At 45.3% G+C, this 55,000-nt stretch overlaps 9 non-coding genes across 9 annotated transcripts; all 9 read right to left on the reverse strand.

Moving 5' to 3' along the window:
• Positions 1 to 1,245: 1,245 nt before the first annotated feature.
• On the reverse strand, positions 1,246 to 1,318 carry trnaf-gaa (transfer RNA phenylalanine (anticodon GAA)). The gene has a single exon. It is a non-coding gene; the product is annotated as a tRNA-Phe (tRNA).
• A 2,557-nt stretch (positions 1,319 to 3,875) lies between these two features.
• Positions 3,876 to 3,948, reverse strand: trnaf-gaa (transfer RNA phenylalanine (anticodon GAA)). Its single transcript has one exon. It is a non-coding gene; the product is annotated as a tRNA-Phe (tRNA).
• A 2,557-nt stretch (positions 3,949 to 6,505) lies between these two features.
• trnaf-gaa (transfer RNA phenylalanine (anticodon GAA)) lies at positions 6,506 to 6,578 on the reverse strand. The gene has a single exon. It is a non-coding gene; the product is annotated as a tRNA-Phe (tRNA).
• A 2,557-nt stretch (positions 6,579 to 9,135) lies between these two features.
• On the reverse strand, positions 9,136 to 9,208 carry trnaf-gaa (transfer RNA phenylalanine (anticodon GAA)). Its single transcript has one exon. It is a non-coding gene; the product is annotated as a tRNA-Phe (tRNA).
• Positions 9,209 to 11,765: 2,557 nt separating this feature from the next.
• On the reverse strand, positions 11,766 to 11,838 carry trnaf-gaa (transfer RNA phenylalanine (anticodon GAA)). Its single transcript has one exon. It is a non-coding gene; the product is annotated as a tRNA-Phe (tRNA).
• Positions 11,839 to 14,395: 2,557 nt separating this feature from the next.
• Positions 14,396 to 14,468, reverse strand: trnaf-gaa (transfer RNA phenylalanine (anticodon GAA)). The gene has a single exon. It is a non-coding gene; the product is annotated as a tRNA-Phe (tRNA).
• Positions 14,469 to 17,025: 2,557 nt separating this feature from the next.
• trnaf-gaa (transfer RNA phenylalanine (anticodon GAA)) lies at positions 17,026 to 17,098 on the reverse strand. Its single transcript has one exon. It is a non-coding gene; the product is annotated as a tRNA-Phe (tRNA).
• Positions 17,099 to 21,488: 4,390 nt separating this feature from the next.
• Positions 21,489 to 21,561, reverse strand: trnaf-gaa (transfer RNA phenylalanine (anticodon GAA)). Its single transcript has one exon. It is a non-coding gene; the product is annotated as a tRNA-Phe (tRNA).
• A 32,482-nt stretch (positions 21,562 to 54,043) lies between these two features.
• On the reverse strand, positions 54,044 to 54,116 carry trnaf-gaa (transfer RNA phenylalanine (anticodon GAA)). Its single transcript has one exon. It is a non-coding gene; the product is annotated as a tRNA-Phe (tRNA).
• Positions 54,117 to 55,000: the final 884 nt, after the last annotated feature.

Below are 55,000 nucleotides of genomic sequence, written 5' to 3' on the forward strand. Positions count from 1 at the left end.
GAGACTTTCTCCAATGAAAAATAGCTGCACTTGCAGCAGCAGCCCTAGGATGTCAATTACAACAGGCGGAGATCCTGTCCACTATACTAACGAGGACTGGAACAGCACTGGCCCCGGCCATGCCCCTGGTGTAGTTACGCCGTTCTGATGCCATTAGTTTTACTCGCACAAGGTTGGATAAAAATGCATCACTTGTCAAATTACGCCCCTACGTTCTCCGGCAATCTGCAATTGAAAAGGAACGTTACCTACGGGCCTGAATGTGAAAGCATGCTTTTGCCTACGCTCTGAAGTAGCTCGTCAAAGTCGCCGATTTCTGTGGTGTAGCGGTTATCAAGTTCGCCTCACACGTGAAAGGTCCCTGGCCTGAAACCAGGCAGAAACACAATTGTTGTTATTTAAAGATGACATTAACACTCAAGCTGTGTCAGTGGGTTGACTAATGGTCGTCGTCGTTCAATTTCAGTTTTGAGTTACCTGTTGAGGAGTTCCTTTCCTGCAATTGCATGCCCTCTTCTTGGTGCACGCGATATGGCAAACAGCATGTGCAAATTGGTCAAAGAAATTGAAAAGGGTTATGCGAGACTACAGAAGAAAGTTAAGAACCAATTTCTAAACAGCCTCAGTTTGGACAAAGCCACCACATACTATTAATCGAAATAGAGACTTTCTCCAATGAAAAATAGCTGCACTTGCAGCAGCAGCCCTAGGATGTCAATTACAACAGGCGGAGATCCTGTCCACTATACTAACGAGGACTGGAACAGCACTGGCCCCGGCCATGCCCCTGGTGTAGTTACGCCGTTCTGATGCCATTAGTTTTACTCGCACAAGGTTGGATAAAAATGCATCACTTGTCAAATTACGCCCCTACGTTCTCCGGCAATCTGCAATTGAAAAGGAACGTTACCTACGGGCCTGAATGTGAAAGCCTGCTTTTGCCTACGCTCTGAAGTAGCCCGTCAAAGTCGCCGGTATCTGTGGTGTAGCGGTTATCAAGTTCGCCTCACACGTGAAAGGTCCCTGGCCTGAAACCAGGCAGAAACACAATTGTTGTTATTTTAAGATGACATTCACACTCAAGCTGTGTCAGTGGGTTGACTAAGTTCTTACACATGCTTGCTCCGTAAAACAACCTGAAATCACAGAATGGCACACATAGAGACTACCTTCCAAACCGTCTTAAGTACAAAAACAAAAGTTTAGGGGCCTCTTGGCATCGTAAGCCGGACAGAGGTGGTGTAATGCCGAAACCCGGGATCGAACCAGGGACCTTCAGATCTTCAGTCTAACGCTCTCCCAACTGAGCTATTTCGGCACAACAACCGATGACTTCTTCTGGCCATCATTTGCAAATGCAAGCCTCCTCAACCAAGCCAAAGACGTATTGCGGGAAATTTCAACTGTCCGGGACAAAGGCAAAAAGACTCTCCCCGACGTGGAATCGAACCCCGGTCTTCCACGTGACAGGCGGAGATACTGTCCACTATACTAACGAGGACTGGAAAAGCACTGCTCGTTTGCAGTCTCGCGAGAGTAGTCGCTGGACAAAGGCTGTGTGCCTTTGACTGAGCGGACCATTACTGGCTAAAGTTGCAATTGTCGTCGTTCAATTTCAGTTTTGAGTACCTGTTGAGGAGTTCCTTTCCTGCAATTGCATGCCCTCTTCTTGGTGCACGCGATATGGCAAACAGCATGTGCAAATTGGTCAAAGAAATCGAAAAGGGCAAGCAGCAAGTGCAAATTGGTCAAAGAAATTGAAAAGGGTTATGCGAGACTACAGAAGAAAGTTAAGAACCAATTTCTAAACAGCCTCACTTTGGACAAAGCCACCACATACTATTAATCGAAATAGAGACTTTCTCCCATGAAAAATAGCTGCACTTGCAGCAGCAGCCCTAGGATGTCAATTACAACAGGCGGAGATACTGTCCACTATACTAACGAGGACTGGAACAGCACTGCCCCCGGCCATGCCCCTGGTGTAGTTACGCCGTTCTGATGCCATTACTTTTACTCGCTCAAGGTTGGACAAAAATGAATCAATTGTCAAATTACTTTCCTACGTTCTCCGTCAATCTGCATTTGAAAAGGAACGTTACCTACGGGCCTGAATGTGAAAGCCTACTTTTGCCTGTTAGATCTTTTGCAGTCACTCCAGAGTAGTCGCCGAAAAAAGGCTGTGTCTTTGACAGAGCGGACGATTACTGGCTAAAGTTGCAATGGTCGTTATTCAATTTCAGTTTTGAGTATCTGTTGACTACAATTGCGCGCCCTCTTCTTGTTGGACGCGATATGGCAAACAGCATGTGCAAATTGGTCAAAGAAATCAAAAAGGGTTTTGCGAGACTACAGAAGATTGTTAAGAACCAATTTCTAAACAGCCTTTGTTTCTCCCATGAAAAACAGCTGCACTGAAGAAGCAGCCCTAGGATGTCAATTACCACAGCTTCAATCCCCTCTCCACGCTACACTGGCTTAGCATTGGACCGATCAGCCTCCACATATGAGCATGGTCCCCATTAAGCTGAGAAAGTACCTATTGTGCACTAGGATTTTGGAAAGCCCCTTAGAGTCGACCTTGCACGATAATGTGTCGCTTTGTGGTTAGATGCTACCCTCTGAAAGTAATACCCTACGTGGCTAAATTCTGTAGTGTAGTGGATATCACCTTGGCCTAACATGCATAAAGGTCCCTCGTTCGAAATCAGGCAGAAACCCTTTTGCTATCCATTATCCTGTGCACAGTCAGTCTGGGTGGATTGCCTTGTAAAAGGGGTTGTCTCAGCTCTAACAATTAGAAAGGCAACACTTTTGGTTTTAGTACTACAAAGTTCGATAAAGATCCTTTCATCCCAAAACCCCTGAGGAGTAAACTTCCACGACCGTGGTATTCTTCTTGCTGGGAAGCTACGCTCTGAAGTAGCTCGTCAAAGTCGCCGATTTCTGTGGTGTAGCGGTTATCAAGTTCGCCTCACACGTGAAAGGTCCCTGGCCTGAAACCAGGCAGAAACACAATTGTTGTTATTTAAAGATGACATTAACACTCAAGCTGTGTCAGTGGGTTGACTAATGGTCGTCGTCGTTCAATTTCAGTTTTGAGTTACCTGTTGAGGAGTTCCTTTCCTGCAATTGCATGCCCTCTTCTTGGTGCACGCGATATGGCAAACAGCATGTGCAAATTGGTCAAAGAAATTGAAAAGGGTTATGCGAGACTACAGAAGAAAGTTAAGAACCAATTTCTAAACAGCCTCAGTTTGGACAAAGCCACCACATACTATTAATCGAAATAGAGACTTTCTCCCATGAAAAATAGCTGCACTTGCAGCAGCAGCCCTAGGATGTCAATTACAACAGGCGGAGATCCTGTCCACTATACTAACGAGGACTGGAACAGCACTGGCCCCGGCCATGCCCCTGGTGTAGTTACGCCGTTCTGATGCCATTAGTTTTACTCGCACAAGGTTGGATAAAAATGCATCACTTGTCAAATTACGCCCCTACGTTCTCCGGCAATCTGCAATTGAAAAGGAACGTTACCTACGGGCCTGAATGTGAAAGCCTGCTTTTGCCTACGCTCTGAAGTAGCCCGTCAAAGTCGCCGGTATCTGTGGTGTAGCGGTTATCAAGTTCGCCTCACACGTGAAAGGTCCCTGGCCTGAAACCAGGCAGAAACACAATTGTTGTTATTTTAAGATGACATTCACACTCAAGCTGTGTCAGTGGGTTGACTAAGTTCTTACACATGCTTGCTCCGTAAAACAACCTGAAATCACAGAATGGCACACATAGAGACTACCTTCCGAACCGTCTTAAGTACAAAAACAAAAGTTTAGGGGCCTCTTGGCATCGTAAGCCGGACAGAGGTGGTGTAATGCCGAAACCCGGGATCGAACCAGGGACCTTCAGATCTTCAGTCTAACGCTCTCCCAACTGAGCTATTTCGGCACAACAACCGATGACTTCTTCTGGCCATCATTTGCAAATGCAAGCCTCCTCAACCAAGCCAAAGACGTATTGCGGGAAATTTCAACTGTCCGGGACAAAGGCAAAAAGACTCTCCCCGTCGGGGAATCGAACCCCGGTCTTCCACGTGACAGGCGGAGATACTGTCCACTATACTAACGAGGACTGGAAAAGCACTGCTCGTTTGCAGTCTCGCGAGAGTAGTCGCTGGACAAAGGCTGTGTGCCTTTGACTGAGCGGACCATTACTGGCTAAAGTTGCAATTGTCGTCGTTCAATTTCAGTTTTGAGTACCTGTTGAGGAGTTCCTTTCCTGCAATTGCATGCCCTCTTCTTGGTGCACGCGATATGGCAAACAGCATGTGCAAATTGGTCAAAGAAATCGAAAAGGGCAAGCAGCAAGTGCAAATTGGTCAAAGAAATTGAAAAGGGTTATGCGAGACTACAGAAGAAAGTTAAGAACCAATTTCTAAACAGCCTCACTTTGGACAAAGCCACCACATACTATTAATCGAAATAGAGACTTTCTCCCATGAAAAATAGCTGCACTTGCAGCAGCAGCCCTAGGATGTCAATTACAACAGGCGGAGATACTGTCCACTATACTAACGAGGACTGGAACAGCACTGCCCCCGGCCATGCCCCTGGTGTAGTTACGCCGTTCTGATGCCATTACTTTTACTCGCTCAAGGTTGGACAAAAATGAATCAATTGTCAAATTACTTTCCTACGTTCTCCGTCAATCTGCATTTGAAAAGGAACGTTACCTACGGGCCTGAATGTGAAAGCCTACTTTTGCCTGTTAGATCTTTTGCAGTCACTCCAGAGTAGTCGCCGAAAAAAGGCTGTGTCTTTGACAGAGCGGACGATTACTGGCTAAAGTTGCAATGGTCGTTATTCAATTTCAGTTTTGAGTATCTGTTGACTACAATTGCGCGCCCTCTTCTTGTTGGACGCGATATGGCAAACAGCATGTGCAAATTGGTCAAAGAAATCAAAAAGGGTTTTGCGAGACTACAGAAGATTGTTAAGAACCAATTTCTAAACAGCCTTTGTTTCTCCCATGAAAAACAGCTGCACTGAAGAAGCAGCCCTAGGATGTCAATTACCACAGCTTCAATCCCCTCTCCACGCTACACTGGCTTAGCATTGGACCGATCAGCCTCCACATAAGAGCATGGTCCCCATTAAGCTGAGAAAGTACCTATTGTGCACTAGGATTTTGGAAAGCCCCTTAGAGTCGACCTTGCACGATAATGTGTCGCTTTGTGGTTAGATGCTACCCTCTGAAAGTAATACCCTACGTGGCTAAATTCTGTAGTGTAGTGGATATCACCTTGGCCTAACATGCATAAAGGTCCCTCGTTCGAAATCAGGCAGAAACCCTTTTGCTATCCATTATCCTGTGCACAGTCAGTCTGGGTGGATTGCCTTGTAAAAGGGGTTGTCTCAGCTCTAACAATTAGAAAGGCAACACTTTTGGTTTTAGTACTACAAAGTTCGATAAAGATCCTTTCATCCCAAAACCCCTGAGGAGTAAACTTCCACGACCGTGGTATTCTTCTTGCTGGGAAGCTACGCTCTGAAGTAGCTCGTCAAAGTCGCCGATTTCTGTGGTGTAGCGGTTATCAAGTTCGCCTCACACGTGAAAGGTCCCTGGCCTGAAACCAGGCAGAAACACAATTGTTGTTATTTAAAGATGACATTAACACTCAAGCTGTGTCAGTGGGTTGACTAATGGTCGTCGTCGTTCAATTTCAGTTTTGAGTTACCTGTTGAGGAGTTCCTTTCCTGCAATTGCATGCCCTCTTCTTGGTGCACGCGATATGGCAAACAGCATGTGCAAATTGGTCAAAGAAATTGAAAAGGGTTATGCGAGACTACAGAAGAAAGTTAAGAACCAATTTCTAAACAGCCTCAGTTTGGACAAAGCCACCACATACTATTAATCGAAATAGAGACTTTCTCCAATGAAAAATAGCTGCACTTGCAGCAGCAGCCCTAGGATGTCAATTACAACAGGCGGAGATCCTGTCCACTATACTAACGAGGACTGGAACAGCACTGGCCCCGGCCATGCCCCTGGTGTAGTTACGCCGTTCTGATGCCATTAGTTTTACTCGCACAAGGTTGGATAAAAATGCATCACTTGTCAAATTACGCCCCTACGTTCTCCGGCAATCTGCAATTGAAAAGGAACGTTACCTACGGGCCTGAATGTGAAAGCCTGCTTTTGCCTACGCTCTGAAGTAGCCCGTCAAAGTCGCCGGTATCTGTGGTGTAGCGGTTATCAAGTTCGCCTCACACGTGAAAGGTCCCTGGCCTGAAACCAGGCAGAAACACAATTGTTGTTATTTTAAGATGACATTCACACTCAAGCTGTGTCAGTGGGTTGACTAAGTTCTTACACATGCTTGCTCCGTAAAACAACCTGAAATCACAGAATGGCACACATAGAAACTACCTTCCGAACCGTCTTAAGTACAAAAACAAAAGTTTAGGGGCCTCTTGGCATCGTAAGCCGGACAGAGGTGGTGTAATGCCGAAACCCGGGATCGAACCAGGGACCTTCAGATCTTCAGTCTAACGCTCTCCCAACTGAGCTATTTCGGCACAACAACCGATGACTTCTTCTGGCCATCATTTGCAAATGCAAGCCTCCTCAACCAAGCCAAAGACGTATTGCGGGAAATTTCAACTGTCCGGGACAAAGGCAAAAAGACTCTCCCCGTCGGGGAATCGAACCCCGGTCTTCCACGTGACAGGCGGAGATACTGTCCACTATACTAACGAGGACTGGAAAAGCACTGCTCGTTTGCAGTCTCGCGAGAGTAGTCGCTGGACAAAGGCTGTGTGCCTTTGACTGAGCGGACCATTACTGGCTAAAGTTGCAATTGTCGTCGTTCAATTTCAGTTTTGAGTACCTGTTGAGGAGTTCCTTTCCTGCAATTGCATGCCCTCTTCTTGGTGCACGCGATATGGCAAACAGCATGTGCAAATTGGTCAAAGAAATCGAAAAGGGCAAGCAGCAAGTGCAAATTGGTCAAAGAAATTGAAAAGGGTTATGCGAGACTACAGAAGAAAGTTAAGAACCAATTTCTAAACAGCCTCACTTTGGACAAAGCCACCACATACTATTAATCGAAATAGAGACTTTCTCCCATGAAAAATAGCTGCACTTGCAGCAGCAGCCCTAGGATGTCAATTACAACAGGCGGAGATACTGTCCACTATACTAACGAGGACTGGAACAGCACTGCCCCCGGCCATGCCCCTGGTGTAGTTACGCCGTTCTGATGCCATTACTTTTACTCGCTCAAGGTTGGACAAAAATGAATCAATTGTCAAATTACTTTCCTACGTTCTCCGTCAATCTGCATTTGAAAAGGAACGTTACCTACGGGCCTGAATGTGAAAGCCTACTTTTGCCTGTTAGATCTTTTGCAGTCACTCCAGAGTAGTCGCCGAAAAAAGGCTGTGTCTTTGACAGAGCGGACGATTACTGGCTAAAGTTGCAATGGTCGTTATTCAATTTCAGTTTTGAGTATCTGTTGACTACAATTGCGCGCCCTCTTCTTGTTGGACGCGATATGGCAAACAGCATGTGCAAATTGGTCAAAGAAATCAAAAAGGGTTTTGCGAGACTACAGAAGATTGTTAAGAACCAATTTCTAAACAGCCTTTGTTTCTCCCATGAAAAACAGCTGCACTGAAGAAGCAGCCCTAGGATGTCAATTACCACAGCTTCAATCCCCTCTCCACGCTACACTGGCTTAGCATTGGACCGATCAGCCTCCACATAAGAGCATGGTCCCCATTAAGCTGAGAAAGTACCTATTGTGCACTAGGATTTTGGAAAGCCCCTTAGAGTCGACCTTGCACGATAATGTGTCGCTTTGTGGTTAGATGCTACCCTCTGAAAGTAATACCCTACGTGGCTAAATTCTGTAGTGTAGTGGATATCACCTTGGCCTAACATGCATAAAGGTCCCTCGTTCGAAATCAGGCAGAAACCCTTTTGCTATCCATTATCCTGTGCACAGTCAGTCTGGGTGGATTGCCTTGTAAAAGGGGTTGTCTCAGCTCTAACAATTAGAAAGGCAACACTTTTGGTTTTAGTACTACAAAGTTCGATAAAGATCCTTTCATCCCAAAACCCCTGAGGAGTAAACTTCCACGACCGTGGTATTCTTCTTGCTGGGAAGCTACGCTCTGAAGTAGCTCGTCAAAGTCGCCGATTTCTGTGGTGTAGCGGTTATCAAGTTCGCCTCACACGTGAAAGGTCCCTGGCCTGAAACCAGGCAGAAACACAATTGTTGTTATTTAAAGATGACATTAACACTCAAGCTGTGTCAGTGGGTTGACTAATGGTCGTCGTCGTTCAATTTCAGTTTTGAGTTACCTGTTGAGGAGTTCCTTTCCTGCAATTGCATGCCCTCTTCTTGGTGCACGCGATATGGCAAACAGCATGTGCAAATTGGTCAAAGAAATTGAAAAGGGTTATGCGAGACTACAGAAGAAAGTTAAGAACCAATTTCTAAACAGCCTCAGTTTGGACAAAGCCACCACATACTATTAATCGAAATAGAGACTTTCTCCAATGAAAAATAGCTGCACTTGCAGCAGCAGCCCTAGGATGTCAATTACAACAGGCGGAGATCCTGTCCACTATACTAACGAGGACTGGAACAGCACTGGCCCCGGCCATGCCCCTGGTGTAGTTACGCCGTTCTGATGCCATTAGTTTTACTCGCACAAGGTTGGATAAAAATGCATCACTTGTCAAATTACGCCCCTACGTTCTCCGGCAATCTGCAATTGAAAAGGAACGTTACCTACGGGCCTGAATGTGAAAGCCTGCTTTTGCCTACGCTCTGAAGTAGCCCGTCAAAGTCGCCGGTATCTGTGGTGTAGCGGTTATCAAGTTCGCCTCACACGTGAAAGGTCCCTGGCCTGAAACCAGGCAGAAACACAATTGTTGTTATTTTAAGATGACATTCACACTCAAGCTGTGTCAGTGGGTTGACTAAGTTCTTACACATGCTTGCTCCGTAAAACAACCTGAAATCACAGAATGGCACACATAGAAACTACCTTCCGAACCGTCTTAAGTACAAAAACAAAAGTTTAGGGGCCTCTTGGCATCGTAAGCCGGACAGAGGTGGTGTAATGCCGAAACCCGGGATCGAACCAGGGACCTTCAGATCTTCAGTCTAACGCTCTCCCAACTGAGCTATTTCGGCACAACAACCGATGACTTCTTCTGGCCATCATTTGCAAATGCAAGCCTCCTCAACCAAGCCAAAGACGTATTGCGGGAAATTTCAACTGTCCGGGACAAAGGCAAAAAGACTCTCCCCGTCGGGGAATCGAACCCCGGTCTTCCACGTGACAGGCGGAGATACTGTCCACTATACTAACGAGGACTGGAAAAGCACTGCTCGTTTGCAGTCTCGCGAGAGTAGTCGCTGGACAAAGGCTGTGTGCCTTTGACTGAGCGGACCATTACTGGCTAAAGTTGCAATTGTCGTCGTTCAATTTCAGTTTTGAGTACCTGTTGAGGAGTTCCTTTCCTGCAATTGCATGCCCTCTTCTTGGTGCACGCGATATGGCAAACAGCATGTGCAAATTGGTCAAAGAAATCGAAAAGGGCAAGCAGCAAGTGCAAATTGGTCAAAGAAATTGAAAAGGGTTATGCGAGACTACAGAAGAAAGTTAAGAACCAATTTCTAAACAGCCTCACTTTGGACAAAGCCACCACATACTATTAATCGAAATAGAGACTTTCTCCCATGAAAAATAGCTGCACTTGCAGCAGCAGCCCTAGGATGTCAATTACAACAGGCGGAGATACTGTCCACTATACTAACGAGGACTGGAACAGCACTGCCCCCGGCCATGCCCCTGGTGTAGTTACGCCGTTCTGATGCCATTACTTTTACTCGCTCAAGGTTGGACAAAAATGAATCAATTGTCAAATTACTTTCCTACGTTCTCCGTCAATCTGCATTTGAAAAGGAACGTTACCTACGGGCCTGAATGTGAAAGCCTACTTTTGCCTGTTAGATCTTTTGCAGTCACTCCAGAGTAGTCGCCGAAAAAAGGCTGTGTCTTTGACAGAGCGGACGATTACTGGCTAAAGTTGCAATGGTCGTTATTCAATTTCAGTTTTGAGTATCTGTTGACTACAATTGCGCGCCCTCTTCTTGTTGGACGCGATATGGCAAACAGCATGTGCAAATTGGTCAAAGAAATCAAAAAGGGTTTTGCGAGACTACAGAAGATTGTTAAGAACCAATTTCTAAACAGCCTTTGTTTCTCCCATGAAAAACAGCTGCACTGAAGAAGCAGCCCTAGGATGTCAATTACCACAGCTTCAATCCCCTCTCCACGCTACACTGGCTTAGCATTGGACCGATCAGCCTCCACATATGAGCATGGTCCCCATTAAGCTGAGAAAGTACCTATTGTGCACTAGGATTTTGGAAAGCCCCTTAGAGTCGACCTTGCACGATAATGTGTCGCTTTGTGGTTAGATGCTACCCTCTGAAAGTAATACCCTACGTGGCTAAATTCTGTAGTGTAGTGGATATCACCTTGGCCTAACATGCATAAAGGTCCCTCGTTCGAAATCAGGCAGAAACCCTTTTGCTATCCATTATCCTGTGCACAGTCAGTCTGGGTGGATTGCCTTGTAAAAGGGGTTGTCTCAGCTCTAACAATTAGAAAGGCAACACTTTTGGTTTTAGTACTACAAAGTTCGATAAAGATCCTTTCATCCCAAAACCCCTGAGGAGTAAACTTCCACGACCGTGGTATTCTTCTTGCTGGGAAGCTACGCTCTGAAGTAGCTCGTCAAAGTCGCCGATTTCTGTGGTGTAGCGGTTATCAAGTTCGCCTCACACGTGAAAGGTCCCTGGCCTGAAACCAGGCAGAAACACAATTGTTGTTATTTAAAGATGACATTAACACTCAAGCTGTGTCAGTCGGTTGACTAATGGTCGTCGTCGTTCAATTTCAGTTTTGAGTTACCTGTTGAGGAGTTCCTTTCCTGCAATTGCATGCCCTCTTCTTGGTGCACGCGATATGGCAAACAGCATGTGCAAATTGGTCAAAGAAATTGAAAAGGGTTATGCGAGACTACAGAAGAAAGTTAAGAACCAATTTCTAAACAGCCTCAGTTTGGACAAAGCCACCACATACTATTAATCGAAATAGAGACTTTCTCCAATGAAAAATAGCTGCACTTGCAGCAGCAGCCCTAGGATGTCAATTACAACAGGCGGAGATCCTGTCCACTATACTAACTAGGACTGGAACAGCACTGGCCCCGGCCATGCCCCTGGTGTAGTTACGCCGTTCTGATGCCATTAGTTTTACTCGCACAAGGTTGGATAAAAATGCATCACTTGTCAAATTACGCCCCTACGTTCTCCGGCAATCTGCAATTGAAAAGGAACGTTACCTACGGGCCTGAATGTGAAAGCCTGCTTTTGCCTACGCTCTGAAGTAGCCCGTCAAAGTCGCCGGTATCTGTGGTGTAGCGGTTATCAAGTTCGCCTCACACGTGAAAGGTCCCTGGCCTGAAACCAGGCAGAAACACAATTGTTGTTATTTTAAGATGACATTCACACTCAAGCTGTGTCAGTGGGTTGACTAAGTTCTTACACATGCTTGCTCCGTAAAACAACCTGAAATCACAGAATGGCACACATAGAGACTACCTTCCGAACCGTCTTAAGTACAAAAACAAAAGTTTAGGGGCCTCTTGGCATCGTAAGCCGGACAGAGGTGGTGTAATGCCGAAACCCGGGATCGAACCAGGGACCTTCAGATCTTCAGTCTAACGCTCTCCCAACTGAGCTATTTCGGCACAACAACCGATGACTTCTTCTGGCCATCATTTGCAAATGCAAGCCTCCTCAACCAAGCCAAAGACGTATTGCGGGAAATTTCAACTGTCCGGGACAAAGGCAAAAAGACTCTCCCCGTCGGGGAATCGAACCCCGGTCTTCCACGTGACAGGCGGAGATACTGTCCACTATACTAACGAGGACTGGAAAAGCACTGCTCGTTTGCAGTCTCGCGAGAGTAGTCGCTGGACAAAGGCTGTGTGCCTTTGACTGAGCGGACCATTACTGGCTAAAGTTGCAATTGTCGTCGTTCAATTTCAGTTTTGAGTACCTGTTGAGGAGTTCCTTTCCTGCAATTGCATGCCCTCTTCTTGGTGCACGCGATATGGCAAACAGCATGTGCAAATTGGTCAAAGAAATCGAAAAGGGCAAGCAGCAAGTGCAAATTGGTCAAAGAAATTGAAAAGGGTTATGCGAGACTACAGAAGAAAGTTAAGAACCAATTTCTAAACAGCCTCACTTTGGACAAAGCCACCACATACTATTAATCGAAATAGAGACTTTCTCCCATGAAAAATAGCTGCACTTGCAGCAGCAGCCCTAGGATGTCAATTACAACAGGCGGAGATACTGTCCACTATACTAACGAGGACTGGAACAGCACTGCCCCCGGCCATGCCCCTGGTGTAGTTACGCCGTTCTGATGCCATTACTTTTACTCGCTCAAGGTTGGACAAAAATGAATCAATTGTCAAATTACTTTCCTACGTTCTCCGTCAATCTGCATTTGAAAAGGAACGTTACCTACGGGCCTGAATGTGAAAGCCTACTTTTGCCTGTTAGATCTTTTGCAGTCACTCCAGAGTAGTCGCCGAAAAAAGGCTGTGTCTTTGACAGAGCGGACGATTACTGGCTAAAGTTGCAATGGTCGTTATTCAATTTCAGTTTTGAGTATCTGTTGACTACAATTGCGCGCCCTCTTCTTGTTGGACGCGATATGGCAAACAGCATGTGCAAATTGGTCAAAGAAATCAAAAAGGGTTTTGCGAGACTACAGAAGATTGTTAAGAACCAATTTCTAAACAGCCTTTGTTTCTCCCATGAAAAACAGCTGCACTGAAGAAGCAGCCCTAGGATGTCAATTACCACAGCTTCAATCCCCTCTCCACGCTACACTGGCTTAGCATTGGACCGATCAGCCTCCACATAAGAGCATGGTCCCCATTAAGCTGAGAAAGTACCTATTGTGCACTAGGATTTTGGAAAGCCCCTTAGAGTCGACCTTGCACGATAATGTGTCGCTTTGTGGTTAGATGCTACCCTCTGAAAGTAATACCCTACGTGGCTAAATTCTGTAGTGTAGTGGATATCACCTTGGCCTAACATGCATAAAGGTCCCTCGTTCGAAATCAGGCTGAAACCCTTTTGCTATCCATTATCCTGTGCACAGTCAGTCTGGGTGGATTGCCTTGTAAAAGGGGTTGTCTCAGCTCTAACAATTAGAAAGGCAACACTTTTGGTTTTAGTACTACAAAGTTCGATAAAGATCCTTTCATCCCAAAACCCCTGAGGAGTAAACTTCCACGACCGTGGTATTCTTCTTGCTGGGAAGCTACGCTCTGAAGTAGCTCGTCAAAGTCGCCGATTTCTGTGGTGTAGCGGTTATCAAGTTCGCCTCACACGTGAAAGGTCCCTGGCCTGAAACCAGGCAGAAACACAATTGTTGTTATTTAAAGATGACATTAACACTCAAGCTGTGTCAGTGGGTTGACTAATGGTCGTCGTCGTTCAATTTCAGTTTTGAGTTACCTGTTGAGGAGTTCCTTTCCTGCAATTGCATGCCCTCTTCTTGGTGCACGCGATATGGCAAACAGCATGTGCAAATTGGTCAAAGAAATTGAAAAGGGTTATGCGAGACTACAGAAGAAAGTTAAGAACCAATTTCTAAACAGCCTCAGTTTGGACAAAGCCACCACATACTATTAATCGAAATAGAGACTTTCTCCAATGAAAAATAGCTGCACTTGCAGCAGCAGCCCTAGGATGTCAATTACAACAGGCGGAGATCCTGTCCACTATACTAACGAGGACTGGAACAGCACTGGCCCCGGCCATGCCCCTGGTGTAGTTACGCCGTTCTGATGCCATTAGTTTTACTCGCACAAGGTTGGATAAAAATGCATCACTTGTCAAATTACGCCCCTACGTTCTCCGGCAATCTGCAATTGAAAAGGAACGTTACCTACGGGCCTGAATGTGAAAGCCTGCTTTTGCCTACGCTCTGAAGTAGCCCGTCAAAGTCGCCGGTATCTGTGGTGTAGCGGTTATCAAGTTCGCCTCACACGTGAAAGGTCCCTGGCCTGAAACCAGGCAGAAACACAATTGTTGTTATTTTAAGATGACATTCACACTCAAGCTGTGTCAGTGGGTTGACTAAGTTCTTACACATGCTTGCTCCGTAAAACAACCTGAAATCACAGAATGGCACACATAGAAACTACCTTCCGAACCGTCTTAAGTACAAAAACAAAAGTTTAGGGGCCTCTTGGCATCGTAAGCCGGACAGAGGTGGTGTAATGCCGAAACCCGGGATCGAACCAGGGACCTTCAGATCTTCAGTCTAACGCTCTCCCAACTGAGCTATTTCGGCACAACAACCGATGACTTCTTCTGGCCATCATTTGCAAATGCAAGCCTCCTCAACCAAGCCAAAGACGTATTGCGGGAAATTTCAACTGTCCGGGACAAAGGCAAAAAGACTCTCCCCGTCGGGGAATCGAACCCCGGTCTTCCACGTGACAGGCGGAGATACTGTCCACTATACTAACGAGGACTGGAAAAGCACTGCTCGTTTGCAGTCTCGCGAGAGTAGTCGCTGGACAAAGGCTGTGTGCCTTTGACTGAGCGGACCATTACTGGCTAAAGTTGCAATTGTCGTCGTTCAATTTCAGTTTTGAGTACCTGTTGAGGAGTTCCTTTCCTGCAATTGCATGCCCTCTTCTTGGTGCACGCGATATGGCAAACAGCATGTGCAAATTGGTCAAAGAAATCGAAAAGGGCAAGCAGCAAGTGCAAATTGGTCAAAGAAATTGAAAAGGGTTATGCGAGACTACAGAAGAAAGTTAAGAACCAATTTCTAAACAGCCTCACTTTGGACAAAGCCACCACATACTATTAATCGAAATAGAGACTTTCTCCCATGAAAAATAGCTGCACTTGCAGCAGCAGCCCTAGGATGTCAATTACAACAGGCGGAGATACTGTCCACTATACTAACGAGGACTGGAACAGCACTGCCCCCGGCCATGCCCCTGGTGTAGTTACGCCGTTCTGATGCCATTACTTTTACTCGCTCAAGGTTGGACAAAAATGAATCAATTGTCAAATTACTTTCCTACGTTCTCCGTCAATCTGCATTTGAAAAGGAACGTTACCTACGGGCCTGAATGTGAAAGCCTACTTTTGCCTGTTAGATCTTTTGCAGTCACTCCAGAGTAGTCGCCGAAAAAAGGCTGTGTCTTTGACAGAGCGGACGATTACTGGCTAAAGTTGCAATGGTCGTTATTCAATTTCAGTTTTGAGTATCTGTTGACTACAATTGCGCGCCCTCTTCTTGTTGGACGCGATATGGCAAACAGCATGTGCAAATTGGTCAAAGAAATCAAAAAGGGTTTTGCGAGACTACAGAAGATTGTTAAGAACCAATTTCTAAACAGCCTTTGTTTCTCCCATGAAAAACAGCTGCACTGAAGAAGCAGCCCTAGGATGTCAATTACCACAGCTTCAATCCCCTCTCCACGCTACACTGGCTTAGCATTGGACCGATCAGCCTCCACATATGAGCATGGTCCCCATTAAGCTGAGAAAGTACCTATTGTGCACTAGGATTTTGGAAAGCCCCTTAGAGTCGACCTTGCACGATAATGTGTCGCTTTGTGGTTAGATGCTACCCTCTGAAAGTAATACCCTACGTGGCTAAATTCTGTAGTGTAGTGGATATCACCTTGGCCTAACATGCATAAAGGTCCCTCGTTCGAAATCAGGCAGAAACCCTTTTGCTATCCATTATCCTGTGCACAGTCAGTCTGGGTGGATTGCCTTGTAAAAGGGGTTGTCTCAGCTCTAACAATTAGAAAGGCAACACTTTTGGTTTTAGTACTACAAAGTTCGATAAAGATCCTTTCATCCCAAAACCCCTGAGGAGTAAACTTCCACGACCGTGGTATTCTTCTTGCTGGGAAGCTACGCTCTGAAGTAGCTCGTCAAAGTCGCCGATTTCTGTGGTGTAGCGGTTATCAAGTTCGCCTCACACGTGAAAGGTCCCTGGCCTGAAACCAGGCAGAAACACAATTGTTGTTATTTAAAGATGACATTAACACTCAAGCTGTGTCAGTCGGTTGACTAATGGTCGTCGTCGTTCAATTTCAGTTTTGAGTTACCTGTTGAGGAGTTCCTTTCCTGCAATTGCATGCCCTCTTCTTGGTGCACGCGATATGGCAAACAGCATGTGCAAATTGGTCAAAGAAATTGAAAAGGGTTATGCGAGACTACAGAAGAAAGTTAAGAACCAATTTCTAAACAGCCTCAGTTTGGACAAAGCCACCACATACTATTAATCGAAATAGAGACTTTCTCCAATGAAAAATAGCTGCACTTGCAGCAGCAGCCCTAGGATGTCAATTACAACAGGCGGAGATCCTGTCCACTATACTAACGAGGACTGGAACAGCACTGGCCCCGGCCATGCCCCTGGTGTAGTTACGCCGTTCTGATGCCATTAGTTTTACTCGCACAAGGTTGGATAAAAATGCATCACTTGTCAAATTACGCCCCTACGTTCTCCGGCAATCTGCAATTGAAAAGGAACGTTACCTACGGGCCTGAATGTGAAAGCCTGCTTTTGCCTACGCTCTGAAGTAGCCCGTCAAAGTCGCCGGTATCTGTGGTGTAGCGGTTATCAAGTTCGCCTCACACGTGAAAGGTCCCTGGCCTGAAACCAGGCAGAAACACAATTGTTGTTATTTTAAGATGACATTCACACTCAAGCTGTGTCAGTGGGTTGACTAAGTTCTTACACATGCTTGCTCCGTAAAACAACCTGAAATCACAGAATGGCACACATAGAGACTACCTTCCGAACCGTCTTAAGTACAAAAACAAAAGTTTAGGGGCCTCTTGGCATCGTAAGCCGGACAGAGGTGGTGTAATGCCGAAACCCGGGATCGAACCAGGGACCTTCAGATCTTCAGTCTAACGCTCTCCCAACTGAGCTATTTCGGCACAACAACCGATGACTTCTTCTGGCCATCATTTGCAAATGCAAGCCTCCTCAACCAAGCCAAAGACGTATTGCGGGAAATTTCAACTGTCCGGGACAAAGGCAAAAAGACTCTCCCCGTCGGGGAATCGAACCCCGGTCTTCCACGTGACAGGCGGAGATACTGTCCACTATACTAACGAGGACTGGAAAAGCACTGCTCGTTTGCAGTCTCGCGAGAGTAGTCGCTGGACAAAGGCTGTGTGCCTTTGACTGAGCGGACCATTACTGGCTAAAGTTGCAATTGTCGTCGTTCAATTTCAGTTTTGAGTACCTGTTGAGGAGTTCCTTTCCTGCAATTGCATGCCCTCTTCTTGGTGCACGCGATATGGCAAACAGCATGTGCAAATTGGTCAAAGAAATCGAAAAGGGCAAGCAGCAAGTGCAAATTGGTCAAAGAAATTGAAAAGGGTTATGCGAGACTACAGAAGAAAGTTAAGAACCAATTTCTAAACAGCCTCACTTTGGACAAAGCCACCACATACTATTAATCGAAATAGAGACTTTCTCCCATGAAAAATAGCTGCACTTGCAGCAGCAGCCCTAGGATGTCAATTACAACAGGCGGAGATACTGTCCACTATACTAACGAGGACTGGAACAGCACTGCCCCCGGCCATGCCCCTGGTGTAGTTACGCCGTTCTGATGCCATTACTTTTACTCGCTCAAGGTTGGACAAAAATGAATCAATTGTCAAATTACTTTCCTACGTTCTCCGTCAATCTGCATTTGAAAAGGAACGTTACCTACGGGCCTGAATGTGAAAGCCTACTTTTGCCTGTTAGATCTTTTGCAGTCACTCCAGAGTAGTCGCCGAAAAAAGGCTGTGTCTTTGACAGAGCGGACGATTACTGGCTAAAGTTGCAATGGTCGTTATTCAATTTCAGTTTTGAGTATCTGTTGACTACAATTGCGCGCCCTCTTCTTGTTGGACGCGATATGGCAAACAGCATGTGCAAATTGGTCAAAGAAATCAAAAAGGGTTTTGCGAGACTACAGAAGATTGTTAAGAACCAATTTCTAAACAGCCTTTGTTTCTCCCATGAAAAACAGCTGCACTGAAGAAGCAGCCCTAGGATGTCAATTACCACAGCTTCAATCCCCTCTCCACGCTACACTGGCTTAGCATTGGACCGATCAGCCTCCACATATGAGCATGGTCCCCATTAAGCTGAGAAAGTACCTATTGTGCACTAGGATTTTGGAAAGCCCCTTAGAGTCGACCTTGCACGATAATGTGTCGCTTTGTGGTTAGATGCTACCCTCTGAAAGTAATACCCTACGTGGCTAAATTCTGTAGTGTAGTGGATATCACCTTGGCCTAACATGCATAAAGGTCCCTCGTTCGAAATCAGGCAGAAACCCTTTTGCTATCCATTATCCTGTGCACAGTCAGTCTGGGTGGATTGCCTTGTAAAAGGGGTTGTCTCAGCTCTAACAATTAGAAAGGCAACACTTTTGGTTTTAGTACTACAAAGTTCGATAAAGATCCTTTCATCCCAAAACCCCTGAGGAGTAAACTTCCACGACCGTGGTATTCTTCTTGCTGGGAAGCTACGCTCTGAAGTAGCTCGTCAAAGTCGCCGATTTCTGTGGTGTAGCGGTTATCAAGTTCGCCTCACACGTGAAAGGTCCCTGGCCTGAAACCAGGCAGAAACACAATTGTTGTTATTTAAAGATGACATTAACACTCAAGCTGTGTCAGTGGGTTGACTAAGTTCTTACACATGCTTGCAATGGTCGTCGTTCAATTTCAGTTTTGAGTTACCTGTTGAGGAGTTCCTTTCCTGCAATTGCATGCCCTCTTCTTGGTGCACGCGATATGGCAAACAGCATGTGCAAATTGGTCAAAGAAATCGAAAAGGGTTATGCGAGACTACAGAAGAAAGTTAAGAACCAATTTCTAAACAGCCTCACTTTGGACAAAGCCACCACATACTATTAATCGAAATAGAGACTTTCTCCAATGAAAAATAGCTGCATTTGCAGCAGCAGCCCTAGGATGTCAATTACAACAGGCGGAGATCCTGTACACTATACTAACGAGGACTGGAACAGCACTGGCCCCAGCCATGCCCCTGGTGTAGTTACGCTGTTCTGATGCCATTACTTTTAATCGCTCAAGGTTGGACAAAAATGCATCACTTGTCAAATTACGCCCCTACGTTCTCCGGCAATCTGCATTTGAAAAGGAACGTTACTTACGGGCCTGAATGTGAAAGCCTGCTTTTGCCTACGCTCTGAAGTAGCTCGTCAAAGTCGCCGGTATCTGTGGTGTAGCGGTTATCAAGTTCGCCTCACACGTGAAAGGTCCCTGGCCTGAAATCAGGCAGAAACACAATTGTTGTTATTTTAAGATGACATTTACACTCAAGCTGTGTCAGTGGGTTGACTAAGTTCCTACACATGCTTGCTCCGTAAAACAACCTGAAATCACAGAATGGCACACATTGAGACTACCTTCCGAACCGTCTTAAGTACAAAAACAAAAGGTTAGGGGACTCTTGGCATCGTACGCAAGACAGAGGTGGTGTAATGCCAAAACCCAGGATCGAACCAGGGACCTTTAAATCTTCAGTCTAACGCTCTCCCAACTGAGCTATTTAGGCACAACAACCGATGACTTCTTCTGGCCATCATTTGCAAATGCAAGCCTCCTCAACCAAGCCAAAGACGTATTGCGGGAAATTTCAACTGTCCGGGACAAAGGCAAAAAGACTCTCCCCGTCGGGGAATCGAACCCCGGTCTTCCACGTGACAGGCGGAGATACTGTCCACTATACTAACGAGGACTGGAAAAGCAATGCTCGTTTGCAGTCTCGGCAGAGTAGTCGCTGGACAAAGGGTGTGTGCCTTTGACTGAGCGGACCATTACTGGCTAAAGTTGCAATGGTCAGCGTTCAATTTCAGTTTTGAGTACCTGTTGAGGAGTTCCTTTCCTGCAATTGCATGCCCTCTTCTTGGTGCACGCGATATGGCAAACAGCATGTGCAAATTGGTCAAAGAAATCGAAAAGGGCAAGCAGCAAGTGCAAATTGGTCAAAGAAATCGAAAAGGGTTATGCGAGACTACAGAAGAAAGTTAAGAACCAATTTCTAAACAGACTCAGTTTGGACAAAGCCACCACATACTATTAATCGAAATAGAGACTTTCTCCCATGAAAAATAGCTGGACTTGCAGCAGCAGCCCTAGGATGTCAATTACAACAGGCGGAGATACTGTCCACTATACTAACGAGGACTGGAACAGCACTGCCCCCGACCATGCCCCTGGTGTAGTTACGCCGTTCTGATGCCATTACTTTTACTCGCTCAAGGTTGGACAAAAAAGCATCACTTGTCAAATTACGCCCCTACGTTCTCCGGCAATCTGCATTTGAAAAGGAACGTTACCTACGGGCCTGAATGTGAAAGCCTGCTTTTGCCTGTTAGATCTTTTGCAGTCACTCCAGAGTAGTCGCCGAAAAAAGGCTGTGTCTTTGACAGAGCGGACGATTACTGGCTAAAGTTGCAATGGTCGTTATTCAATTTCAGTTTTGAGTACCTGTTGAGGAGTTCCTTTCCTGCAATTGGATGCCCTATTCTTGGTGCACGCAATATGGCAAACAGCATGTGCAAATTGGTCAAAGAAATCGAAAAGGGCAAGCAGCAAGTGCAAATTGGTCAAAGAAATCGAAAAGGGTTATGCGAGATTACAGAAGAAAGTTAAGAACCAATTTCTAAACAGCCTCAGCTTGGACAAAGCCACAACATACTATTAATTGAAATAGAGACTTTCTCCCATGAAAAATAGCTGCACTTGCAGCAGCAGCCCTAGGATGTCCATTACAACAGGCGGAGATACTGTCCACTATACTAATGAGGACTGGAACAGCACTGGCCCCGGCCATGCCCCTGGTGTAGTTAAGCCGTTCTGATGCCATTAGTTTTACTCGCACAAGGTTGGATAAAAATGCATCACTTGTCAAATTACGCCCCTACGTTCTCCGGCAATCTGCATTTGAAAAGGAACGTTACCTACGGGCCTGAATGTGAAAGCCTGCTTTTGCCTACGCTCTGAAGTAGCCCGTCAAAGTCGCCGGTATCTGTGGTGTAGCGGTTATCAAGTTCGCCTCACACGTGAAAGGTCCCTAGCCTGAAATCAGGCAGAAACACAATTGTTGTTATTTTAAGATGACATTCACACTCAAGCTGTGTTAGTGGGTTGACTAAGTTCTTACACATGCTTGCTCCGTAAAACAACCTGAAATCACAGAATGGCACACATAGAGACTACCTTCCGAACCGTCTTAAGTACAAAAACAAAAGTTTAGGGGCCTCTTGGCATCGTAAGCCGGACAGAGGTGGTGTAATGCCGAAACCCGGGATCGAACCAGGGACCTTCAGATCTTCAGTCTAACGCTCTCCCAATTGAGCTATTTCGGCACAACAACCGATGACTTCTTCTGGCCATCATTTGCAAATGCAAGCCTCCTCAACCAAGCCAAAGACGTATTGCGGGAAATTTCAACTGTCCGGGACAAAGGCAAAAAGACTCTCCCCGTCGGGGAATCGAACCCTGGTCTTCCGCGTGACAGGCGGAGATACTGTCCACTATACTAACGAGGACTGGAAAAGCACTGCTCGTTTGCAGTCTCGCCAGAGTAGTCGCTGGACAAAGGCTGTGTGCCTTTGACTGAGCGGACCATTACTGGCTAAAGTTGCAATGGTCGTCGTTCAACCTGTTGAGGAGTTCCTTTCCTGCAATTGCATGCCCTCTTCTTGGTGCACGCGATATGGCAAACAGCATGTGCAAATTGGTCAAAGAAATCGAAAAGGGCAAGCAGCAAGTGCAAATTGGTCAAAGAAATCGAAAAGGGTTATGCGAGACTACAGAAGAAAGTTAAGAACCAATTTCTAAACAGCCTCACTTTGGACAAAGCCACCACATACTATTAATCGAAATAGAGACTTTCTCCCATGAAAAATAGCTGCACTTGCAGCAGCAGCCCTAGGATGTCAATTACAACAGGCGGAGATACTGTCCACTATACAAACGAGGACTGGAACAGCACTGCCCCCGGCCATGCCCCTGGTGTAGTTACGCCGTTCTGATGCCATTACTTTTACTCGCTCAAGGTTGGACAAAAATGAATCAATTGTCAAATTACGCTCCTACGTTCTCCGTCAATCTGCATTTGAAAAGGAACGTTACCTACGGGCCTGAATGTGAAAACCTGCTTTTGCCTGTTAGATCTTTTGCAGTCACTCCAGAGTAGTCGCCGAAAAAAGGCTGTGTCTTTGACAGAGCGGACGATTACTGGCTAAAGTTGCAGTGGTCGTTATTCAATTTCAGTTTTGAGTATCTGTTGACTACAATTGCGCGCCCTCTTCTTGTTGGACGCGATATGGCAAACAGCATGTGCAAATTGGTCAAAGAAATCAAAAAGGGTTTTGCGAGACTACAGAAGATTGTTAAGAACCAATTTCTAAACAGCCTTTGTTTCTCCCATGAAAAACAGCTGCACTGAAGAAGCAGCCCTAGGATGTCAATTACCACAGCTTCAATCCCCTCTCCACGCTACACTGGCTTAGCATTGGACCGATCAGCCTCCACATATGAGCACGGTCCCCATTAAGCTGAGAAAGTACCTATTGTGCACTAGGATTTTGGAAAGCCCCTTAGAGTCGACCTTGCACGATAATGTGTCGCTTTGTGGTTAGATGCTACCCTCTGAAAGTAATGCCCTACGTGGCTAAATTCTGTAGTGTAGTGGATATCACCTTGGCCTAACATGCATAAAGGTCCTTCGTTCGAAATCAGGCAGAAACCCTTTTGCTATCCATTATCATGTGCACAGTCAGTCTGGGTGGATTGCCTTGTAAAAGGGGTTGTCTCAGCTCTAACAATTAGAAAGGCAATTCTTTTGGTTTTAGTACTACAAAGTTCGATAAAGATCCTTTCATCCCAAAACCCCTGAGGAGTAAACTTCCACGACCGTGGTATTCTTCTTGCTGGGAAGCTACGCTCTGAAGTAGCTCGTCAAAGTCGCCGATTTCTGTGGTGTAGCGGTTATCAAGTTCGCCTCACACGTGAAAGGTCCCTGGCCTGAAACCAGGCAGAAACACAATTGTTGTTATTTAAAGATGACATTCACACTCAAGCTGTGTCAGGGGGTTGACTAAGTTCTTACACATGCTTGCAATGGTCGTCGTTCAATTTCAGTTTTGAGTTACCTGTTGAGGAGTTCCTTTCCTGCAATTGCATGCCCTCTTCTTGGTGCACGCGATATGGCAAACAGCATGTGCAAATTGGTCAAAGAAATCGAAAAGGGCAAGCAGCAAGTGCAAATTGGTCAAAGAAATCGAAAAGGGTTATGCGAGACTACAGAAGAAAGTTAAGAACCAATTTCTAAACAGCCTCAGTTTGGACAAAGCCACCACATACTATCAATCTGCATTTGAAAAGGAACGTTACCTACGGGCCTGAATATGAAAGCCTGCTTTTGCCTGTTAGATCTTTTGCAGTCACTCCAGAGTAGTCGCCGAAAAAAGGCTGTGTCTTTGACAGAGTGGACGATTACTGGCTAAAGTTGCAATGGTCGTTATTCAATTTCAGTTTTGAGTATCTGTTGACTACAATTGCGCGCCCTCTTCTTGTTGGACGCGATATGGCAAACAGCATGTGCAAATTGGTCAAAGAAATCAAAAAGGGTTTTGCGAGACTACAGAAGATTGTTAAGAACCAATTTCTAAACAGCCTTTGTTTCTCCCATGAAAAACAGCTGCACTGAAGAAGCAGCCCTAGGATGTCAATTACCACAGCTTCAATCCCCTCTCCACGCTACACTGGCTTAGCATTGGACCGATCAGCCTCCACATATGAGCATGGTCCCCATTAAGCTGAGAAAGTACCTATTGTACACTAGGATTTTGGAAAGCCCCTTAGAGTCGACCTTGCACGATAATGTGTCGCTTTGTGGTTAGATGCTACCCTCTGAAAGTAATGCCCTACGTGGCTAAATTCTGTAGTGTAGTGGATATCACCTTGGCCTAACATGCATAAAGGTCCTTCGTTCGAAATCAGGCAGAAACCCTTTTGCTATCCATTATCATGTGCACAGTCAGTCTGGGTGGATTGCCTTGTAAAAGGGGTTGTCTCAGCTCTAACAATTAGAAAGGCAATTCTTTTGGTTTTAGTACTACAAAGTTCGATAAAGATCCTTTCATCCCAAAACCCCTGAGGAGTAAACTTCCACGACCGTGGTATTCTTCTTGCTGGGAAGCTACGCTCTGAAGTAGCTCGTCAAAGTCGCCGATTTCTGTGGTGTAGCGGTTATCAAGTTCGCCTCACACGTGAAAGGTCCCTGGCCTGAAACCAGGCAGAAACACAATTGTTGTTATTTAAAGATGACATTCACACTCAAGCTGTGTCAGGGGGTTGACTAAGTTCTTACACATGCTTGCAATGGTCGTCGTTCAATTTCAGTTTTGAGTTACCTGTTGAGGAGTTCCTTTCCTGCAATTGCATGCCCTCTTCTTGGTGCACGCGATATGGCAAACAGCATGTGCAAATTGGTCAAAGAAATCGAAAAGGGCAAGCAGCAAGTGCAAATTGGTCAAAGAAATCGAAAAGGGTTATGCGAGACTACAGAAGAAAGTTAAGAACCAATTTCTAAACAGCCTCAGTTTGGACAAAGCCACCACATACTATCAATCTGCATTTGAAAAGGAACGTTACCTACGGGCCTGAATATGAAAGCCTGCTTTTGCCTGTTAGATCTTTTGCAGTCACTCCAGAGTAGTCGCCGAAAAAAGGCTGTGTCTTTGACAGAGTGGACGATTACTGGCTAAAGTTGCAATGGTCGTTATTCAATTTCAGTTTTGAGTATCTGTTGACTACAATTGCGCGCCCTCTTCTTGTTGGACGCGATATGGCAAACAGCATGTGCAAATTGGTCAAAGAAATCAAAAAGGGTTTTGCGAGACTACAGAAGATTGTTAAGAACCAATTTCTAAACAGCCTTTGTTTCTCCCATGAAAAACAGCTGCACTGAAGAAGCAGCCCTAGGATGTCAATTACCACAGCTTCAATCCCCTCTCCACGCTACACTGGCTTAGCATTGGACCGATCAGCCTCCACATATGAGCATGGTCCCCATTAAGCTGAGAAAGTACCTATTGTACACTAGGATTTTGGAAAGCCCCTTAGAGTCGACCTTGCACGATAATGTGTCGCTTTGTGGTTAGATGCTACCCTCTGAAAGTAATACCCTACGTGGCTAAATTCTGTAGTGTAGTGGATATCACCTTGGCCTAACATGCATAAAGGTCCCTCGTTCGAAATCAGGCAGAAACCCTTTTGCTATCCATTATCCTGTGCACAGTCAGTCTGGGTGGATTGCCTTGTAAAAGGGGTTGTCTCAGCTCTAACAATTAGAAAGGCAACACTTTTGGTTTTAGTACTACAAAGTTCGATAAAGATCCTTTCATCCCAAAACCCCTGAGGAGTAAACTTCCACGACCGTGGTATTCTTCTTGCTGGGAAGCTACGCTCTGAAGTAGCTCGTCAAAGTCGCCGATTTCTGTGGTGTAGCGGTTATCAAGTTCGCCTCACACGTGAAAGGTCCCTGGCCTGAAACCAGGCAGAAACACAATTGTTGTTATTTAAAGATGACATTCACACTCAAGCTGTGTCAGAGGGTTGACTAAGTTCTTACACATGCTTGCAATGGTCGTCGTTCAATTTCAGTTTTAAGTTACCTGTTGAGGAGTTCCTTTCCTGCAATTGCATGCCCTCTTCTTGGTGCACGCGATATGGCAAACAGCATGTGCAAATTGGTCAAAGAAATCGAAAAGGGCAAGCAGCAAGTGCAAATTGGTCAAAGAAATCGAAAAGGGTTATGCGAGACTACAGAAGAAAGTTAAGAACCAATTTCTAAACAGCCTCAGTTTGGACAAAGCCACCACATACTATCAATCTGCATTTGAAAAGGAACGTTACCTACGGGCCTGAATATGAAAGCCTGCTTTTGCCTGTTAGATCTTTTGCAGTCACTCCAGAGTAGTCGCCGAAAAAAGGCTGTGTCTTTGACAGAGTGGACGATTACTGGCTAAAGTTGCAATGGTCGTTATTCAATTTCAGTTTTGAGTATCTGTTGACTACAATTTCACGCCCTCTTCTTGTTGGACGCGATATGGCAAACAGCATGTGCAAATTGGTCAAAGAAATCAAAAAGGGTTTTGCGAGACTACAGAAGATTGTTAAGAACCAATTTCTAAACAGCCTTTTTTTCTCCCATGAAAAACAGCTGCACTGAAGAAGCAGCCCTAGGATGTCAATCAATTACCACAGCTTCAATCCCCTCTCCACGCTACACTGGCTTAGCATTGGACCGATCAGCCTCCACATATGAGCATGGTCCCCATTAAGCTGAGAAAGTACCTATTGTACACTAGGATTTTGGAAAGCCCCTTAGAGTCGACCTTGCACGATAATGTGTCGCTTTGTGGTTAGATGCTACCCTCTGAAAGTAATACCCTACGTGGCTAAATTCTGTAGTGTAGTGGATATCACCTTGGCCTAACATGCATAAAGGTCCCTCGTTCGAAATCAGGCAGAAACCCTTTTGCTATCCATTATCATGTGCACAGTCAGTCTGGGTGGATTGCCTTGTAAAAGGGGTTGTCTCAGCTCTAACAATTAGAAAAGCAACACTTTTGGTTTTAGTACTACAAAGTTCGATAAAGATCCTTTCATCCCAAAACCCCTGAGGAGTAAACTTCCACGACCGTGGTATTCTTCTTGCTGGGAAGCTACGCTCTGAAGTAGCTCGTCAAAGTCGCCGATTTCTGTGGTGTAGCGGTTATCAAGTTCGCCTCACACGTGAAAGGTCCCTGGCCTGAAACCAGGCAGAAACACAATTGTTGTTATTTAAAGATGACATTAACACTCAAGGTGTGTCAGTGGGTTGACTAATGGTCGTCGTCGTTCAATTTCAGTTTTGAGTTACCTGTTGAGGAGTTCCTTTCCTGCAATTGCATGCCCTCTTCTTGGTGCACGCGATATGGCAAACAGCATGTGCAAATTGGTCAAAGAAATCGAAAAGGGTTATGCGAGACTACAGAAGAAAGTTAAGAACCAATTTCTAAACAGACTCAGTTTGGACAAAGCCACCACATACTATTAATCGAAATAGAGACTTTCTCCCATGAAAAATAGCTGCACTTGCAGCAGCAGCCCTAGGATGTCAATTACAACAGGCGGAGATACTGTCCACTATACTAACGAGGACTGGAACAGCACTGCCCCCGGCCATGCCCCTGGTGTAGTTACGCCGTTCTGATGCCATTACTTTTACTCGCTCAAGGTTGGACAAAAATGAATCAATTGTCAAATTACGCTCCTACGTTCTCCGTCAATCTGCATTTGAAAAGGAACGTTACCTACGGGCCTGAATGTGAAAACCTGCTTTTGCCTGTTAGATCTTTTGCAGTCACTCCAGAGTAGTCGCCGAAAAAAGGCTGTGTCTTTGACAGAGCGGACGATTACTGGCTAAAGTTGCAGTGGTCGTTATTCAATTTCAGTTTTGAGTATCTGTTGACTACAATTGCGCGCCCTCTTCTTGTTGGACGCGATATGGCAAACAGCATGTGCAAATTGGTCAAAGAAATCAAAAAGGGTTTTGCGAGACTACAGAAGATTGTTAAGAACCAATTTCTAAACAGCCTTTGTTTCTCCCATGAAAAACAGCTGCACTGAAGAAGCAGCCCTAGGATGTCAATTACCACAGCTTCAATCCCCTCTCCACGCTACACTGGCTTAGCATTGGACCGATCAGCCTCCACATATGAGCATGGTCCCCATTAAGCTGAGAAAGTACCTATTGTGCACTAGGATTTTGGAAAGCCCCTTAGAGTCGACCTTGCACGATAATGTGTCGCTTTGTGGTTAGATGCTACCCTCTGAAAGTAATGCCCTACGTGGCTAAATTCTGTAGTGTAGTGGATATCACCTTGGCCTAACATGCATAAAGGTCCTTCGTTCGAAATCAGGCAGAAACCCTTTTGCTATCCATTATCATGTGCACAGTCAGTCTGGGTGGATTGCCTTGTAAAAGGGGTTGTCTCAGCTCTAACAATTAGAAAGGCAATTCTTTTGGTTTTAGTACTACAAAGTTCGATAAAGATCCTTTCATCCCAAAACCCCTGAGGAGTAAACTTCCACGACCGTGGTATTCTTCTTGCTGGGAAGCTACGCTCTGAAGTAGCTCGTCAAAGTCGCCGATTTCTGTGGTGTAGCGGTTATCAAGTTCGCCTCACACGTGAAAGGTCCCTGGCCTGAAACCAGGCAGAAACACAATTGTTGTTATTTTAAGATGACATTCACACTCAAGCTGTGTCAGTGGGTTGACTAAGTTCTTACACATGCTTGCAATGGTCGTCGTTCAATTTCAGTTTTGAGTTACCTGTTGAGGAGTTCCTTTTCTGCAATTGCATGCCCTCTTCTTGGTGCACGCGATATGGCAAACAGCATGTGCAAATTGGTCAAAGAAATTGAAAAGGGTTATGCGAGACTACAGAAGAAAGTTATAAACCAATTTCTAAACAGCCTCAGTTTGGACAAAGCCACCACATACTATTAATCGAAATAGAGACTTTCTCCAATGAAAAATAGCTGCACTTGCAGCAGCAGCCCTAGGATGTCAATTACAACAGGCGGAGATCCTGTCCGCTATACTAACGAGGACTGGAACAGCACTGGCCCCGGCCATGCCCCTGGTGTAGTTACGCCGTTCTGATGCCATTAGTTTTACTCGCACAAGGTTGGATAAAAATGCATCACTTGTCAAATTACGCCCCTACGTTCTCCGGCAATCTGCATTTGAAAAGGAACGTTACCTACGGGCGTGAATGTGAAAGCCTGCTTTTGCCTACGCTCTGAAGTAGCCCGTCAAAGTCGCCGGTATCTGTGGTGTAGCGGTTATCAAGTTCGCCTCACACGTGAAAGGTCCCTAGCCTGAAATCAGGCAGAAACACAATTGTTGTTATTTTAAGATGACATTCACACTCAAGCTGTGTCAGTGGGTTGACTAAGTTCTTACACATGCTTGCTCCGTAAAACAACCTGAAATCACAGAATGGCACACATAGAGACTACCTTCCGAACCGTCTTAAGTACAAAAACAAAAGTTTAGGGGCCTCTTGGCATCGTACGCAAGACAGAGGTGGTGTAATGCCGAAACCCGGGATCGAACCAGGGACTTTTAGACCTTCAGTCTAACACTCTCCCAACTGAGCTATTTCGGCACAACAACCGACGACTTCTTCTGGCCATCATTTGCAAATGCAAGCCTCCTCACCTAAGCAGAAGACGCATTGCGGGAAATTTCAATTGTCCGGGAGAAAGGCAAAAAGACTCTCCCCATCCGGTAATCGAACCCCGGTCTTCCGCATGACAGGCGGAGATACTGTCCACTACACTAACGAGGACTGGAAATGCACTGCTCGTTTGCAGTCACGCCAGAGTAGTCGCTGGACAAAGGCTGTGTGCCTTTGACTAAGCGGACCATTACTGGCTAAAGTTGCAATGGTCGTCGTTCAATTTCAGTTTTGAGTACCTGTTGAGGAGTCCCTTTCCTGCAATTGCATGCCCTCTTCTTGGTGCACGCGATATGGCAAACAGCATGTGCAAATTGGTCAAAGAAATCGAAAAGGGCAAGCAGCAAGTGCAAATTGGTCAAAGAAATCGAAAAGGGTTATGCGAGACTACAGAAGAAAGTTAAGAACCAATTTCTAAACAGCCTCAGTTTGGACAAAGCCACCACATACTATTAATCGAAATAGAGACTTTCTCCCATGAAAAATAGCTGCACTTGCAGCAGCAGCCCTAGGATGTCAATTACAACAGGCGGAGATACTGTCCACTATACTAACGAGGACTGGAACAGCACTGCCCCCGACCATGCCCCTGGTGTACTTACGCCGTTCTGATGCCATTACTTTTACTCGCTCAAGGTTGGACAAAAAAGCATCAATTGTCAAATTACGCCCCTACGTTCTCCGGCAATCTGCATTTGAAAAGGAACGTTACCTACGGGCCTGAATGTGAAAGCCTGCTTTTGCCTGTTAGATCTTTTGCAGTCACTCCAGGGTAGTCGCCGAAAAAAGGCTGTGTCTTTGACAGAGCGGACGATTACTGGCTAAAGTTGCAATGGTCGTTATTCAATTTCAGTTTTGAGTACCTGTTGAGGAGTTCCTTTCCTGCAATTGGATGCCCTATTCTTGGTGCACGCAATATGGCAAACAGTATGTGTAAATTGGTCAAAGAAATCGAAAAGGGCAAGCAGCAAGTGCAAATTGGTCAAAGAAATCGAAAAGGGTTATGCGAGATTACAGAAGAAAGTTAAGAACCAATTTCTAAACAGCCTCAGCTTGGACAAAGCCACCACATACTATTAATTGAAATAGAGACTTTCTCCCATGAAAAATAGCTGCACTTGCAGCAGCAGCCCTAGGATGTCAATTACAACAGGCGGAGATACTGTCCACTATACTAATGAGGACTGGAACAGCACTGCCCCCGGCCATGCCCCTGGTGTAATTACGCCGTTCTGATGCCATTACTTTTACTCGCTCAAGGTTGGACAAAAAAGCATCACTTGTCAAATTACGCCCCTACGTTCTCCGGCAATCTGCATTTGAAAAGGAACGTTACCTACGGGCCTGAATATGAAAGCCTGCTTTTGCCTGTTAGATCTTTTGCAGTCACTCCAGAGTAGTCGCCGAAAAAAGGCTGTGTCTTTGACAGAGTGGACGATTACTGGCTAAAGTTGCAATGGTCGTTATTCAATTTCAGTTTTGAGTATCTGTTGACTACAATTTCACGCCCTCTTCTTGTTGGACGCGATATGGCAAACAGCATGTGCAAATTGGTCAAAGAAATCAAAAAGGGTTTTGCGAGACTACAGAAGATTGTTAAGAACCAATTTCTAAACAGCCTTTGTTTCTCCCATGAAAAACAGCTGCACTGAAGAAGCAGCCCTAGGATGTCAATCAATTACCACAGCTTCAATCCCCTCTCCACGCTACACTGGCTTAGCATTGGACCGATCAGCCTCCACATATGAGCATGGTCCCCATTAAGCTGAGAAAGTACCTATTGTACACTAGGATTTTGGAAAGCCCCTTAGAGTCGACCTTGCACGATAATGTGTCGCTTTGTGGTTAGATGCTACCCTCTGAAAGTAATACCCTACGTGGCTAAATTCTGTAGTGTAGTGGATATCACCTTGGCCTAACATGCATAAAGGTCCCTCGTTCGAAATCAGGCAGAAACCCTTTTGCTATTATCATGTGCACAGTCAGTCTGGGTGGATTGCCTTGTAAAAGGGGTTGTCTCAGCTCTAACAATTAGAAAAGCAACACTTTTGGTTTTAGTACTACAAAGTTCGATAAAGATCCTTTCATCCCAAAACCCCTGAGGAGTAAACTTCCACGACCGTGGTATTCTTCTTGCTGGGAAGCTACGCTCTGAAGTAGCTCGTCAAAGTCGCCGATTTCTGTGGTGTAGCGGTTATCAAGTTCGCCTCACACGTGAAAGGTCCCTGGCCTGAAACCAGGCAGAAACACAATTGTTGTTATTTAAAGATGACATTAACACTCAAGGTGTGTCAGTGGGTTGACTAATGGTCGTCGTCGTTCAATTTCAGTTTTGAGTTACCTGTTGAGGAGTTCCTTTCCTGCAATTGCATGCCCTCTTCTTGGTGCACGCGATATGGCAAACAGCATGTGCAAATTGGTCAAAGAAATCGAAAAGGGTTATGCGAGACTACAGAAGAAAGTTAAGAACCAATTTCTAAACAGACTCAGTTTGGACAAAGCCACCACATACTATTAATCGAAATAGAGACTTTCTCCCATGAAAAATAGCTGCACTTGCAGCAGCAGCCCTAGGATGTCAATTACAACAGGCGGAGATACTGTCCACTATACTAACGAGGACTGGAACAGCACTGCCCCCGGCCATGCCCCTGGTGTAGTTACGCCGTTCTGATGCCATTACTTTTACTCGCTCAAGGTTGGACAAAAATGAATCAATTGTCAAATTACGCTCCTACGTTCTCCGTCAATCTGCATTTGAAAAGGAACGTTACCTACGGGCCTGAATGTGAAAACCTGCTTTTGCCTGTTAGATCTTTTGCAGTCACTCCAGAGTAGTCGCCGAAAAAAGGCTGTGTCTTTGACAGAGCGGACGATTACTGGCTAAAGTTGCAGTGGTCGTTATTCAATTTCAGTTTTGAGTATCTGTTGACTACAATTGCGCGCCCTCTTCTTGTTGGACGCGATATGGCAAACAGCATGTGCAAATTGGTCAAAGAAATCAAAAAGGGTTTTGCGAGACTACAGAAGATTGTTAAGAACCAATTTCTAAACAGCCTTTGTTTCTCCCATGAAAAACAGCTGCACTGAAGAAGCAGCCCTAGGATGTCAATTACCACAGCTTCAATCCCCTCTCCACGCTACACTGGCTTAGCATTGGACCGATCAGCCTCCACATATGAGCATGGTCCCCATTAAGCTGAGAAAGTACCTATTGTGCACTAGGATTTTGGAAAGCCCCTTAGAGTCGACCTTGCACGATAATGTGTCGCTTTGTGGTTAGATGCTACCCTCTGAAAGTAATGCCCTACGTGGCTAAATTCTGTAGTGTAGTGGATATCACCTTGGCCTAACATGCATAAAGGTCCTTCGTTCGAAATCAGGCAGAAACCCTTTTGCTATCCATTATTATGTGCACAGTCAGTCTGGGTGGATTGCCTTGTAAAAGGGGTTGTCTCAGCTCTAACAATTAGAAAGGCAATTCTTTTGGTTTTAGTACTACAAAGTTCGATAAAGATCCTTTCATCCCAAAACCCCTGAGGAGTAAACTTCCACGACCGTGGTATTCTTCTTGCTGGGAAGCTACGCTCTGAAGTAGCTCGTCAAAGTCGCCGATTTCTGTGGTGTAGCGGTTATCAAGTTCGCCTCACACGTGAAAGGTCCCTGGCCTGAAACCAGGCAGAAACACAATTGTTGTTATTTAAAGATGACATTCACACTCAAGCTGTGTCAGGGGGTTGACTAAGTTCTTACACATGCTTGCAATGGTCGTCGTTCAATTTCAGTTTTGAGTTACTTGTTGAGGAGTTCCTTTCCTGCAATTGCATGCCCTCTTCTTGGTGCACGCGATATGGCAAACAGCATGTGCAAATTGGTCAAAGAAATCGAAATGGGCAAGCAGCATGTGCAAATTGGTCAAAGAAATCGAAAAGGGCAAGCAGCAAGTGCAAATTGGTCAAAGAAATCGAAAAGGGTTATGCGAGACTACAGAAGAAAGTTAAGAACCAATTTCTAAACAGCCTCAGTTTGGACAAAGCCACCACATACTATCAATCTGCATTTGAAAAGGAACGTTACCTACGGGCCTGAATATGAAAGCCTGCTTTTGCCTGTTAGATCTTTTGCAGTCACTCCAGAGTAGTCGCCGAAAAAAGGCTGTGTCTTTGACAGAGTGGACGATTACTGGCTAAAGTTGCAATGGTCGTTATTCAATTTCAGTTTTGAGTATCTGTTGACTACAATTGCGCGCCCTCTTCTTGTTGGACGCGATATGGCAAACAGCATGTGCAAATTGGTCAAAGAAATCAAAAAGGGTTTTGCGAGACTACAGAAGATTGTTAAGAACCAATTTCTAAACAGCCTTTGTTTCTCCCATGAAAAACAGCTGCACTGAAGAAGCAGCCCTAGGATGTCAATTACCACAGCTTCAATCCCCTCTCCACGCTACACTGGCTTAGCATTGGACCGATCAGCCTCCACATATGAGCATGGTCCCCATTAAGCTGAGAAAGTACCTATTGTACACTAGGATTTTGGAAAGCCCCTTAGAGTCGACCTTGCACGATAATGTGTCGCTTTGTGGTTAGATGCTACCCTCTGAAAGTAATACCCTACGTGGCTAAATTCTGTAGTGTAGTGGATATCACCTTGGCCTAACATGCATAAAGGTCCCTCGTTCGAAATCAGGCAGAAACCCTTTTGCTATCCATTATCCTGTGCACAGTCAGTCTGGGTGGATTGCCTTGTAAAAGGGGTTGTCTCAGCTCTAACAATTAGAAAGGCAACACTTTTGGTTTTAGTACTACAAAGTTCGATAAAGATCCTTTCATCCCAAAACCCCTGAGGAGTAAACTTCCACGACCGTGGTATTCTTCTTGCTGGGAAGCTACGCTCTGAAGTAGCTCGTCAAAGTCGCCGATTTCTGTGGTGTAGCGGTTATCAAGTTCGCCTCACACGTGAAAGGTCCCTGGCCTGAAACCAGGCAGAAACACAATTGTTGTTATTTAAAGATGACATTCACACTCAAGCTGTGTCAGAGGGTTGACTAAGTTCTTACACATGCTTGCAATGGTCGTCGTTCAATTTCAGTTTTAAGTTACCTGTTGAGGAGTTCCTTTCCTGCAATTGCATGCCCTCTTCTTGGTGCACGCGATATGGCAAACAGCATGTGCAAATTGGTCAAAGAAATCGAAAAGGGCAAGCAGCAAGTGCAAATTGGTCAAAGAAATCGAAAAGGGTTATGCGAGACTACAGAAGAAAGTTAAGAACCAATTTCTAAACAGCCTCAGTTTGGACAAAGCCACCACATACTATCAATCTGCATTTGAAAAGGAACGTTACCTACGGGCCTGAATATGAAAGCCTGCTTTTGCCTGTTAGATCTTTTGCAGTCACTCCAGAGTAGTCGCCGAAAAAAGGCTGTGTCTTTGACAGAGTGGACGATTACTGGCTAAAGTTGCAATGGTCGTTATTCAATTTCAGTTTTGAGTATCTGTTGACTACAATTTCACGCCCTCTTCTTGTTGGACGCGATATGGCAAACAGCATGTGCAAATTGGTCAAAGAAATCAAAAAGGGTTTTGCGAGACTACAGAAGATTGTTAAGAACCAATTTCTAAACAGCCTTTGTTTCTCCCATGAAAAACAGCTGCACTGAAGAAGCAGCCCTAGGATGTCAATCAATTACCACAGCTTCAATCCCCTCTCCACGCTACACTGGCTTAGCATTGGACCGATCAGCCTCCACATATGAGCATGGTCCCCATTAAGCTGAGAAAGTACCTATTGTACACTAGGATTTTGGAAAGCCCCTTAGAGTCGACCTTGCACGATAATGTGTCGCTTTGTGGTTAGATGCTACCCTCTGAAAGTAATACCCTACGTGGCTAAATTCTGTAGTGTAGTGGATATCACCTTGGCCTAACATGCATAAAGGTCCCTCGTTCGAAATCAGGCAGAAACCCTTTTGCTATCCATTATCATGTGCACAGTCAGTCTGGGTGGATTGCCTTGTAAAAGGGGTTGTCTCAGCTCTAACAATTAGAAAAGCAACACTTTTGGTTTTAGTACTACAAAGTTCGATAAAGATCCTTTCATCCCAAAACCCCTGAGGAGTAAACTTCCACGACCGTGGTATTCTTCTTGCTGGGAAGCTACGCTCTGAAGTAGCTCGTCAAAGTCGCCGATTTCTGTGGTGTAGCGGTTATCAAGTTCGCCTCACACGTGAAAGGTCCCTGGCCTGAAACCAGGCAGAAACACAATTGTTGTTATTTAAAGATGACATTAACACTCAAGGTGTGTCAGTGGGTTGACTAATGGTCGTCGTCGTTCAATTTCAGTTTTGAGTTACCTGTTGAGGAGTTCCTTTCCTGCAATTGCATGCCCTCTTCTTGGTGCACGCGATATGGCAAACAGCATGTGCAAATTGGTCAAAGAAATCGAAAAGGGTTATGCGAGACTACAGAAGAAAGTTAAGAACCAATTTCTAAACAGACTCAGTTTGGACAAAGCCACCACATACTATTAATCGAAATAGAGACTTTCTCCCATGAAAAATAGCTGCACTTGCAGCAGCAGCCCTAGGATGTCAATTACAACAGGCGGAGATACTGTCCACTATACTAACGAGGACTGGAACAGCACTGCCCCCGGCCATGCCCCTGGTGTAGTTACGCCGTTCTGATGCCATTACTTTTACTCGCTCAAGGTTGGACAAAAATGAATCAATTGTCAAATTACGCTCCTACGTTCTCCGTCAATCTGCATTTGAAAAGGAACGTTACCTACGGGCCTGAATGTGAAAACCTGCTTTTGCCTGTTAGATCTTTTGCAGTCACTCCAGAGTAGTCGCCGAAAAAAGGCTGTGTCTTTCACAGAGCGGACGATTACTGGCTAAAGTTGCAGTGGTTGTTATTCAATTTCAGTTTTGAGTATCTGTTGACTACAATTGCGCGCCCTCTTCTTGTTGGACGCGATATGGCAAACAGCATGTGCAAATTGGTCAAAGAAATCAAAAAGGGTTTTGCGAGACTACAGAAGATTGTTAAGAACCAATTTCTAAACAGCCTTTGTTTCTCCCATGAAAAACAGCTGCACTGAAGAAGCAGCCCTAGGATGTCAATTACCACAGCTTCAATCCCCTCTCCACGCTACACTGGCTTAGCATTGGACCGATCAGCATCCACATATGAGCATGGTCCCCATTAAGCTGAGAAAGTACCTATTGTGCACTAGGATTTTGGAAAGCCCCTTAGAGTCGACCTTGCACGATAATGTGTCGCTTTGTGGTTAGATGCTACCCTCTGAAAGTAATGCCCTACGTGGCTAAATTCTGTAGTGTAGTGGATATCACCTTGGCCTAACATGCATAAAGGTCCTTCGTTCGAAATCAGGCAGAAACCCTTTTGCTATCCATTATCATGTGCACAGTCAGTCTGGGTGGATTGCCTTGTAAAAGGGGTTGTCTCAGCTCTAACAATTAGAAAGGCAATTCTTTTGGTTTTAGTACTACAAAGTTCGATAAAGATCCTTTCATCCCAAAACCCCTGAGGAGTAAACTTCCACGACCGTGGTATTCTTCTTGCTGGGAAGCTACGCTCTGAAGTAGCTCGTCAAAGTCGCCGATTTCTGTGGTGTAGCGGTTATCAAGTTCGCCTCACACGTGAAAGGTCCCTGGCCTGAAACCAGGCAGAAACACAATTGTTGTTATTTTAAGATGACATTCACACTCAAGCTGTGTCAGTGGGTTGACTAAGTTCTTACACATGCTTGCAATGGTCGTCGTTCAATTTCAGTTTTGAGTTACCTGTTGAGGAGTTCCTTTTCTGCAATTGCATGCCCTCTTCTTGGTGCACGCGATATGGCAAACAGCATGTGCAAATTGGTCAAAGAAATTGAAAAGGGTTATGCGAGACTACAGAAGAAAGTTATAAACCAATTTCTAAACAGCCTCAGTTTGGACAAAGCCACCACATACTATTAATCGAAATAGAGACTTTCTCCAATGAAAAATAGCTGCACTTGCAGCAGCAGCCCTAGGATGTCAATTACAACAGGCGGAGATCCTGTCCGCTATACTAACGAGGACTGGAACAGCACTGGCCCCGGCCATGCCCCTGGTGTAGTTACGCCGTTCTGATGCCATTAGTTTTACTCGCACAAGGTTGGATAAAAATGCATCACTTGTCAAATTACGCCCCTACGTTCTCCGGCAATCTGCATTTGAAAAGGAACGTTACCTACGGGCGTGAATGTGAAAGCCTGCTTTTGCCTACGCTCTGAAGTAGCCCGTCAAAGTCGCCGGTATCTGTGGTGTAGCGGTTATCAAGTTCGCCTCACACGTGAAAGGTCCCTAGCCTGAAATCAGGCAGAAACACAATTGTTGTTATTTTAAGATTACATTCACACTCAAGCTGTGTCAGTGGGTTGACTAAGTTCTTACACATGCTTGCTCCGTAAAACAACCTGAAATCACAGAATGGCACACATAGAGACTACCTTCCAAACCGTCTTAAGTACAAAAACAAAAGGTTAGGGGACTCTTGGCATCGTACGCAAGACAGAGGTGGTGTAATGCCAAAACCCAGGATCAAACCAGGGACCTTTAAATCTTCAGTCTAACGCTCTCCCAACTGAGCTATTTAGGCACAACAACCGATGACTTCTTCTGGCCATCGCTTGCAAATGCAAGCCTCCTCAACCAAGCCAAAGACGTATTGCGGGAAATTTCAACTGTCCGGGACAAAGGCAAAAAGACTCTCCCCGTCGGGGAATCGAACCCCGGTCTTCCACGTGACAGGCGGAGATACTGTCCACTATACTAACGAGGACTGGAAAAGCACTGCTCGTTTGCAGTCTCGCCAGAGTAGTCGATGGACAAAGGCTGTGTGCCTTTGACTAAGCGGACCATTACTGGCTAAAGTTGCAATGGTCAGCGTTCAATTTCAGTTTTGAGTACCTGTTGAGGAGTCCCTTTCCTGCAATTGCATGCCCTCTTCTTGGTGCAGGCGATATGGCAAACAGCATGTGCAAATTGGTTAAAGAAATCGAAAAAGGCAAGCAGCAAGTGCAAATTGGTCAAAGAAATCGAAAAGGGTAATGCGAGACTACTGAAGAAAGTTAAGAACCAATTTCTAAACAGCCTCACTTTGGACAAAGCCACCACATACTATTAATTGAAATAGAGACTTTCTCCCATGAAAAATAGCTGCACTTGCAGCAGCAGCCCTAGGATGTCAATTACAACAGGCGGAGATACTGTCCACTATACTAATGAAGACTGGAACAGCACTGCCCCCGGCCATGCCCCTGGTGTAGTTACGCCGTGCTGATGCCATTACTTTTACTCGCTCAAGGTTGGACAAAAAAGCATCACTTGTCAAATTACGCCCCTACGTTCTCCGGCAATCTGCATTTGAAAAGGAACATTACCTACGGGCCTGAATGTGAAAACCTGCTTTTGCCTGTTAGATCTTTTGCAGTCACTCCAGAGTAGTCGCCGAAAAAAGGCTGTGTCTTTGACAGAGCGGACGATTACTGGCTAAAGTTGCAATGGTCGTTATTCAATTTCAGTTTTGAGTATCTGTTGACTACAATTGCGCGCCCTCTTTTTGTTGGACGCGATATGGGCAAACAGCATGTGCAAATTGGTCAAAGAAATCAAAAAGGGTTTTGCGAGACTACAGAAGATTGTTAAGAACCAATTTCTAAACAGCCTTTGTTTCTCCCATGAAAAACAGCTGCACTGAAGCAGCAGCCCTAGGATGTCAATTACCACAGCTTCAATCCCCTCTCCACGCTACACTGGCTTAGCATTGGACCGATCAGCCTCCACATATGAGCATGGTCCCCATTAAGCTGACAAAGTACCTATTGTGCACTAAGATTTTGGAAAGCCCCTTAGAGTCGACCTTGCACGATAATGTGTCGCTTTGTGGTTAGATGCTACCCTCTGAAAGTAATACCCTACGTGGCTAAATTCTGTAGTGTAGTGGATATCACCTTGGCCTAACATGCATAAAGGTCCCTCGTTCAAAATCAGGCAGAAACCCTTTTGCTATCCATTATCATGTGCACAGTCAGTCTGGGTGGATTGCCTTGTAAAAGGGGTTGTCTCAGCTCTAACAATTAGAAAGGCAACACTTTTGGTTTTAGTACTACAAAGTTCGATAAAGATCCTTTCATCCCAAAACCCCTGAGGAGTAAACTTCCACGACCGTGTTATTCTTCTTGCTGGGAAGCTACGCTCTGAAGTAGCTCGTCAAAGTCGCCGATTTCTGTGGTGTAGCGGTTATCAAGTTCGCCTCACAGGTGAAAGGTCCCTGGCCTGAAACCAGGCAGAAACACAATTGTTGTTATTTTAAGATGACATTCACACTCAAGCTGTGTCAGTGGGTTGACTAAGTTCTTACACATGCTTGCAATGGTCGTCGTTCAATTTCAGTTTTGAGTTACCTGTTGAGGAGTTCCTTTTCTGCAATTGCATGCCCTCTTCTTGGTGCACGCGATATGGCAAACAGCATGTGCAAATTGGTCAAAGAAATTGAAAAGGGTTATGCGAGACTACAGAAGAAAGTTAAGAACCAATTTCTAAACAGCCTCAGTTTGGACAAAGCCACCACATACTATTAATCGAAATAGAGACTTTCTCCAATGAAAAATAGCTGCACTTGCAGCAGCAGCCCTAGGATGTCAATTACAACAGGCGGAGATCCTGTCCGCTATACTAACGAGGACTGGAACAGCACTGGCCCCGGCCATGCCCCTGGTGTAGTTACGCCGTTCTGATGCCATTAGTTTTACTCGCACAAGGTTGGATAAAAATGCATCAGTTGTCAAATTACGCCCCTACGTTCTCCGGCAATCTGCATTTGAAAAGGAACGTTACCTACGGGCGTGAATGTGAAAGCCTGCTTTTGCCTACGCTCTGAAGTAGCCCGTCAAAGTCGCCGGTATCTGTGGTGTAGCGGTTATCAAGTTCGCCTCACACGTGAAAGGTCCCTAGCCTGAAATCAGGCAGAAACACAATTGTTGTTATTTTAAGATGACATTCACACTCAAGCTGTGTCAGTGGGTTGACTAAGTTCTTACACATGCTTGCTCCGTAAAACAACCTGAAATCACAGAATGGCACACATAGAGACTACCTTCCGAACCGTCTTAAGTACAAAAACAAAAGTTTAGGGGCCTCTTGGCATCGTACGCAAGACAGAGGTGGTGTAATGCCGAAACCCGGGATCGAACCAGGGACTTTTAGACCTTCAGTCTAACACTCTCCCAACTGAGCTATTTCGGCACAACAACCGACGACTTCTTCTGGCCATCATTTGCAAATGCAAGCCTCCTCACCTAAGCAGAAGACGCATTGCGGGAAATTTCAATTGTCCGGGAGAAAGGCAAAAAGACTCTCCCCATCCGGTAATCGAACCCCGGTCTTCCGCATGACAGGCGGAGATACTGTCCACTATACTAACGAGGAGTGGAAACGCACTGCTCGTTTGCAGTCACGCCAGAGTAGTCGCTGGACAAAGGCTGTGTGCCTTTGACTAAGCGGACCATTACTGGCTAAAGTTGCAATGGTCGTCGTTCAATTTCAGTTTTGAGTACCTGTTGAGGAGTCCCTTTCCTGCAATTGCATGCCCTCTTCTTGGTGCACGCGATATGGCAAACAGCATGTGCAAATTGGTCAAAGAAATCGAAAAGGGCAAGCAGCAAGTGCAACTTGGTCAAAGAAATCGAAAAGGGTTATGCGAGACTACAGAAGAAAGTTAAGAACCAATTTCTAAACAGCCTCAGTTTGGACAAAGCCACCACATACTATTAATCGAAATAGAGACTTTCTCCCATGAAAAATAGCTGCACTTGCAGCAGCAGCCCTAGGATGTCAATTACAACAGGCGGAGATACTGTCCACTATACTAACGAGGACTGGAACAGCACTGCCCCCGACCATGCCCCTGGTGTACTTACGCCGTTCTGATGCCATTACTTTTACTCGCTCAAGGTTGGACAAAAAAGCATCAATTGTCAAATTACGCCCCTACGTTCTCCGGCAATCTGCATTTGAAAAGGAACGTTACCTACGGGCCTGAATGTGAAAGCCTGCTTTTGCCTGTTAGATCTTTTGCAGTCACTCCAGGGTAGTCGCCGAAAAAAGGCTGTGTCTTTGACAGAGCGGACGATTACTGGCTAAAGTTGCAATGGTCGTTATTCAATTTCAGTTTTGAGTACCTGTTGAGGAGTTCCTTTCCTGCAATTGGATGCCCTATTCTTGGTGCACGCAATATGGCAAACAGTATGTGTAAATTGGTCAAAGAAATCGAAAAGGGCAAGCAGCAAGTGCAAATTGGTCAAAGAAATCGAAAAGGGTTATGCGAGATTACAGAAGAAAGTTAAGAACCAATTTCTAAACAGCCTCAGCTTGGACAAAGCCACCACATAATATTAATTGAAATAGAGACTTTCTCCCATGAAAAATAGCTGCACTTGCAGCAGCAGCCCTAGGATGTCAATTACAACAGGCGGAGATACTGTCCACTATACTAATGAGGACTGGAACAGCACTGCCCCCGGCCATGCCCCTGGTGTAATTACGCCGTTCTGATGCCATTACTTTTACTCGCTCAAGGTTGGACAAAAAAGCATCACTTGTCAAATTACGCCCCTACGTTCTCCGGCAATCTGCATTTGAAAAGGAACGTTACCTACGGGCCTGAATGTGAAAGCCTGCTTTTGCCTGTTAGATCTTTTGCAGTCACTCCAGATTAGTCGCCGAAAAAAGGCTGTGTCTTTAACAGAGCGGACGATTACTGGCTAAAGTTGCAATGGTCGTTATTCAATTTCAGTTTTGAGTATCTGTTGACTACAATTGCGCGCCCTCTTCTTGTTGGACGCGATATGGCAAACAGCATGTGCAAATTGGTCAAAGAAATCAAAAAGGGTTTTGCGAGACTACAGAAGATTGTTAAGAACCAATTTCTAAACAGCCTTTGTTTCTCCCATGAAAAACAGCTGCACTGAAGCAGCAGCCCTAGGATGTCAATTACCACAGCTTCAATCCCCTCTCCACGCTACACTGGCTTAGCATTGGACCGATCAGCCTCCACATATGAGCATGGTCCCCATTAAGCTGAGAAAGTACCTATTGTGCACTAGGATTTTTGAAAGCCCCTTAGAGTCGACCTTGCACGATAATGTGTCGCTTTGTGGTTAGATGCTACCCTCTGAAAGTAATACCCTACGTGGCTAAATTCTGTAGTGTAGTGGATATCACCTTGGCCTAACATGCATAAAGGTCCCTCGTTCGAAATCAGGCAGAAACCCTTTTGCTATCCATTATCATGTGCACAGTCAGTCTGGGTGGATTGCCTTGTAAAAGGGGTTGTCTCAGCTCTAACAATTAGAAAGGCAACACTTTTGGTTTTAGTACTACAAAGTTCGATAAAGATCCTTTCATCCCAAAACCCCTGAGGAGTAAACTTCCACGACCGTGTTATTCTTCTTGCTGGGAAGCTACGCTCTGAAGTAGCTCGTCAAAGTCGCCGATTTCTGTGGTGTAGCGGTTATCAAGTTCGCCTCACAGGTGAAAGGTCCCTGGCCTGAAACCAGGCAGAAACACAATTGTTGTTATTTTAAGATGACATTCACACTCAAGCTGTGTCAGTGGGTTGACTAAGTTCTTACACATGCTTGCAATGGTCGTCGTTCAATTTCAGTTTTGAGTTACCTGTTGAGGAGTTCCTTTCCTGCAATTGCATGCCCTCTTCTTGGTGCACGCGATATGGCAAACAGCATGTGCAAATTGGTCAAAGAAATTGAAAAGGGTTATGCGAGACTACAAAGAAAGTTAAGAACCAATTTCTAAACAGCCTCAGTTTGGACAAAGCCACCACATACTATTAATCGAAATAGAGACTTTCTCCAATGAAAAATAGCTGCACTTGCAGCAGCAGCCCTAGGATGTCAATTACAACAGGCGGAGATCCTGTCCGCTATACTAACGAGGACTGGAACAGCACTGGCCCCGGCCATGCCCCTGGTGTAGTTACGCCGTTCTGATGCCATTACTTTTACTCGCTCAAGGTTGGACAAAAAAGCATCACTTGTCAAATTACGCCCCTACGTTCTCCGGCAATCTGCATTTGAAATGGAACGTTACCTACGGGCCTGAATGTGAAAGCCTGCTTTTGCCTGTTAGATCTTTTGCAGTCACTCCAGAGTAGTCGCCGAAAAAAGGCTGTGTCTTTGACAGAGCGGACGATTACTGGCTAAAGTTGCAATGGTCGTTATTCAATTTCAGTTTGTAGTACCTGTTGAGGAGTTCCTTTCCTGCAATTGCATGCCCTATTCTTGGTGCACGCAATATGGCAAACAGCATGTGCAAATTGGTCAAAGAAATCAAAAAGGGTAAGCAGCAAGTGCAAATTGGTCAAAAAAATCGAAAAGGGTTATGCGAGACTACAGAAGAAAGTTAAGAACCAATTTCTAAACAGCCTCAGTTTGGACAAAGCCACCAGATACTTTTAATCGAAATAGAGACTTTCTCCCATGAAAAATAGCTGCACTTGCAGCAGCAGTCCTAGGATGTCAATTGCAAAAGGCGGAGATCCTGTCCACTATACTAACGAGGAGTGGAACAGCACTGGCCCCGGCCATACCCCTGGTGTAGTTACGCTGTTCTGATGCTATTACTTTTAATCGTTCAAGGTTGGACAAAAAAGCATCACTTGTCAAATTACGCCCCTACGTTCTCCGGCAATCTGCATTTGAAAAGGAACGTTACCTACGGGCCTGAATGTGAAAGCCTGCTTTTGCCTGTTAGATCTTTTGCAGTCACTCCAGATTAGTCGCCGAAAAAAGGCTGTGTCTTTAACAGAGCGGACGATTACTGGCTAAAGTTGCAATGGTCGTTATTCAATTTCAGTTTTGAGTATCTGTTGACTACAATTGCGCGACCTCTTCTTGTTGGACGCGATATGGCAAACAGCATGTGCAAATTGGTCAAAGAAATCAAAAAGGGTTTTGCGAGACTACAGAAGATTGTTAAGAACCAATTTCTAAACAGCCTTTGTTTCTCCCATGAAAAACAGCTGCACTGAAGCACCAGCCCTAGGATGTCAATTACCACAGCTTCAATCCCCTCTCCACGCTACACTGGCTTATCATTGGACCGATCAGCCTCCACATATGAGCATGGTCCCCATTAAGCTGAGAAAGTACCTATTGTGCACTAGGATTTTGGAAAGCCCCTTAGAGTCGACCTTGCACGATAATGTGTCGCTTTGTGGTTAGATGCTACCCTCTGAAAGTAATACCCTACGTGGCTAAATTCTGTAGTGTAGTGGATATCACCTTGGCCTAACATGCATAAAGGTCCCTCGTTCGAAATCAGGCAGAAACCCTTTTGCTATCCATTATCATGTGCACAGTCAGTCTGGGTGGATTGCCTTGTAAAAGAGGTTGTCTCAGCTCTAACAATTAGAAAGGCAACACTTTTGGTTTTAGTACTACAAAGTTCGATAAAGATCCTTTCATCCCAAAACCCCTGAGGAGTAAACTTCCACGACCGTGGTATTCTTCTTGCTGGGAAGCTACGCTCTGAAGTAGCTCGTCAAAGTCGCCAATTTCTGTGGTGTAGCGGTTATCAAGTTCGCCTCACACGTGAAAGGTCCTTGGCCTGAAACCAGGCAGAAACACAATTGTTGTTATTTAAAGATGACATTAACACTCAAGCTGTGTCAGTGGGTTGGCTAAGTTCTTACACATGCTTGCAATGGTCGTCGTTCAATTTCAGTTTTGAGTTACCTGTTGAGGAGTTCCTTTCCTGCAATTGCATGCCCTCTTCTTGGTGCACGCGATATGGCAAACAGCATGTGCAAATTGGTCAAAGAAATTGAAAAGGGTTATGCGAGACTACAGAAGAAAGTTAAGAACCAATTTCTAAACAGCCTCAGTTTGGACAAAGCCACCACATACTATTAATCGAAATAGAGACTTTCTCCAATGAAAAATAGCTGCACTTGCAGCAGCAGCCCTAGGATGTCAATTACAACAGGCGGAGATCCTGTCCGCTATACTAACGAGGACTGGAACAGCACTGGCCCCGGCCATGCCCCTGGTGTAGTTACGCCGTTCTGATGCCATTAGTTTTACTCGCACAAGGTTGGATAAAAATGCATCACTTGTCAAATTACGCCCCTACGTTCTCCGGCAATCTGCATTTGAAAAGGAACGTTACCTACGGGCGTGAATGTGAAAGCCTGCTTTTGCCTACGCTCTGAAGTAGCCCGTCAAAGTCGCCGGTATCTGTGGTGTAGCGGTTATCAAGTTCGCCTCACACGTGAAAGGTCCCTAGCCTGAAATCAGGCAGAAACACAATTGTTGTTATTTTAAGATGACATTCACACTCAAGCTGTGTCAGTGGGTTGACTAAGTTCTTACACATGCTTGCTCCGTAAAACAACCTGAAATCACAGAATGGCACACATAGAGACTACCTTCCGAACCGTCTTAAGTACAAAAACAAAAGTTTAGGGGCCTCTTGGCATCGTACGCAAGACAGAGGTGGTGTAATGCCAAAACCCGGGATCGAACCAGGGACTTTTAGACCTTCAGTCTAACACTCTCCCAACTGAGCTATTTCGGCACAACAACCGACGACTTCTTCTGGCCATCATTTGCAAATGCAAGCCTCCTCACCTAAGCAGAAGACGCATTGCGGGAAATTTCAATTGTCCGGGAGAAAGGCAAAAAGACTCTCCCCATCCGGTAATCGAACCCCGGTCTTCCGCATGACAGGCGGAGATACTGTCCACTATACTAACGAGGACTGGAAACGCACTGCTCGTTTGCAGTCACGCCAGAGTAGTCGCTGGACAAAGGCTGTGTGCCTTTGACTAAGCGGACCATTACTGGCTAAAGTTGCAATGGTCGTCGTTCAATTTCAGTTTTGAGTACCTGTTGAGGAGTCCCTTTCCTGCAATTGCATGCCCTCTTCTTGGTGCACGCGATATGGCAAACAGCATGTGCAAATTGGTCAAAGAAATCGAAAAGGGCAAGCAGCAAGTGCAAATTGGTCAAAGAAATCGAAAAGGGTTATGCGAGACTACAGAAGAAAGTTAAGAACCAATTTCTAAACAGCCTCAGTTTGGACAAAGCCACCACATACTATTAATCGAAATAGAGACTTTCTCCCATGAAAAATAGCTGCACTTGCAGCAGCAGCCCTAGGATGTCAATTACAACAGGCGGAGATACTGTCCACTATACTAACGAGGACTGGAACAGCACTGCCCCCGACCATGCCCCTGGTGTACTTACGCCGTTCTGATGCCATTACTTTTACTCGCTCAAGGTTGGACAAAAAAGCATCAATTGTCAAATTACGCCCCTACGTTCTCCGGCAATCTGCATTTGAAAAGGAACGTTACCTACGGGCCTGAATGTGAAAGCCTGCTTTTGCCTGTTAGATCTTTTGCAGTCACTCCAGGGTAGTCGCCGAAAAAAGGCTGTGTCTTTGACAGAGCGGACGATTACTGGCTAAAGTTGCAATGGTCGTTATTCAATTTCAGTTTTGAGTACCTGTTGAGGAGTTCCTTTCCTGCAATTGGATGCCCTATTCTTGGTGCACGCAATATGGCAAACAGTATGTGTAAATTGGTCAAAGAAATCGAAAAGGGCAAGCAGCAAGTGCAAATTGGTCAAAGAAATCGAAAAGGGTTATGCGAGATTACAGAAGAAAGTTAAGAACCAATTTCTAAACAGCCTCAGCTTGGACAAAGCCACCACATACTATTAATTGAAATAGAGACTTTCTCCCATGAAAAATAGCTGCACTTGCAGCAGCAGCCCTAGGATGTCAATTACAACAGGCGGAGATACTGTCCACTATACTAATGAGGACTGGAACAGCACTGCCCCCGGCCATGCCCCTGGTGTAATTACGCCGTTCTGATGCCATTACTTTTACTCGCTCAAGGTTGGACAAAAAAGCATCACTTGTCAAATTACGCCCCTACGTTCTCCGGCAATCTGCATTTGAAAAGGAACGTTACCTACGGGCCTGAATGTGAAAGCCTGCTTTTGCCTGTTAGATCTTTTGCAGTCACTCCAGATTAGTCGCCGAAAAAAGGCTGTGTCTTTAACAGAGCGGACGATTACTGGCTAAAGTTGCAATGGTCGTTATTCAATTTCAGTTTTGAGTATCTGTTGACTACAATTGCGCGCCCTCTTCTTGTTGGACGCGATATGGCAAACAGCATGTGCAAATTGGTCAAAGAAATCAAAAAGGGTTTTGCGAGACTACAGAAGATTGTTAAGAACCAATTTCTAAACAGCCTTTGTTTCTCCCATGAAAAACAGCTGCACTGAAGCAGCAGCCCTAGGATGTCAATTACCACAGCTTCAATCCCCTCTCCACGCTACACTGGCTTAGCATTGGACCGATCAGCCTCCACATATGAGCATGGTCCCCATTAAGCTGAGAAAGTACCTATTGTGCACTAGGATTTTTGAAAGCCCCTTAGAGTCGACCTTGCACGATAATGTGTCGCTTTGTGGTTAGATGCTACCCTCTGAAAGTAATACCCTACGTGGCTAAATTCTGTAGTGTAGTGGATATCACCTTGGCCTAACATGCATAAAGGTCCCTCGTTCGAAATCAGGCAGAAACCCTTTTGCTATCCATTATCATGTGCACAGTCAGTCTGGGTGGATTGTCTTGTAAAAGGGGTTGTCTCAGCTCTAACAATTAGAAAGGCAACACTTTTGGTTTTAGTACTACAAAGTTCGATAAAGATCCTTTCATCCCAAAACCCCTGAGGAGTAAACTTCCACGACCGTGTTATTCTTCTTGCTGGGAAGCTACGCTCTGAAGTAGCTCGTCAAAGTCGCCGATTTCTGTGGTGTAGCGGTTATCAAGTTCGCCTCACAGGTGAAAGGTCCCTGGCCTGAAACCAGGCAGAAACACAATTGTTGTTATTTTAAGATGACATTCACACTCAAGCTGTGTCAGTGGGTTGACTAAGTTCTTACACATGCTTGCAATGGTCGTCGTTCAATTTCAGTTTTGAGTTACCTGTTGAGGAGTTCCTTTCCTGCAATTGCATGCCCTCTTCTTGGTGCACGCGATATGGCAAACAGCATGTGCAAATTGGTCAAAGAAATTGAAAAGGGTTATGCGAGACTACAAAGAAAGTTAAGAACCAATTTCTAAACAGCCTCAGTTTGGACAAAGCCACCACATACTATTAATCGAAATAGAGACTTTCTCCAATGAAAAATAGCTGCACTTGCAGCAGCAGCCCTAGGATGTCAATTACAACAGGCGGAGATCCTGTCCGCTATACTAACGAGGACTGGAACAGCACTGGCCCCGGCCATGCCCCTGGTGTAGTTACGCCGTTCTGATGCCATTACTTTTACTCGCTCAAGGTTGGACAAAAAAGCATCACTTGTCAAATTACGCCCCTACGTTCTCCGGCAATCTGCATTTGAAATGGAACGTTACCTACGGGCCTGAATGTGAAAGCCTGCTTTTGCCTGTTAGATCTTTTGCAGTCACTCCAGAGTAGTCGCCGAAAAAAGGCTGTGTCTTTGACAGAGCGGACGATTACTGGCTAAAGTTGCAATGGTCGTTATTCAATTTCAGTTTGTAGTACCTGTTGAGGAGTTCCTTTCCTGCAATTGCATGCCCTATTCTTGGTGCACGCAATATGGCAAACAGCATGTGCAAATTGGTCAAAGAAATCAAAAAGGGTAAGCAGCAAGTGCAAATTGGTCAAAAAAATCGAAAAGGGTTATGCGAGACTACAGAAGAAAGTTAAGAACCAATTTCTAAACAGCCTCAGTTTGGACAAAGCCACCAGATACTTTTAATCGAAATAGAGACTTTCTCCCATGAAAAATAGCTGCACTTGCAGCAGCAGTCCTAGGATGTCAATTGCAAAAGGCGGAGATCCTGTCCACTATACTAACGAGGAGTGGAACAGCACTGGCCCCGGCCATACCCCTGGTGTAGTTACGCTGTTCTGATGCTATTACTTTTAATCGCTCAAGGTTGGACAAAAAAGCATCACTTGTCAAATTACGCCCCTACGTTCTCCGGCAATCTGCATTTGAAAAGGAACGTTACCTACGGGCCTGAATGTGAAAGCCTGCTTTTGCCTGTTAGATCTTTTGCAGTCACTCCAGATTAGTCGCCGAAAAAAGGCTGTGTCTTTAACAGAGCGGACGATTACTGGCTAAAGTTGCAATGGTCGTTATTCAATTTCAGTTTTGAGTATCTGTTGACTACAATTGCGCGACCTCTTCTTGTTGGACGCGATATGGCAAACAGCATGTGCAAATTGGTCAAAGAAATCAAAAAGGGTTTTGCGAGACTACAGAAGATTGTTAAGAACCAATTTCTAAACAGCCTTTGTTTCTCCCATGAAAAACAGCTGCACTGAAGCACCAGCCCTAGGATGTCAATTACCACAGCTTCAATCCCCTCTCCACGCTACACTGGCTTATCATTGGACCGATCAGCCTCCACATATGAGCATGGTCCCCATTAAGCTGAGAAAGTACCTATTGTGCACTAGGATTTTGGAAAGCCCCTTAGAGTCGACCTTGCACGATAATGTGTCGCTTTGTGGTTAGATGCTACCCTCTGAAAGTAATACCCTACGTGGCTAAATTCTGTAGTGTAGTGGATATCACCTTGGCCTAACATGCATAAAGGTCCCTCGTTCGAAATCAGGCAGAAACCCTTTTGCTATCCATTATCATGTGCACAGTCAGTCTGGGTGGATTGCCTTGTAAAAGAGGTTGTCTCAGCTCTAACAATTAGAAAGGCAACACTTTTGGTTTTAGTACTACAAAGTTCGATAAAGATCCTTTCATCCCAAAACCCCTGAGGAGTAAACTTCCACGACCGTGGTATTCTTCTTGCTGGGAAGCTACGCTCTGAAGTAGCTCGTCAAAGTCGCCGATTTCTGTGGTGTAGCGGTTATCAAGTTCGCCTCACACGTGAAAGGTCCCTGGCCTGAAACCAGGCAGAAACACAATTGTTGTTATTTAAAGATGACATTAACACTCAAGCTGTGTCAGTGGGTTGGCTAAGTTCTTACACATGCTTGCAATGGTCGTCGTTCAATTTCAGTTTTGAGTTACCTGTTGAGGAGTTCCTTTCCTGCAATTGCATGCCCTCTTCTTGGTGCACGCGATATGGCAAACAGCATGTGCAAATTGGTCAAAGAAATCGAAAAGGGTTATGCGAGACTACAGAAGAAAGTTAAGAACCAATTTCTAAACAGCCTCAGTTTGGACAAAGCCACCACATACTATTAATCGAAATAGAGACTTTCTCCAATGAAAAATAGCTGCACTTGCAGCAGCAGCCCTAGGATGTCAATTACAACAGGCGAAGATCCTTTCCACTATACTAACGAGGACTGGAACAGCACTGGCCCCGGCCATGCCCCTGGTGTAGTTACGCTGTTCTGATGCCATTACTTTTAATCGCTCAAGGTTGGACAAAATTGCATCACTTGTCAAATTACGCCCCTACGTTCTCCGGCAATCTGCATTTGAAAAGGAACGTTACTTACGGGCCTGAATGTGAAAGCCTGCTTTTGCCTACGCTCTGAAGTAGCTCGTCAAAGTCGCCGGTATCTGTGGTGTAGCGGTTATCAAGTTCGCCTCACACGTGAAAGGTCCCTGGCCTGAAATCAGGCAGAAACACAATTGTTGTTATTTTAAGATGACATTTACACTCAAGCTGTGTCAGTGGGTTGACTAAGTTCTTACACATGCTTGCTCCGTAAAACAACCTGAAATCACAGAATGGCACACATTGAGACTACCTTCCAAACCGTCTTAAGTACAAAAACAAAAGGTTAGGGGACTCTTGGCATCGTACGCAAGACAGAGGTGGTGTAATGCCAAAACCCGGGATCGAACCAGGGACCTTTAAATCTTCAGTCTAACGCTCTCCCAACTGAGCTATTTAGGCACAACAACCGATGACTTCTTCTGGCCATCATTTGCAAATGCAAGCCTCCTCAACCAAGCCAAAGACGTATTGCGGGAAATTTCAACTGTCCGGGACAAAGGCAAAAAGACTCTCCCCATCGGGGAATCGAACCCCGGTCTTCCACGTGACAGGCGGAGATACTGTCCACTATACTAACGAGGACTGGAAAAGCACTGCTCGTTTGCAGTCTCGCCAGAGTAGTCGCTGGACAAAGGGTGTGTGCCTTTGACTGAGCGGACCATTACTGGCTAAAGTTGCAATGGTCGTCGTTCAATTTCAGTTTTGAGTACCTGTTGAGGAGTTCCTTTCCTGCAATTGCATGCCCTCTTCTTGGTGCACGCGATATGGCAAACAGCATGTGCAAATTGGTCAAAGAAATCGAAAAGGGCAAGCAGCAAGTGCAAATTGGTCAAAGAAATCGAAAAGGGTTATGCGAGACTACAGAAGAAAGTTAAGAACCAATTTCTAAACAGACTCAGTTTGGACAAAGCCACCACATACTATTAATCGAAATAGAGACTTTCTCCCATGAAAAATAGCTGCACTTGCAGCAGCAGCCCTAGGATGTCAATTACAACAGGCGGAGATCCTGTCCACTATACTAACGAGGACTGGAACAGCACTGCCCCCGACCATGCCCCTGGTGTAGTTACGCCGTTCTGATGCCATTACTTTTACTCGCTCAAGGTTGGACAAAAAAGCATCACTTGTCAAATTACGCCCCTACGTTCTCCGGCAATCTGCATTTGAAAAGGAACGTTACCTACGGGCCTGAATGTGAAAGCCTGCTTTTGCCTGTTAGATCTTTTGCAGTCACTCCAGAGTAGTCGCCGAAAAAAGGCTGTGTCTTTGACAGAGCGGACGATTACTGGCTAAAGTTGCAATGGTCGTTATTCAATTTCAGTTTTGAGTATCTGTTGACTACAATTGCGCGCCCTCTTCTTGTTGGACGCGATATGGCAAACAGCATGTGCAAATTGGTCAAAGAAATCAAAAAGGGTTTTGCGAGACTACAGAAGATTGTTAAGAACCAATTTCTAAACAGCCTTTGTTTCTCCAATGAAAAACAGCTGCACTGAAGAAGCAGCCCTAGGATGTCATTTACCACAGCTTCAATCCCCTCTCCACGCTACACTGGCTTAGCATTGGACTGATCAGCCTCCACATATGAGCATGGTCCCCATTAAGCTGAGAAAGTACCTATTGTGCACTAGGATTTTGGAAAGCCCCTTAGAGTCGACCTTGCACGATAATTGTCGCTTTGTGGTTAGATGCTACCCTCTGAAAGTAATACCCTACGTGGCTAAATTCTGTAGTGTAGTGGATATCACCTTGGCCTGACATGCATAAAGGTCCCTCGTTCGAAATCAGGCAGAAACCCCTTTGCTATCCATTATCATGTGCACAGTCAGTCTGGGTGGATTGCCTTGTAAAAGGGGTTGTCTCAGCTCTAACAATTAGAAAGGCAACACTTTTGGTTTTAGTACTACAAAGTTCGATAAAGATCCTTTCATCCCAAAACCCCTGAGGAGTAAACTTCCACGACCGTGGTATTCTTCTTGCTGGGAAGCTACGCTCTGAAGTAGCTCGTCAAAGTCGCCGATTTCTGTGGTGTAGCGGTTATCAAGTTCGCCTCACACGTGAAAGGTCCCTGGCCTGAAACCAGGCAGAAACACAATTGTTGTTATTTAAAGATGACATTAACACTCAAGCTGTGTCAGTGGGTTGACTAATGGTCGTCGTCGTTCAATTTCAGTTTTGAGTTACCTGTTGAGGAGTTCCTTTCCTGCAATTGCATGCCCTCTTCTTGGTGCACGCGATATGGCAAACAGCATGTGCAAATTGGTCAAAGAAATTGAAAAGGGTTATGCGAGACTACAGAAGAAAGTTAAGAACCAATTTCTAAACAGCCTCAGTTTGGACAAAGCCACCACATACTATTAATCGAAATAGAGACTTTCTCCAATGAAAAATAGCTGCACTTGCAGCAGCAGCCCTAGGATGTCAATTACAACAGGCGGAGATCCTGTCCGCTATACTAACGAGGACTGGAACAGCACTGGCCCCGGCCATGCCCCTGGTGTAGTTACGCCGTTCTGATGCCATTAGTTTTACTCGCACAAGGTTGGATAAAAATGCATCACTTGTCAAATTACGCCCCTACGTTCTCCGGCAATCTGCATTTGAAAAGGAACGTTACCTGCGGGCCTGAATGTGAAAGCCTGCTTTTGCCTACGCTCTGAAGTAGCCCGTCAAAGTCGCCGGTATCTGTGGTGTAGCGGTTATCAAGTTCGCCTCACACGTGAAAGGTCCCTAGCCTGAAATCAGGCAGAAACACAATTGTTGTTATTTTAAGATGACATTCACACTCAAGCTGTGTCAGTGGGTTGACTAAGTTCTTACACATGCTTGCTCTGTAAAACAACCTGAAATCACAGAATGGCACACATAGAGACTACCTTCCGAACCGTCTTAAGTACAAAAACAAAAGTTTAGGGGCCCCTTGGCATCGTACGCCAGACAGAGGTGGTGTAATGCCGAAACCCGGGATCGAACCAGGGCCCTTCAGATCTTCAGTCTAACGCTCTCCCAACTGAGCTATTTCGGCACAACAACCGACAACTTCTTCTGGCCATCATTTGCAAATGCAAGCCTTCTCACCTAAGCAAAACACGCATTGCGGGAAATTTCAATTGTCCGGGAGAAAGGCAAAAAGACTCTCCCCATCCGGTAATCGAACCCCGGTCTTCCGCATGACAGGCGGAGATACTGTCCACTATACTAACGAGGACTGGAAACGCACTGCTCGTTTGCAGTCACGCCAGAGTAGTCGCTGGACAAAGGCTGTGTGCCTTTGACTAAGCGGACCATTACTGGCTAAAGTTGCAATGGTCGTCGTTCAATTTCAGTTTTGAGTACCTGTTGAGGAGTCCCTTTCCTGCAATTGCATGCCCTCTTCTTGGTGCACGCGATATGGCAAACAGCATGTGCAAATTGGTCAAAGAAATCGAAAAGGGCAAGCAGCAAGTGCAAATTGGTCAAAGAAATCGAAAAGGGTTATGCGAGACTACAGAAGAAAGTTAAGAACCAATTTCTAAACAGCCTCAGTTTGGACAAAGCCACCACATACTATTAATCGAAATAGAGACTTTCTCCCATGAAAAATAGCTGCACTTGCAGCAGCAGCCCTAGGATGTCAATTACAACAGGCGGAGATACTGTCCACTATACTAACGAGGACTGGAACAGCACTGCCCCCGACCATGCCCCTGGTGTACTTACGCCGTTCTGATGCCATTACTTTTACTCGATCAAGGTTGGACAAAAAAGCATCACTTGTCAAATTACGCCCCTACGTTCTCCGGCAATCTGCATTTGAAAAGGAACGTTACCTACGGGCCTGAATGTGAAAGCCTGCTTTTGCCTGTTAGATCTTTTGCAGTCACTCCAGAGTAGTCGCCGAAAAAAGGCTGTGTCTTCGACAGAGCGGAC

This window comes from Channa argus, unplaced genomic scaffold (assembly GCF_033026475.1).
Source record: "Channa argus isolate prfri unplaced genomic scaffold, Channa argus male v1.0 Contig148, whole genome shotgun sequence".
Classification (NCBI taxonomy): domain Eukaryota; kingdom Metazoa; phylum Chordata; class Actinopteri; order Anabantiformes; family Channidae; genus Channa; species Channa argus.